Source organism: Cupressus sempervirens, chromosome 2 (assembly GCF_028749045.1).
Source record: "Cupressus sempervirens isolate cs-2001-9-10 chromosome 2, ASM2874904v1, whole genome shotgun sequence".
Lineage (NCBI taxonomy): Eukaryota > Viridiplantae > Streptophyta > Pinopsida > Cupressales > Cupressaceae > Cupressus > Cupressus sempervirens.
The window spans coordinates 664,076,067-664,148,155 of record NC_143119.1 but is presented as its reverse complement, the minus strand read 5'-3'; the positions used below and the strand labels follow the sequence as shown (position 1 = coordinate 664,148,155).

Here is a 72,089-nt window from a genome sequence, read left to right as displayed (position 1 = left end):
ATTTCTATTTTGATCTTGGTCTCTACTATGTTCTTCCTATTCAGGTCCTTGGTCAACCATTCTAGTAATTTGAATGGTTTCAGTATGTTTTGGTTGGTAAGGTCCTATGAATAAGAACTCCATTGTGTTGTTTGGAGGTGTATGAACTTTGCTATTTTTTGGATCCTCTTGATTCAAGGGGTTCTTGGTTTGTTGTAAGTTGATAGAGAACATTCTCTAGACATGAGGTGATCTAATAGGTGAAGGAGATTGTGAAGACCCATCGCTAGATGAACTAGACATAGACTGTGTATCAACTAGGAAGTGACCTCTGCCATGATTATGACCCCTAGCTCTACCTCGTCTAAGTCTAAGGGGATAAAACACATTTTTCCTTCTTGTTGCCACAGTCATAGACAAGGACAAGAAGCAAAAATCTAGACAAGGACCACACTAGAACATAGTCTCAAAGAAACAAGATAATAGTGTTGTATACTAAGGTACGAGTCATCTCAGTAATGGCTAGAACAAACAAAAATTATGACTATCATGACATTGAGTATGGAAAGCACTAAAGGAAAAGAACAAGATAACTAGGAACTGAGACTAGGTTGAGTGTAGGTCACAAGTTGTTAGCTAAGAAAGATGTCATTGTTTGAAACTATTTGTATACAAAAAAGAGGTAAACTATTGTAGGTAACATACTAGACTTAGAGTGAAGATAGCTTTGACAGAACAATTTGACAATTTAAAGGCAAGATCCCACATGAAGATTCTCAGGGAATCACACAAGAAAATAAAAAGAACCAAGTGAAGACTTAGAACAACAATTTTGGACTAGGTTTCTTGCATGAAGACTTATACAAGGTCATGTGAGGATGCGCTAGACTAACAAAAAATAGGATTCTAACAAAAGGAAAAAGTTTGCAAGATCTTTAATTAATATTTGCATAGGACTACATAAAAATTTGGATAGGGCTATACGAAGAAATGCTGGCCAAAAAGGTATTCATGCAGAATTTTTCCAAATTGGGTGTGAAAATAGAGACCAAACTTACATTCTAGATGTAATTTTGGTTGTTTTGATAGATTTTAGACAGATAGAAATATGGTTTTCAAGTTGTTGAACAAGAGAATTATTTTCAAAATGACATGGGAAGCAAGTAGTAGTGACAAACAAACCAACCGAGGACAAAGCAACTCAAAGAGACGGGGGAGTCTTAAATTTCAATTTTTTTTGATAGGTTTGGACAAGTTTAAGAATCAATAACAAAATTTTATCCCTAAAACCAAAAATGGTAGAGGAATTAAAACCTTTGTCCCACAACTTAATGTGCACACGTTCACTTCACACAGCCATATCACCCTACTAGAGGGCACCCATGCTTTTGGTATATTCCAAGGGCTCAATAACATATACACTAAATGAACATCCTTATGGTAGGGGTCAAGCATGTATACCACCTTCCAATGCCTAGGTGCATGCCTATGGTGAGTTCTACAAGAGAGATTCCTCACCCTCCTTGCACAAAGATTATGCCCCCTTTCAGAGGTGAACTGGGTAGCAACTAACTAAGAAGTTTTTACTTGGCTTCCATTCATATTAATCTCTACTGGCTTTGCAAGAAAAGTTAAGACCAATAGTGCACACTAGCATCTAAAAGTGCACACACTTGACTAGCAAGATTGGGGCCAGCTCTGACTAGTGCAATAGAGAGAGCCTCTTCTTAATATGCGATATCAGGAATCAAGAAGAAGAAATTAACATGGTTTTGGAGTCTTTCACTCTACAAAGCTTCTTTATTATACTGATTTGGAATCTTTGATGAAAGGAGTGTGCTCACTTGGGTCATTCCTAGAGGTTGAATCACTCTAGAGGCCCTCTAAGGGTTGACTCAAAATGGTGGTTTGGATCTAAGGGTTTGAGTTTTTGATTTCTCTCAAGGAGAAAGAGCATACTCCTCTACCTCATCACCTCACCTAAACACACAAGACATGTTAATCACTAAATTAGCTTAATCAATCTAGACTTATCCTTTATCAAGATTTTGATTCCCTAAAAGGAAATCATCATCCCTTCATAGAATAGGACTCGTACTAGAGAACCATTAACTTGCTTGCCTCCCTAGGATGTCATCTTTTAGAGGCTTCTAGGTTTTTCATTTACCCTTGGTCATGACTTCCAAGTGGTAAAGAGCATACTCCCCTATTCCCCTGTCTTCCACCCTATGAAGTTCACAAGCCCTAATTATACTATTTGTGAAAAGAAAAAAGAAGACATGGCATTTAAAGTGGGTTTGAAATTGGTCTTTGACATGTGTTTCTTTTGTAATCATCCTGCAATAACTTAGTCAGTAAGTGTTTCAAGTTGTTTTGATAAAGATCTCTTCATCAAGTGTCTTGCAAACCACTGTTATGCTGTAGAAAACCATAAATCTGAAAGAAAATGCCTCAAAGAAAACTCATTAGTCAAGCATAATAATAAACAAAATTCTAGAAAACTATATTTTTCATGTTGTTGCAAAATTTTACATGAAATCCTGCATAGGTCCACATGAGAAAATGTTGTGCACTATGCGAGAAACTACATAATTATGCACATTTTCACTTTAGGAATTGGAATAAAAGGGGTGGAATCTTCAAATCTTTGTGCAAAAATCTAGAAATCTATATGGATGAATGTGACAAAACCATTAAAAGAACATAAAACAGAGTAGGCGAGGATAAAAAAATTGATTTCTTAGCCCCACTGTGGGCACCAAAAATGTATATGTGAATTGTGGGCCTTGGATTCTCACACACACTTCAACATGGTATTTACCTGAGAGATCATCCTAGAATGAACATTGAATTGATCATCTAAGTAATCTAATTAGTGTGACCTATTACCTTCTAACTAGAAGGATTTTACCTTTGTTCTCAGACCAAGAAGCAAACAAATAGACCTTTTAGTATAAAGGATTTATGAAGCTATATGATAGTGTAATTAATCTAAATGAGAATGCAATTTAATCTAATAATAGATAAAACAAAATAAATCTATATGAGTGCATTTTAATCTATATGATATTAATGCAAAGAAAAGAGAACTATGAAAATATTAAGCAAGTGAGTAAGTATTTTGATAGTAATTCAATGCAATTCAGTTCCAACCTAAATAATGAGGAATTATAAACATTTTAAATAGAATTCTCAAAATCAATCAATGGTTGAGATCAACTTGAATGAATAGTCAGGATTGAATCTAAGATTCAATCAAGATGGAAGATTCTCAGTGTAGGTGAGGTTAACTAACTCAAATCTTGAGTATAATGAAGAGTTAACTGAAATTCACCTAAGTGTGAGAATAAGTTGATTAAGCCAATTCTAATTCGAGAGATAGATCACAAAGAATTCCCATTCTTGAACTAAAGAGAAGGATTTGTAAGGTTATTTAATTTAATAAAATGAGATATGACCTCATAAATGCATATTTCTAATAAATTGAGTAATTAAACCCAATAATTAAAATAAAGATATTATCTCATTAAATTAAATATGTTTAATTTCCTTGCACATTAGCTTTAAGAGATAATTTAATTTAACCAAAGTATGAACACTTTAAATTAAATTAAATCTAATCAATAGGTTTAATTGAACTAATCTCAATCAATACTTAGGAATTAAATAGAGAATGTGATTAATGCATATTAGGGATTTCTACATCTAACAATTAGGTCCAGTAGCAAAAATTAGAATAAGAATTGCCAAGTAAAATAGGACTTAGGGTTGATCAAGATAGACTAGAATTGATTTACATGACAATGTACCAACTTTAAGGTATTACACATGTTGGCTCCTGATTTAACAGTGTTTAAAAAACCAATTATGCAAGGAAAGAATGCATCTATGGGTAGCTATCTCCAATAATGGACACACTTCACCAAGAACCTGAGCCAACTATAAGGCTATACTCCTACTGCACTTCAGGCTTTGTAAAACCTAGGCGGGTGGACCTATAGATTCTTTATATGGTACCAGTTATCAAAGCATACATTGAATCTAATATGAAGCAGATAAAAACCCCTAAATCTTCTATACTTAACCAGGAATCACAAGCATGAAATAGCTAAGAACATAACTCATGAAAATGGCAAGCTAAGTGCAGGTTAACATTGAATAGCTTTCAACATAAAAGGGAAAATTGATTTAATTATGTTGATAATAGCAAGACCCAGGTATGAGCAACAAAACCTAATGATCCTATCTCTGATTAGTGCCTTATCTATTGGGAAATTAAATGAATTATAACCATACATCCTTTGGAAATCTGTGACATAATTCCTACATCAAGATTCTTGATCTATCCTTCACTTTGTGAATAGACATCTACTACAAAATGAATCTCATACTCAGAACATCCTATCATGAAATATGAAAACCCTGTGACAAACACCAAGCAATTACATGGCTCTTTGTTCCATAAGCAAGACATTTTAACCACATACATTCCAAAATGAAATGCAACCTAATTCATGCTCTTAGATAGCAAATTAGAAGAAATAACAGATCCATAATCAGAAGACAAGATTCAAACTGGACTTAAAACCTTTGTTGCTCTTTATTTGCTTTCCTTGAAATCAAATACATGAAATGTACAGAAGATAACTCACTAATCACCTAACAGAATAGAACTATCTGCATAAAACATAAATATTGTTCAATACAATAGAGAAATGTTGGGTGTGTGGCTTTCACAGCCTGAGCAGAGCTCCAAGAACTAGAAATAGAAAACCAACCAACAACCTTTTTTCAGAGAAGAAGAAAGAATAAATATGAAGAGGGCAATTCTCAGATTGAATTTATGACTGACATCTGTCCCTTTGGAAATCCTTCCCTAGAAGAACAAAAGCTTCTTTCTAACTTCTCTCTATAACTACATATCAGATCCTCTTCATTCTACCTCTCAAAGGAATCAAAATATCTCAAAATCTGATGATGAGAAAAGTAACAAATTAGTTAAAATGGTCTTGAGAAGACAAGAAAAAAACCTCAAGTTGATTTTCTTCACTTTCAGATTGCAACAGACCTTTAAAACCATCAGCTTGTTCTGTCGCCAATGCCTCTAATTTCACAAATTGTCCTATAACTTGAACTAGGAGGCACCTATGCAAAAACAAACTCTATATTTGGAAAAATTAGGTTGTCTTGGTTCCAATGGTATATTGGAGTGCCCAATTCGGTTAAAAATTGCCCCAGATATGGCTGTTTGAAAATCAGGCCTCTGTTCATGGCTTCCATATGATTTTGCAAAAAAATTAACTTTTATATAGTTTAAACTATATAAGGTTTCAAACTTTATTAAAATGAATCTAACATGAGTTTGAAGGAAAAAATAATAAAACATTAAAAATTGAAAATTCTTAATTTTCCTTTCATTTTTTCTACCTGGGTCAAACCAGGTTTGACCGAGCTCGACACATGTCACATTCTAACTAGTCCTCTGTTCTACCACCTCATTGTGCCAAGTCACCCACACCACATCAGCATCACTATCTTGCTATGCCTAACTAGTGGGCATTTTCTCTTGGTGAGATAGCGACAATCACACGATCTGCCACGTGGCACCATCTCGTACCTCAGACTCCACATCACCATCTCAATTACTGCACATTGTTTGGTTGCCACTTGTCATTCAACAGTTTGCTGACTGCAACTACATGTGGGACCCATAGGCTTATTCGACTTTCACCATATTTTGGAGAATTTTTGACAACTCGCTAGCCAAATTTTTTGAAATTTTTTGGCAAGCGAAGTAGTGAGGTGCTGGATTTTTGAATTTTTTGGCTGCTTCAACTTGCTGACGTCATCATTTGTGCATGCGTTTCCATTCAAAATTTATATTCTAACTGCCTCCCTTTTGCCAAAGGTCAAACCCACCATGAAGCATTGGCTTTCACAAAAGAAATTTTTCTTATGACACTTATCATGTTGTGTGGCATTGTATTTAAACTTTTAAAATTTCTTTCCCACGACCCATGTGGGATATATTGTTTAGACTGCATACAGCTTCCTTTTAATAGCACAGGGTCTCTTTGGATGTGTTGTGGCTCTATTTTTTTTAGCCATGCTATGTATGGATGGAGAGGGTTCCTTTAAGCCAATGGCTTCTCTCATGTGCCTGTGTTGGTTCTTTTCAAACACTTCTACCCTTCCCTGCTACTGCGTGAGTTGCTTCATATACATGCCACTGACTTTAACTGCTGCATTCACTTCTTTTAAATAGCGAGTTGATCCTCACATTTTGCTTGCCCATTTAAATTTGATGTGTCTTCCTTATCATTTTATTGACTGGAGATGACTTTTTTTTAGTGCCATTTTTCCTCTCTAATGTGTGAGGCTTCTTTATGAGTTGTTGTGTTCTTTGTAGCCATGGATTTATTGTTCTTTGAAGGCATGACTCCTCTTTTTGTCTTTTTCTAGCTCCTCTTTTCTAGAGCCTGGGAAGATGGAGTGATCAAAGCCACACAATAACTGTGGAATGGATCAACATGAACCATGATATTGTCCATATAATTACTTGTGGACAGAATTGCCTCCACTTTGCCCAAGGATACATATTCTCACATGCTGTAGTTTAACTATGTCCCATTTCTAGTCAATAATCTCAAGGCAGCCATCAAGATGAAATTTGCCAATGTCTCCAGTTTTAGAAGTTGCACTTTGAATCAACTCAACGTATATTCAGCTTTCTCTATTGGTGAATGCTTCAATGCCATTCAATTGAAGACCAATATGAGGGGAGTCTGGCATGAAAAGTTCCTCACAGGTTTCAGCAGCAATTTACACATCAAAAATAATAATTAGAAGTATTTTTATTTATTTTTTTGACTTAGGAAAAAGACCCGACAATTATACCAAACATTATTCCTAATATATCTTTTAATATAGATATAATGTCACTTGAAAAGGTTTTATTATATTGTCATGTGACCATTATATATATATATATATATATATATATATATATATATATATATATATATATATATATATATATATATATATATATATATATATATATATATATATATATCTTATTTTATCACGTATGGGTATTATGCATAATGTATCTTCATTGATAAAACTAATCTTGAGGTTTAAAACTCAATAAGTTTACTATTTGGTATATTAGAAATCTTGGATCCATTGATAAAACTCGGCCCCAATTTGGAAACTCTCCTGTGGATTGTCAACCTTCAATGCATTTTATGAACATGGTCATCCGTTTTCAGCATAAGCTCTCTTGTACTCAATATCACTACCAATCCTCGCCTTTTTAATCAATTCTAAAAATTGTGAATTTGTGCTTGGAGGCTTGCTAGTTGGGCTTAAAAACAGACTCAATCAAGTAACCAGACCATGAAAATTGGCATGAGTGTTCAATCCTACACACTCTATCATACTGCAAATTCTTATCCCATGACGATTTTCCAATAAAAAGATTGTAATTGCCGAACATCCATACTTCAATTACCCTGCAGGCAAACAATGGTAAAAAACATAAACTGGGCTCGGGTTCGGCATTATAAACTGAGTTATTGATCACTTGGGGTTCTAAAAAGTAGGGTATAAGTTCTTTGCTATGAAGAGATTATAATTCCATGTTTTTTTGCTCATGATGAATCACAGGGCACATTTGGTGAATTTTCGAAAATAGGCACTTGGAAATTTTAACTGAAAAATCTTTCAAAAAGTAATTTTTGGCTAATGTACGAACGTATGAAAATATGTAAATGGATTCATCATGACTTAAGAACTGGCATACTTCAAGGATTTCTAGGAAACAACACAATTGTACAATCCATTTAGGCTAGCCAATCATAGGATCAAAGTTATAACGTGCCAAACAAGGGTGCGGATCAATCTGGATACCTTAGTCATAATAAAACAATGTAAACTAGGTTTTTAATCATGTTAGCAAATTGACCAAATGGATTCGTCATGATCTCAAAATTGGAACATATGAAGTATCCAACCCCTAGAACATAGTGCAAAAAGAATTCTTTCATTTGGGTCAACTGGGTCAAAGATATCATTGGTTGAAATGGGCTTCCTAGAATTGTGAATAACTACACAAATGCACAAAACAGTAAATGACCAACTTTGAGGGGTTCGAAACCTAGTCAAAAAGATTCAAAATGGCTTGAAACTTAGAAAATAGGTTCTCTAATATGCATACTAAACATCCCCAAAGTGGAAGGTCATGACACATTCCTGGGTAAAAGATATTCAAATGCAAACTAGGCCTCTGATTGCTATTTGACACTTCGGCAGAATTGCAAGTTTTGACACTAGCTCAAAATGGGACTTCACCGAGTGATTCGGGATGGAAAAATAACATTTTGGATCACATGCATATGTCAAATGAAAGGTGTTAAGACACTCAAAAACCATCTAGGCCTCAAACTGACAACTAGCTACAGTCTCATTTAAAAGCATTTAAGGGCTTGAATTTTTCAATGGTTCTCAAAATTTGGGCTACAATTTTGAGCGCCAACAACACACACTATTTATATATCTTATAATTTGGTTACATGGGTAAGTACAAATTTTCAACAATACTTTATCCTTTGCTCTGTTCTAGGTTATACAAGATTTTTAAAAACCCTTAATTTAATTTTCACTTTCACTGCTTATGATTTCTTTCTATTGTCACAGAATCCCTGTTTAGTCTTTAGACCTATTTTTCTTGGTTCATGTTGCATTGGATCTCTATTGGGTAAGTAAAATTTTTTGATAATCCTTTATCCTTTACTCTATTTTATTATATAGGTTATGCAAGATAATAGAATTTATATTCAATTTATGCATGAAGTTTGCGAGTTGGCACTTGTCATCATCCTTTGACTTTAGTTACATCATGGTGATTAATTTTGGATTTTGAAGCCTTGATGATGCTTTTTGCAACTCAAATTGAGTATTTAAATTATGCTTAAATTTTCATCTAAGTTTCCAATTTGGGTTCCAGTTTTGTACATGGGTTCAATAATTTTTTCCCCTTTGGTATAGGTTACTATAAATGATATACCTATTCAAATCTTGAGGAATAAATTTGAGTACCTATAGATTTTTCTTGTATTATCTCCTATGAGAAATTCCACAACTTCCATTCTTATCAAACTATGAATCATCTCTCAACAATAGTGTGCCCTTTGTAATTGATTAAAGTTCTAATGCTTTTTAATACATCAACTTTATAAGTAACTTCACACCAATGTTTTTATCCTTATGCACAATAAAAATTCAATTTAAAATAAACAAAGAATAATAAATAACCCATGGCTATCAACAATTCATGAAATAAAATTAGTTTAAACTGAGATCAGGTTTACCTCAAAAAATTTTGTTTCTGGTTTAAACTGACATATTTCTTCCCAAACCAATAGTTTTCCACAACAAAATTTGAATTCCCTTTCTAGACCATGTTCTTGCTAAGCACCCTTGTAGTAAAGCTAGTGATATGTTTCTTTGCACCAAGTTTCATCAACTGGAACTTTCTCCACATATTATATTACTTTTTGATATATTCTCATTCTTTGTAATATCTTTTCTAACATTATGCCATCTTTCAATAAGGATTTATAACATTAGATCTAGAAACAAATCATCAAAAAGGATCCAATAATGAGGTCACAAAAGTGCAAATCCTTCATGAGGAACCTCTACTTGGGATTGCCATACTAATTTTGTATCTAACCAAGAATTTTCAAGGTTCCATTACTTGTAGTGCCTTGAATCAAATCTTCTTCTCAATCTTCTCTTCAATCAAATCCTTAATATTTTTTAAATCAAGAAAAATGGTGAAGGGGGTGCCGAACAACTATCAGAATGAATTAATCATACCAAGCTACTAAAATAAATAGTCACATCTCTGATATGTGCATACTCTACACTAAATACAAACTTTCCCTATTAAACAACCCCAACTTGTGACAAACAAGGAGTAATAGAATGTCTCAATGAAAGTTGTTGAATTTATGTCAACAAAAGTTGTTGATATTATAATATAGGTGAATTTGAGTGAGGTGACCAAAATTTTCTTTTAAAACAACTCTTTTCTCTGGTATAGTGTTGTTGGTGAACTTGAATGTTATGAATGGTTTATCCAGTGTAGCAATGTCACATATGCTAAGGTATGCCATTTTTGTCATCTTCAATATTTGCATACCATTACTATTCATTATATTAACAATGCACATTTGTTGTTGTAAGTTGATAGGTGAGTTTTTGTTACCACCATCAAATATTCTACCTCATTCATACCAAAAATTATGTACCATTACGAATCAAATTGGAATTGTTGGTGTTTGAAAATGTTACCCATTTCCAATTACCCTAATGAGAACAAGATGCATCTAGGGGCAGCTAACTCCCATTATCAACACATCAATTCAGACACCAGGCCAACTATAAGGCTATACTCCTTCTGCACTTCAGGCTCTGCAAAACCTAAGCGGGTGAACCTCTAGATTCCTTATATGGTACCAGTTGTCAAAGCATACACTGAATCTAATGCAAAGCAGATAGAAACCCTTATTTCTCCTAATAACTTATGAAATAACGTATATCTGCAGTAGCTAGATGCAAAACAATGAAATTCATAAGCTGAGTGAGGGAATTCTGTTTAGAGCTCTTCAACATGAAAGGGAAATTCATTTGATTAAAGATGTTGATTCAACAAAACCTCAAAAATGCAACAATATAACCAGTGATCCTATAACTGATCAGTGCCTACTCCATTGGGCAATTCCATGAATTCAAAACATACATCTGTGACATCAGGGCGTATCTCATATACCCAGACATCAGATCTATCCAACCACCTTGTGATTCAGACATCAGTGTTCATTTAGGTCTCATTCTCACAAAATATCCTTCTCAAACAACCAGTAACCTTGTTTAAACATATTGAGCATTTACTTGGCCCTTTGGTCCAACAGCAAAATACATCAAACATACAACCTGAAAGGGATGCAAATGGGTCTCAAATCTTTGTTCCAAAACCACATAAGACTTACAGATTGCTGAGACAGGAGACAAGAACCAAAACAAAACTAGTGAAATTGTTGCTCATATGTATTCCTTTCCTTGAAACTATACATTCAGATGCATAAAATTAAAACATGAAACAACCTAATATCTCAGAACTATTTATATTATCTCTACAATGCTGTTCACATGAGAGTTCTGCTGAAGAAAATGGTGTCACAGTCATGGAAACATGTCAAAATACTGGAACCAATGGTCTCATAGTGCAAAAACTGGAATCCCCCATGGTATCACAGCAATGAACTTTTTCTTCCCAAAAACTAGAACCCCTAAAACAATGAAAGATAAAAAGATATAGCAAGAAATGAATTCCCGGATCTGATATGCAATTGCCAGGTGTCCACTTGAAATCCAATCCTCTGTAACTGAAAAACCTCTTTCTTCTTTCATCCCACCTGATCTGATTTTGTTTCATCATTAATCTATAACAAACTTGCAAAATATCCTTGCCTAACGATGAAAACCCTTTACTTGCCAAAATATCTGATTGCCCCATGAAAAAGCCAGTGAAAATGAGTTTTTACTGAGTAAATCAGAACAAATTTGACCCTAACTGCATTTCCATTGCCTTCTACTAATATCCAGGTCATTATCTTGACAAAAAACAAATCTGAACTTCCTGGTATGAATATGGTTGCACTTTAGATACCTGATAGAAAATCTTGTGTAGCTCAAACTAACTGATACCTGTGCAAAAGCCGACTCCAGAATCGGAAAGTTCGTCTTCTCCAGATTTCGACGATATATAACATCGCCTATTTTTCCTCCAGGAAACCCCGAAAAAATCATTTTGAAAATGACTCCTCTGACTGAAAGTTATGTCTGCCATTTGATTTTTTATAAAATTTGAAAAATTCTGAAGTACATACTTTAGAAAATGTCCCATTTGATTTTAAAACTTGACGTGGGCATTTTTAACAAAAAATAATAATAAAATATTATTATTTTTAACTCTACAAATTTTCTTGACCCTTTGAATCCATGGTCAACCTTGGTTTGACCGGTGCCACGTGTCACTTGCTGATTGGTCTACCTGATTTGCACCATCTGCCACATGTCATCTTCTCGCTAACTCGCTATGTTAATTCTCACGCATCTTTTTCTTGGCGAGTTAGCGATGACCCTCCGATTTGGACACGTGTCGTCATCTCCTTGCATCCAAGTTTTGGGTGCCAACTCATCATTATTGCATGCTCGTTCAAAATATTTCCATTTGCGCACCAACTGGCAGTCCACGGCGGGCCCCTCCCCTCGAGCTCATGCCTTCAAAAGGCTCCTACCTCAATTCACATCTTATTAAGTGTGTTTGGGTATTTAAATACATAAAACATACCCACGTTTTATCAATGTGGGATAATTGTTTTTTACTGCTCATCGCCTTGTGTTTGACTGTGGTTGGAACCGGCTCCTTGTTCTTTTAAAATTTATTGGAACCTACAGCTCCTTTGTCAAGTTTTCCTCTATATTATATGTCATTAATAATAAGAGTGGGTAATATTGTGACATCACCACAAGATCCATGTCCAACCTGTTTATCTTGCTCAGCTTTCAAAATAGAGTTTTCAGTATCGGCATTGGGATCCCCCATGCACTTTTCTACCTTCTTCCTGTCCAGACCTAGAGATTTGATGACACTGTCTGCACATTCTTTGTTATATTTTTTGTCCTTCATTGGACACCTGATGTGGAAATCAGTAACGTAGTCCCACCAAACCCATGGCCTGCTATCCTCTTTAGCAACAGTAAAAACACACAGTTGTCTCAGATTTTTAGTCACCACATCTTTCCCATCATACCCCCGATTGAAGTCTTGTTCTGGATCAGGTGCACAGTATCTTGCGTTATTAATGCATTGAGCTTTGCATTGCTTGCTCACTACAAAGCCTTGAGGGCAGTACCAAGTGATATAGTGAGGAGTAAATTGTGTGTACCCATTTTTCTCAAGAATTTGAGCAGCTCCTTTGAAATTCTTTAAAAACTCCATCCGCATATCACACTTCAATCCACATTCATCATTTCTATTTTTCCACAACTCATACTCCACACGTTCATCTGTGGGTGGAACAGACTCTCTCCAGTCCAAATTAATATTGACCATATTCCTCTTACTAATAGCATCTTTCAGTTTGTCACCTAAATTCTTCTCAATGAGTGCAGAGGGAATAGTGATATTCTGTTCATAAGCTGAACCACCTTCACCAGGCAAATCCATAGTTATGAAAGATTCATCCTTGTCATCAGCCATAAGGACAGCCGCTGCCCCAGCATTCTGAGCATTCCAGACTTTCAAAGCAAAATAGCAATTTTACCATGCTGCAAATTTTTAGCCCATGACGAATCTCCAGTCAAAAGATTTTAATTGCCGAACATCCATACTTCAATTATTCTGCAAGAAAACAATGTTAAAAAACATAAACTGGGCTCGGGTTCGGAATTATAAACTGGGTTATTGATCACTTGGGGTTTTGAAAACTAGGATATAAGTTCTTTGCCATGAAGAGGATATGATTCCATGTTTTGGGCTCATGAAGAATCACAAGGCACATTTGGCGAATTTTCGAAAACAGGCACTTGGAAATTTTAACTGGTAAATGTGTCAAAAAGTGATTTTTGACAAATGTACGGACATAAGAAAGTATGCAAATGGATTCATCATGACTTAAGAACTGGCATGCTTCAAGAATTTTTAGGACACAAAACAATGGTACAATCCATTTAGGCTAGCCAATCACAAGATCAAATTTATAACATGCCGAACAGGGGTACGGATCAATCTGGATACCTTAGCCGTAACAAAACAATGCAAACTGGGTTTTTGATCATGTTAGCAAACTGATCAAATGGATTCGACATGATCTCAAAATTGGAACATATGAAGTGTCTTACCCCTAGAACACAATGCAAAAATAATTTTTTCATTTGGGTCAACTGGGTCAAAGATATGATTGGTCGAACAAGGCTTTCCAGAATTGTGAACAACTACACAAATGTACAAAATAGTAAGTGACCAACTTTGAAGGGTTTGAAACCTAGTCAAACGGATTTGAAAAGACTTGAAAATTGAAACATAGATTCTCTAATATGCATACTAATCATCCCCAAAGTGACTAGCCATGACACAGTCTTGGGTAAGAGATATTTAGATGTAAATTGGGCCTCTGATCGCTATTTGACACTTGGGCAGAATTGCAAATTTTGACACTAGCTCAAAATGGGACTTCGCAAAATGGTTCGAAATGTCAGTTTAACTTCATAGAACACATAGATGCACTAAATTAAAGGTGTTAGAAACATTAAACATCTCTTAGGCCTCAGACTAACAACCGGGTACAATCTCACTTAAAAGCATTTAAGGGCTTGATTTTTTCAATGGTTATCAAAATTGACCATGCAATTTTTAGTCCCAACAGTGGCTCTGTCTGGGGATGCATGTCCCTTGCGGGCATGGCAAGATTTCAAATCTTTGGGAGAAGTAGACCACACACTTGAACAGAAAAACTCTCTTGAACAACTTTATTAAAAACAGGAAAACTACTCTTAACTATGTACAAGAGATGGCCCCAAGCCACCGAAAAGTTTCAGAACTCTTTACCTCTGTCATACACCTTATTTTCATTGACATTCTCCTGAGGAAAATTGAAACTCTCATTCTTCCTTGTCTTACCCAACACATCATTATTCACAATCAGCTCAATAGGCAAAACAAAACTATCATCATCTTCATAGTGCGAATAAAAATCAGATATACTTTCTTCATCTTGCCCACTATGAAAATATGAATCAGTGTGATCATAATAACTTACATCATACTGAAAATGAAACTGATCACTACTGATTGAGTCATGGATTCTTTCAACTGGAAACACAAAAGCTTGGTACTCTATTTCATTCAACGAGTTACATGGAGCAGATTGTAACTCACCTTGTGCTTCCATAAATGAAGAGTATGTGAAATCTAATCGTTGCCTACTTGCAACCATGTTACACTTTGAATCAGATTTATCCTTTGCTGAAACCTCTTCACACTCAAAACATTGATTAGTCACCATATATAAAAATTCATTCTGAAAGTGTTGATCTAGACTATGCTGATCACTATCATTTTCTTCATCAAACTGAATGTCGGAATACACCTTGATCTCATCTTTACAAGACTTATTAGCACATGAAGAAAATCTATAATCTGATTGACAACCTTCACTATTTTCCTCCTCATCATATGAAAACTCAAAACTTATTGTAGCATAACCAGCATGGAAAGAATCTGAAACAGCATTAAACTTCCCTTCATTAACATAATCAACATTCAACAAATCGTCATGTGCAAAGACATTTGAGGTACTGTCATCTACACCTCCAAAGTCTAACAAAGATTGTTCGGATTCTAACTCTTTTTCCACATCAAACTTTGGGGAATTGATTTGACTGAATGAAAAAGTATTATGAGAGAAAATATGAAGATCCTTAGAGATACTTACGTGCTTTTCAAACTCACAAGCCAACAAAATAGAGATTTCATCAGAAATCAAGAAGATTGCCTCACAAATCTTCTCCTGGCTGTGATTGTCATCTGGGTAACATGAAGAACTTGCAACAAGAAGATCATTAGTGTAACAATCTGGAAAATCAGAATTATTACAACATTCTTTCTTATCATGGCAATCACTAGATCTACTATTGTTACAACTTTCTTCAACTTCATATGTACTGTAAAAAAATTTATCTTCTCTTTTATATCCATCTTTTTCATGCTGATTGCTATTACCTGATTCATTAACATTTGAATCTGCCTCTTCACAATCAGAAGATAGATTATCTTACTCTACGGACTCATTGTATTCATTACTACCTTGGCCTTCAGCACACTCATTATCATCAAGAGACATAATATGAAATCTGTAATCATCATCTTCCATCTCCTGAATGAATCTTTCAATTTGTAAAAACTTTTGTAATCTTATAGGTGCTGGCCAATTGACTGAATCGGGTACTAGAACATCAAGGAAAATATTAGGTAGTGAAGATTCCTCAGGTCTACAATGAAAAGGCATCTTACTGATTACTGACTTAAGCCTTAAATAACATTGTTCGACACTTAGACCTTGAGTAATGCCTACCTCATTTCTTATAAGATTTACAATCCTTTTGTAAACCATTCTATTCAACATAGTAATGTTATTATTCACGATTTTCAAACTCTCAGAATTTGGGGAACTAATCTCAGATCTAAGATCTAACTCCATCATAAAAAAAACTTTCTACCTCTTCTTTCTAGTGCTGAAAATCACTAAATAGAGGCAACTTCTTTAAACACTTGACTTCCATGAAAAGAAAACATGAAAACCAAAATACCTCCAGTGCTGATACTGAACTTGGATATGCTGATTTGGCACAGGTGCAAGACTAAAAATCTTTTACACCACTGATTATCCTCCATTAAGCACATGAGTAGGTGCGATGATGAGAGGATAAGCTTATAAAGGTGTAGCATGTAAAATTATGTTGTAGACACCATGTGCTTAATTAAGAGTGAAAATAAATATGTTTTCTACATGAAAACTTAGTTAATTATGCAAACTCTAGTGTTGTAGACACCATGTCCTAAATTAGAGTTTCTTACTTCAGTTTTGTCAACATGAAAACTCATAAAACTATGCAAAGTCCTAAGTGTCTCACTTAAGAAATAGTAAAATAATGCATTGACCTAAGTAAACTTAAGTAAGTATAATAAGTAAATACTTATTTACACCAACACCCCCCCTTAAGTGCAACTTAGGGGGATGTACTTAATCTTATGAAAGCTAGGATGAAAATGCATGATGAGTCCCAGCTACTAGGCCATGTTAGGTACCCATGAACAAAATGCAATGCAATCTCTCATAAAGTAGAGAAAGAGGAAAAGCCTCATGGGAAAAACCATCCCCCAAAAAGAGAGATAAAAAGATAAGATGCAGGAATGGATGAAGCAATCAAGACACCCCCATTATGACATACATCAAGTATATGCAAAAGAGAAGCATGAGAAGAAAAAATCCCACTAGAGGAAAAGGTCCCCCGCAAAAGAGAGAAGAAGAAGAGAGACAAGGTAGTCCCCTCCAATATAGAATGCTAATAAGTGATAGATGGGCCAAGGTAGAAGCTGATCCATGACTACTAAATAAAGTTCATCCCCTTTGGAAGAAACAATATCATAGGTACATATGAGATGCTTCCCCAATGTGTGGAAATAATCCCAATGATCAATGATGCCTCTAAAACCTACTCAATGGCCTTGTGTCGATACTGACTTGCAACTTTTCCAATACTACTAAAAAGAATAATGTTAGATCTAGCAAGGATGGATGTAGAACCTATCCCAAAGAACTAACTATCTCCTTGAATCATAAAGAGTCATCCTACAACTATTGTACATAAGGATTGACAATCATATCAACCTGTAAAGACTGATCATGTAGAGAATGGACAGGAGGGTTAGAGTGAGCCCTTGCAACAACTAAAGAAGGATCTTCTTCATCAAAGAGAAAATGTATATCATCAATGATGTCTCCCAAATCTATGATGTGTGACTCCACAAACAAACTTAAAATATCTATCAAGAAGACATCCCTGATGTTGGAGCTCGAAGACTAGGTGTACCCTATTGTGTTGGATCTATCACTGTAGTAATGTATGCATGTGGAATATGCTGATGTTGTGACCTCTAACTACAACTGTCAATAGGACCCCACACATCTAAATCTATTGAATCACTATCACTGTTGTCACTACCAATTTCCACTATGTATGAAGTGTGGAGAGGATTAGAGGATAAGTTGGGTCAACTTTCCTCAAAGTGAACATTCCTCTCTATAAAAATCTCATGAGTCTTTGGATCCATAAGTTTGTGTGCCTTAACATTATCTTCATATCCTATGAAAGTACAAGGCCTTGGTGGTGGTGCCTTTCATTCCTCTAAAGTGTTTCACAATTGGTTTTGTGCTCCACCATGCCTCAAAACGAGTCTTTCCATCTAAGGCATTATGAGGAGACCCATTGAGTATGTGATTGGCATTGCTAATAGCTTTGACTTCAAGTGATGGATCAAGAGTCTTAGCTTGAATCATGCAATTTGACATTGACTTAAGATTTCTAATCCTTAGTGCTACAACATCTGTCTTGTGTGGATAGAATGCGGGTGGATTTTGAAGATCAATACCCTCAAGTTTGTAAAAGTCTTTAAGTCTTTTGTTCATATATCTACTTTCATTGTCCATGTGAAGAACCTTGATGGCTTTCCTTGATTACTTTTCAACATGACTCTTGAAGGCTAGAAACTTGTCAAACACATCATTCTTGTGATCAAGAAAGTGGACCAATGTATAGCATGAAGTCATCAATGAAAGTGAGTATTTAGTGACCCTTGCTGATTGATGTCACTCTAAAAGGACCTACTAGAACCATGTGAACTAACTGAGGAACAACTGGTGCTCTTGAAGACTTCCTTTAATCAAACTTCTCCTCTAGATGCATATCCACTGAACATGTTGAACATTCACCCTTAGAAAAGTTGATTTTAGGGACCTTTTACCATGGTTTTTGAGAAAAGTTGCTAAAGATAGTAGAAGGCAAGATGACCATACGGCTTATGCCATAATGTGCTTTGTGAATGAGATTGAGTAAACAAGGCATGTGAAGGAGACTTAGGAAAAAAGTGGGAGAAATAATAAAGCCTTTTTTGATTATTGACTTTACCCACTGCAACCAATGAATCATCTTTAATATTTCACACCATTACTAAATCAAGAAGGAACTCAACTTTGTTTCCATCTCCATAGTGAGTGATTTGGTAGATTGAGAGGAGATTCAAGCTAAGGTTGGAAACATAGAGAACTTCCTTGAACTCCCCATTTTTCATCTCAACTTGTCCTTTCCCTTCAACTTCCATTTTTGTATCATCTCCTACAATGATGTGCAATACCTTAGACTACTTCAATGAAGAAAAGTCTCCTTTTGAGGAACCCATATGATATGAGGCACTTGAGTCAAGAATCCATTCTACTAAAGAACTTGAACCTACCATAAGTGCTTGCTCATTTCCCTTTGAAGTGGGTGGAGTTGAATCCTTGGAAGTATTTGGCACATTGATTTTTTTCTTCTTGAGTAGGCTTTCCAACTCATTGATTTTTTCAGTCTTGTAATGATGCTCATCATGATTCAGTTTCTTACAATATGCGCAAAATAATTTTTCCTTCTTGTTGGAAGAATAATTTCCTTGCTATGAGAAGGAAGATTGTTGTGTCTCTTATTATGATTTTTACTTTCACTGCTTCTTCTTGCTATTGGTAGAACTCTTTCTACTTTGACATGATTGGTTCTCATTGCTAGCCACCAATGCCTTGGTCTTTGATGACTTGAAAATTTCCATATCTATCAACTTGGATTATTCCAACATCAACATTTCTGCAAATGCATCAAATGTAGGCTTAGTGAAGACACTTTCCATGGTCAACCTATGAGTGTTGTAACTTGACACAAAAGATGCATACTCTGAAGGTAGCCTCTTCAAAATGTGATGAATCAATCAATCATCCTTCGTGGGATTACCACAATCTTTAAGTAGTGCTCTTAATTCATTGGCTTTGTTAATGTTATCTTGAATTGTGTAAAAATTGTTAGGATCCAAGAGAAGTAGGTCATCCTTAATTTGGTATCCCTTTTCCTCATACATCTTACCATACAACCCTTCAAGTTTGTCCCGAGCAAGCTTGGCTTCCTTAAAGCTAGAAATGTAGAAGAAGAGATCTCTATGAACATAAATCCTAATAATTCCTAAAGCATGATTGTCTTTGCTTTTCCAATAAACTAGTATTGTAGCATCAGTTGGTTTTGTGATTATACCATCAACATATAGATTTAAACCTTTTTCCATTAATCTACTCCATATAATATCTTTCCATGTGTAATTGTGTGAAGTAAGAAGTGGAGTTTTAGGTGAATCCATGATGTAAAAAATGAAAAAGAGCACAAAAGAGAGACACAAGAACACAAGAGACACCCCCCTATTCACTCAATCAAAAGACCCCCCAAAAAATGATGCTTTTGACACTTTATATGTAGTGCATGTATAATAGGCCACTTGTCAAAATGTACAAAGTGCACTTCTAATTTTTCTATTTACAACTACCTTTTGAGGCTCAAATCTGTCATTAAGTACTATACTCAGATTTATAACAATTTTCAAAAGTAATCAAAGAAACACAGTGCAGAAAAAGCCCTAATTCTGAAAGTGATATTTTTGTCCAAACAAACCCTATAATTTGATTGTAGATATAGAAAGTAGATGAAAAATTAAGCAATTTAAAAATAAATAGAACCTAAAAATGTGTCCAAATGAACCTGTATGGAGCGTTTCAAGTTGCAAAATGCAGGATTGGATAGGTTCAGTCACTAAAAGACACAATATCTGACAAATTCATGCACCAAAACTAGAAAAGAATAGCACCACTAAAAAGTTTAGGAAATTCTACCCAAAATCAAAAGAAACCATGCCTAATTTGAGGTCTAGATGACTAAGTTATGGTCTCCCAAAATTAGACTATCAAATCAAAACTAGATCTAGAGAGGGGTCTAGGCAAAAAATTGTGAGGTTAAGTTTGATGGTCAAATGGCCATCACAACAGTTCAAATTTTCCTAGGAATGATGATCAGATGACCATCAAATTTAGCATAGGAAAATTCTTACATTAGCGAAAAAAGACCACCTAGGTGACATGCAAGATAACATTGATGTACAACTTGCTGACATGGTAGTACAGTCGTATAGACTTGTATAGAAAAATTGATGTGGCCGGCCACATCACTTTGCTAAGTGGGACTTTGTATGATGAATGCATGGCAGTCCTAGATGGTGACACTGTTAGACTTGTTGACTAGACTTGGGTCCACGTGTCCTAGTTTGGCACAATTGTGGCACCATGTGGCATTTTGGTGTCGCTACAGAGATTTTGTGCTAGCACTGCAGATGTGGCAATTGATTGTATTGTGTGGCTTGGTGACTTGAACAGTCTAGAGTATACTTGGGGGGCAGTGGGTTGCCGTATAGTTTTGCTTATCGGTGATCAAGAAGGAAGATGTACACGTTCTAGGATTTCAAATGATGCCTGTGTCAGAGATTGTAGAAGTGATGGTCAAGCTAGGAAATAAATTTTATGTTGGAAAATTGCATTGTTGCAAATTAACAATGTCAGTTCTACAATGGTTGGTATGCTTTGCTAGAGAAATGCCAGTGGGGGCCATTTTTTATGTTGCCACTACCAGAGTGTTAATAGATTAGTCCCACATGGACAAGAAAATGGACTACAAAAATATTGAAAAGAAAATTCCCATGGAGGTGAACTTAAATAAGCCACCTACTATGGCATGTGTGCCAGGAAAGAGTGCTCACTGGTTAATGTGATGTCGGGAGAACTTGGTTGCTGGCTTAAGGAATATATGGATCATACCAAAAATATACCACCCACTAAAGAGAATATTCCATCTACCAAATATCCTATAGGGGTTAGGATTTCACCACTAAGTTCCTGCAAAAAAAAATTCTCTGTAGGCCCAACAGCCTAAAAAAATTCAAAAATTTGCAGACAAAAATTGCAGAGAGAAAAAAAGTAGATCTGAAATAAAATAAATTGTAGATCTAATAGATGATCATACCAAACTTGCAAATCAGGCCTTTGGGTGCCAATTTGAAAAAAAAACAAATTCCTCAAATTTGACTATGGCCTAGAGTAGGCAAATTTATAGTCAGATTTCACCAAATTGATGTTTCATATGCAATGATGAGGTCCACTTTGCCTATAGATGCTCCCAATGACTATGATACTTCGGATCTAGGTCAAAGTGCTGAAGCAAGAATGGTCTTGAACGACTATGTGAAGAGAAATTATCTAAGCTCTAATACCATGTAAGAATTTGGTATAGCTTTGATATCATGTAAGAATTTTCCTTAGGGAAAAACAATCCAAGATCAAGGAACTCAATCACAAGCACATACTAGACCAAAAGAGTATAATCAGAATAACAATATGATATTAAATTGATGTACAAGTACACTAGGAGTGCCTATATATAAGGGCCTCTAGAATGCTTTTAGAATGCCTAGGAATCAACATATTGATAAGTCTTACAACCAAGCATATGTCCACCAGGAGTGGATTATCCTCCATTAGGCATAGGAGTAAGTGCAATGATGATAGGATAAGCCTACAAAGGTGTAGCATGTAAAATTATGTTGTAGAAACCGCATGCTTAATTAAGACTACAAATAACTATGTTGTCTACATGAAAACTCAGTTAATTATGCAAACTCCGGTATTGTAGACACCATGTGCTGAATTAGAGTTGCTTACTCCAGTATTCTCAACATGACAACTCATAAAAGTACACAAACTCTTAAGTGTCTCACCTAAGAAATAATAAAATAATGCATTGAGCTAAGTAAACTTAAGTAAGTGTAATAAGTAAATACTTATTTACACCAATAGGAAAGAATGTAACAAAGACACTATGGAAAATATTGGATGGAAGGCAAGATAGAGAAAAAATTGCCAAAACTTGCATTGACATTCATGAATCCAATCATGCACTAAAAGATTTCATTGAATCAAATAGCAATGGAGATTGCATAAATACAAGTGCCCTTCCTTGGTTATTAATGGAGCAACAAAGTAATGCATTAAAAGAAGTCATAAAAAAAAAATTTCCCACAGGATTTGTTGCAAATATAAGCACTCTTGTATCAAAGAAAGGTGATTTTGGGCCAGGGTTGAAAACACATAATTCACATACCTTCGTCAAGGTAAGTCATGTTGTCTATTTATAATATATTTGTAAAATTGAATCTACTACCTATTGCATTATTTAATAATATATTGAAATGATTATTTTTTAATGATTGTAGTATGTCCTATCTCTATACCTCCCACACTAGTTTGACAATAGTATTAAACAAGTTATATATGATCTTGGAAAATACATGAGGTTAGAAGTATTTTTTCTTAGATTTTTTGCACATATATTATATTTATGACTTGCTTTACTTTTATGTAATCTATTGTATAATTTTATCTAAAATCTCATTTATATATTCTTGTGTGTTGAATTTTTTTTTAGGTGGTTATCATCTAAAGAAATTGATAAAAAAAGATATAAATATTGGAAGAGAAAAATTCAATAACTTATGCATGAAATGCTAAAGTTTCTACCTTCAATCATTTTCAATGCTCAAGAACACTACCTCATACATGAAGTTGAGGAGATTGAAATATGTGGACTTGTACAAACTAGGTCAATGTGGATGGTTGAGAGGCACTTGAAATTTATGAAAGGCTTGGTTCAACAAAGAGCACATCCTAAGGGTTCTATGGTAGAGGGATATATGGTTTAAAAAAAAAAGGCTTGAAATAGAGGTTTCTGTTACAAGATCTCACGCAAAATCTCTATCAAAGCCATGCAAAATCTTTTTACAGCCCGCGTGAAGAAACAAGGTGCCACATGAAAGTTCATGCTCTTGGACAATTTCTCGCTAGAACTGAAAAAAATCTTCACGTGAAGATTCTTCAACCTACATGAAACTATACAAAACTGTATGGATAGAGAGCTTGAAAATTGATTTAAAAAGTGGAGAAAAGTCATGAAAATTTGATTTTCTTGGCCCCACGGTGGGTGCTAGAAATGTATGCATGAATTGTGGCCTATACTAACACACACACTTCAACACGGTCATTATATGTGGATTCATCCTGGAATGAACATGAGATTGTTCACCCAAAAATAGTCCGACAAGGTGACTTGTTGCTTTCTATCTAAAGGAATTTTTCTCATTAATATCCTTAGAATCGAGGTGCAGGAAACCAGATCCTCTAAGAACTAAGGATTTGAGAATGCAATTAGTCTATATGAGTATGCAGATTACTCTAGAATGAAATATGCATTTTTAATCTAAAAACATGTAAAAGAAATTATACTAAATGTATGCATATTAAATCTAGATGACATTAAGCTAAGAATGAAAATATATGAGAATATCTTAAAGCTAGATGAGTGTAAAATGCAGTAGCAATTTGATACTTATTCAATTCAACCTTTGTAATAAAGAATTAAGAGTCTCTTAAATAGAATTCCTAGAATCCATCAACAACTAAGATCAACTTGGATCAACAATTAGGATTGAAGCAAAGATTCAGTTAAAATGGAAACTTCCTCAAGAAAGGAGAGTTAACTGAGCTTTTCATGAGTGAGAGAACAAGTTAACTAGATTAATTCCAATTCAAGAGGTAGTTCACTCAGAGTTTCCATTTTGGAACTAAAGAGAAGATTTTGAAGATATTATTTAATTTAGTAAAGTGAGATACGAGCTCATAAATGCCTTTTTTCATTTAATTGAATAATCACATTCAATTAATTATAGTGAGCATAATTATTAAATTAAATATTTTTAATTCCTTAGTACATTAGCCTTAGGTGATGATTTAATTTAATTAAAGTATAAATACTTAATAATTAAATTAAATCTTAATCAATAGGTTTAATGTGACTAATATGAGTCAATACTGTAGGAATTAAATAAAGAGTCTAATTAATGCAAATTAGGGTTTTAAGCATTTGACAATTAAGTCAAGTAGCAAGTAGCAGAATAAGAATTGCCTATTAGAATAGGTCTTAGGATTGATCAAAATAGACCAGAATTGGTTTAATGGCAATGAGCCAATTTTGGGGTATTGCATTTTTCCCCTCTTTGAATGAATATGTGAGCAGCACATTCAATTCAAAGAAAAATTAGAAAGCATGATGCGATGATGAAATTGGTTTTGAAGTTGATGATACGAAGACCAATTGATAAGCTTTTAAGAACCATCTCTTGAATGGAGCTTGATCCTAAGGAATCCAAGTAGAACACCTATATACCTAAATTGATAAGCATTTTAAAGGTTTCCTTTAGAACAAAGTTTAACCTTTAAGTATGTAGATAGAAAACCTAGATACCTGAGATTGATAAGCATTTAAAAGACTGTCTCCAGAATGGAGCTTAATCTTTAAGGAACCAGATAGAACACCTAGATACCTGAGATTGGTAAGCATTTAAAAGATCATCTCCATAATAGAGCTTAACCTTTAAGGATCTAGATAGAACATCTAGATACCTAAGATTGATAGCATTTAAAAGACTATCTCCAGAATGGAGCTTAATCTTTAAGGATCCAAATAGAACACCTAGATACCTGAGAGTGATAAGCATTTAAAAGATTATCTCCAGAGCAGAGCTTAACCTTTAAGGACCTAGATAGAACACCTAGATACCTGAGAGTGATAAGCATTTAAAAGATTATCTCCTAAATGGAGCCTAGCCTTTAAGGATCCAAATAGAACATCTAGATATCGGAGATCAATAGCATTTAAAAGATTGTCTCCAGAATGGAGCTTAAACTTTAAGGATCCAAATAGAATGTCTAGATACCTAAGAGCAATAACATTTAAAAGATTGTCTCCAGAATGAAGCTTAATCTTTAAGGATCCAGATAGAACACCTAGATACCTGAGATTGAAAGCATTTAAAAGATTGTCTCCAGAATGGAGCTTAATCTTTAAGGATCCAAACAGAACATCTAGATACCTGAGATTGAAAGCATTTAAAAGATTGTCTCCAGAATGGAGTTTAATCTTGAAGGATCCAGATAGAACACTTAGATACCTAAAATTGATAAAAGATAGCAAGATCGAACTATAAGTCATAGAATCATCCCCAGAACAAGGCTTGATCCTCAGGAGTCAGGGTTTAGACTGTCCCAATACTTGTCCATCAAATGATGACAAGATGAAAAAGATGACAAAGATGCTAGAAAGGAGGAAACAAGATGCCCCTAGTGGTGAGATACCCTAAATGATGAGGACATAAGATGGGAATGAGATGCCTCGAGCAATAAGTATTCAATGATGTAATCATCCTGCCCCCTCGGTAGTGAAATCAAAAGATGACACACCAAAAATGTGACATAAAGTAGTAGAAGAAATCTGAGATTCAACAGAATGTAGAAGAAATCAGAAGAAGATTCAGAGTTAATCCAGCATGGTTTTGAGGTCTAGAAGACCAAGTTTGACCAAAACCAAAAGTGGCCATGATTGACCTGAGTTATATATTTCAAAAATGGATTTTGAAAATATGATGAAGTTTGAGTTGAAAGAATTCTAGGAATCTCAAAATATCTAAAAAATTTGAACTGCACAAGCATTCAATCATGTCGGGCCCAAAAATTTTTTAAAATATTTTTGAGGAACTTAGGTATGTCAGATTTTGAATTCAATCTTGAAAATGGATTCAAAGTAGCCAAAATAACCAAGAGGATGATTGATCGATTATTTGTGAGGTCATTAAGAAACATGATACTTTAAAGAGATCAACAATCCCTAATCACAGAAGGTGAAAGTAGATTTGCAATTTTGCAATGCAAGACTATGTTAAATGCAACCCTAGGTCTGGTTACTGAGCCTCAACAATTTATCATCACTAGACTTAAAGAAAGCTTATATGTCCCACAATTACCACTGACTTTGCAATCATGGAAATATTAATAGGACATATGTCATAGGTTTGTCAGAGTTAAATGTAAGCATTCAAGGCACAAGCAACCAGAATGACCAGAACATTTGTCCCTTTTAATATAGCAAGTTAACATAAGCATCATAGCATAAACATTAAGATGACCAAAATGTTGCTTGCATGCAGACATGCCAAACACACAAAAGATTCTTCTTATGCTAAGAAATTAATAAATAGTATGTCTGCATGGCCTTCACATCCATATCCTAGGACAATATTCATAATTTGTACTCCCAGTGACCCGTACATTCACTTAGCTTGACAAGTATTAGATATTACTAAAGCACAAAAAATTCACTTCAACAAACAAGGAAAAGTACCAATCTTACTGATTATCCAATTAAGAGGAGTTGAGGTACACATGGCCATCCAACACGAGATGGACGCTCTTATATTGGACACCCCTTTTATAGGAATATATCAACTTATTGGAACTAAACCATAAATAGAAAGAAAAGAAAAGATCATGCCTCCAGTCATTACTTCTCTAGTTGAAGATGACATCATTGAGTTTCTTGAGGAGATATGATAAAGCAAAATAAAGCAAACAAAGAAAATGCTCAGCATATCCAAACAAGTATGTCATTTTGAGTTCAATGTTTTTGGGATTGATGTCAAGTGTCAATGTCTAGAACATAGTTGAAAGAAATCTCTTTAGTGGGGTGACAACAGTAGGCAAACACAGTGAAAATGACTGGTGACTAAGGTCAAAGAGGAATCTTCAAGATGAAGAACCTAAAGAGGATTGAGTGTGATGCAGGAGCATCTTGCATGGGAAAAAAAAAAATTGAAAAAAAAATTGGAAAAAAAAAAAAAATTTGTGGAGGAGAGAGAAAGTGACAAAAATTAGAGGAAAAATAAAAATAAAAATAAAAAGGGGAAAAAAGGAGAAAAGAAAGGAAAAGGGGATTTCTATTTTCGAGGTGCATAGGTGGCATAATAGAAAAAATAAAAAATAAAAATGGTTGTCATTCCATTTATCGAGGTGTGTGGGTAGAATTCTAGAAAGTTATGAATATTGTAGAAAGTTGTGGATATTTTAGAAGGTTATGAAAGTTGTAGAAGGTTGTGGAGGAATTCTAGAAGGTTGTAGATAAGTCATGTATTGGGTGGTAAGTGCCTATTTAAGCAAAGCATATGAGCATTTCTAATCAAGTTCAAGGAGTAGAAGCTCAAGGAGAAGCTTGAGAAGTAGAAGTTGTGGAAGGTAAAGATTTGGAAGGAAAAGCTTCAAGGTGTGAAAGAGAAGAGGAAGTGAAGAGTGAGTTTTTCTAAGTCTGTGGACAAAGTGCCAAATGTGAGGCAGTTTATAGTAGGATTGTGATGTAGTTGTGAGTGTGTAGACAGAGCATTGAATGTGAGGCAGTTTACGCTTGGATCTTGGATAAGGTTGGAGAAGAGCTAGTGGCTGCGATTTTAGAAACAAGGAAGTTGCTTGGTGGCTTGCGAGCACAAGTTGAGATCTTGGAGGTTTCTACCAGTGTGTGGATCTGGACTAGCTTGAGTCTTGAGAGATCTTGCAGAAATGTTAATGTAATTGGTATTGGATTTTCAAGTATAATAAAATTGTCTTCATATTGTTGCATTCTTGGTTGTGAGTTGGTAAGGGTGGCGTGGCCCTTTGTTAGTGGTATCAAAGCTTACCTTCATTAGTGGTATCAAAGTAGAAGTTCCTCAGTGTACAAGTAGATCACCGAAGTGTGAGGCAACTTGTACCAAGACCTTGGTTGGGTGAAGTTTATCAGAGCAGGAGTTCTTGAGTGTACAATCATATCACCAAAGTGTGAGGTAGTTTGTACCAAGATCTTGGTTGGGTAAAGTTTATTAGAGTGAGAACTCCTGAGCGTGTAGACCGATCGTCAAAGCTGAGGCAGTTTGCACTAGGACCTTGGGAGGAAATGCAAATTGATTGATGGATGCAAAGATGGAAGATTGAACTTGTTGAGGCATGATTGTGGAGAGCTGGTGGATTGCAAATCCATTGTCATAGACTTGTTATGTTGTTTCTAATTGTTCGTGCGAGGTGGCAGGTTGCGATTTGACTTGCAAACAATTCGAGGTTGTCACAAGGAGCGTGGGAAGGATTTGTTGTAGAGGGTTTACGAAGATCTTGGAAGATGGCTCCAAGAGGATTGGATCCTAAGATGATTGCGAAAATCCATGATATAGTGGAGAGGAATTTTTCTAAGATGATTTCTCGGTTGGATGCTAGATTGGCTAATCAAGCTAAGAAGGTCAAGGTGGAAGAGGTTGGTTTTGTTGACCAGTTTGTGGAGCCTGCTGCAGAACCTATAGAGAAACTAGAGGTTTTTGTTGAGGATATTCCTAACCTTGTTTATTTTGGGATGGAGATTGGTTCTCATGATCAATTGGTTGAGTCTGACATGGAGATTGTGGAGCACTTGGTTGTGGATGATCCAGTTGTTGTTGGTGGTGACTTGTATGTTGTAGAGCATCTTGTTGTGAGCAATGAGGTTGTTGATGTTGTAAGTGTGGAGTGTGTAGATGGAGATCTAAATGTTGATGCAGATGCAGAGCTTTTTATTGCTGGTATGGATTCACTAGTTGTTGATGTGAATGGGAGTTTGGTAATGAAGCATTATGTTCAATTTGTTTCTGAGGGTGAGCATGCTGATTGGATGGTTGAGATTCGGGTGTTTGATAGAGTAATGCAGATGTGAAAGATTTGCATGGTGGTTTTGTTGTCCCTGTTGAGGTGGAAACCTTTGGTGAAGATGAAGATGGTTGTAGATCTTTCTTTTCAGTGTCAAAGTGTGGGACACACTTTTCTATCTACCGGCGGAGTCTGATGTAGGAGCATCTTGTATAGGAAAAAAAAATTAAAAAAGAAATTGGAAAAAAAAAAAATTTGTGGAGGAGAGAGAAAGTGACAAAAATTAGAGGAAAAATAATTTAAAAAATAAAAAGGGGAAAAAAGGAGAAAAGAAAGTAAAAGGGGATTTCTATTTTCGAGGTGCATAGGTGGCATAATAGAAAAAATAAAAAATAAAAATGGTTGTCATTCCATTTATCGAGGTGTGTGGGTAGAATTCTAGAAAGTTATGAATATTGTAGAAAGTTGTGGATATTGTAGAAGGTTATGAAAGTTGTAGAAGGTTGTGGAGGAATTCTAGAAGGTTGTGGATAAGTCATGTATTGGGTGGTAAGTGCCTATTTAAGCAAAGCATATGAGCATTTCTAATCAAGTTCAAGGAGTAGAAGCTAAAGGAGAAGCTTGAGAAGTAGAAGTTGTGGAAGGTAAAGATTTGGAAGGAAAAGATTCAAGGTGTGAAAGAGAAGAGGAAGTGAAGAGTGAGTTTTCCTAAGTCTGTGGACAAAGTGCCAAATGTGAGGCAGTTTATAGCAGGATTGTGATGGAGTTGTGAGTGTGTAGATAGAGCATTGAATGTGAGGCAGTTTACACTTGGATCTTGGATAAGGTTGGAGAAGAGCTAGTGGATGAGGTTTTAGAAACAAGGAGGTTGCTTGGTGGCTTGCAAGCACAAGTTGAGATCTTGGAGGTTTCTACCAGAGTGTGGATCTGGACTAGCTTGAGTCTTGAGAGATCTTGCAAAAATGTTAATGTAATTGGTATTGGATTTTCAAGTATAATAAAATTGTCTTCATATTGTTGCATTCTTGGTTGTGAGTTGGTAAGGGTGGTGTGGCCCTTTGTCAGTGGTATCAGAGCTTACCTTCATCAAAGTGATAGTAGACAGACATAGCCAAGATGACTGATGACTATCATAGAATAGATTCTATGAGGAGAATCTCGAAAGAAGTGACACTAGCGATAGTAGGTAGACATAACCAGAATGACTGGTGACTGTCGTGGAATAGATTCTATGAGGAGAATCTTGAAAAGAGTGGCACTAGTGACAGTAGGCACACACAGCTAGAATGATCAGTAACTATTGTGAAAGAGATTCTATGAGGAGAATCTCAAAAGAAGTGAAACTAAAGGGGAATGCCCCTAAGCTATGACAAGACTCAATCCATGGATACATGAGTAGAAAGTAGGAAACCAAACCAAGAAAGCAAAAGCATGAAAGTGAGTGTACAGAATAGCCAGAAGATGCACTGCAAGATGGAGCATTGGGAACAAGAGGTGCCTGTTACTAGGTTTTCACCTTCTTGGAAAAGCTTCACTTTTTTTTTTTTGCTACCATGATGACTATTTCTAGGTTTTCACCAATGGAACTTTTCTTTTCTTTTCAATTTTTTTGTATTTGTCTCTTTTTTAGTTTTTTGTAATTTTGAGATTTTTCACTTTTTTTGGTGTTACCAAGCCGCCTATTACTAGGTTTTCACTAGGGTAACAATATTTTTCAAGACTTTTTCAATTTTTAGATATTTTCAAAATTTTAGAACTTTGTCAGAGATTACTAGTTCTCAAGAAGGATTACCTTGATTTTGTTCCAGTGTCTAGCGAGGTGTAGGACAATATGTAGTAGCAAGCTAGTGGATAAGTGGAGATGGATAGGCAAGGAGTATGAAGCGATGAATGTTACCCTCAAGGAAAGCCTTCACAAGATTACCCAAGCTAGGGAAAAGGATATAACAATATAAGCTCATGGTGTAATGAAGGGTATCGTGTAAGTAATCCAAGAAAATGACCATGTCAAGAGATTGCTAAGAACTAAGTTTTCTTCTTTCTTTCATTGATCAAGACCAAAGGGTTAACTAAATAGGATAGAAAAGTTTGTTATGGAGGTTATGAGTGAATGACTTTAAGAATGAGGACATCTAAAGGATAAACAAGATCATGATAGGATGTCTGGATGGAAGAATTATGCATGACACCTATTTACCAGGTTTTCATAATGGTACTTATCCAAGGTGCCACAAGAATTGGTTTTCACCATAGGACGGATTTATTTTTCTTTACTTTTGCTTCCAAGGTGCCTGTTTCCAAGTTTTAACCAAGGCACTTTTTTCTTTTTTTCTTTTTTTATTCTTTTTTTGGATTTTTTTGATTTTTAGAGTTTTTGGAAAGAATTCAAGCCTTCTTCAATTTGAATAGTGCTCCTATTGGAAGGATAAATTATGATAAGCCAAGACGATAGAAAGTTACACTTAAAGATGTTGATAAGGTAATGGAAGGGAAATAGTAGAAAAGATATATGAAGGATAAGGTTTTAGGCTATGGATGAGATAAATGGGATGGAAGGATAAAAGGTGGAGAATAGAAGGTGGAGTGGATAAGGTATCGAAAGGGATGTACAAGGGTAGAAGAAAAAGTTGGCAAGATCAACATTGACACACACCTTGAAGGGTAGTGGAATGATTGAGGAAATATGGATTAAATAGATTGAGGCTTAGATATATGAAGTAGCAAAGTCATTTTGGAGAGGGGTGGAGTAGAAGGTTTTGAAACCTTTTTAGGAAGATTTTTGGAAGGAGATGGAGTGGAAACCTTTGGAAGCTTGAATGTCAACTTTGATTTGTTTTCAATATTTAAGTCCTTCAAAAGAGACTTGGGAATCCATATAGCTTTTGATTTTTCATTGGATGCTTTGGAACACATTTCTTCAATAATAGATTTAAGAACCCACACTTTCCTTGGTTGAGCTCTTTGCATAGTGGACCTTTGCGGTCTCTTTTGTGCATTTTCCTTCTTGACATTCACATGTCGATTAGAAGAGACATAGTGAACTTTTGAGGATGGATTCATGCATTTATGTTTGAGTTGATCATCCAAATTGCTTCCAAAGGACTTGGGATTTATGGAAGAATGAGGCCAATATGAGTGGTTTAGATGGAAAGGTGGATGTGAAGAGTTAAAGTATGTGTATCTTTGTTGCTCTTGGGGTAGGGTAGGAGGACCGTGTAATGGGCTAAGAGTGGAAGTAGGAGATAGAGGAACATAAGGTCCCAATATGGATGGAAGACTTGAAGGTTTTAGCTTAGATGGGTAGGGACCAATGATATATTTATAAGATGTGAATAGACCATGAGTATGGATATCAACATCTTTAGAGTGAGCAATATGACCAAAGCCATCAATAGATTTATGAGTAACTATTATAGGAGCAATACCTTTGACAGGAGTATTTAAAGCTTGAGAATAGTTTTGTAGTGAATGTAGTCAGGTAGAACAAGAGAGTGAGGGAACACTTTATTCAAAAGGAATCTTAGGTAGTAGAGGAAAAGTATCCTTCTCTTGGTCTTTAATAGTCTCCTTAGGGATGGTGGAAGGAATATCATGATCTTTCCTAGTAGAGGGGTATGATATGGGAGATGGAGGACTACATGGTTCTTGAGATGGAGGGATGACATCTTGAGGGATATGTGAGGGTTCTTGATCTTGATATTTAGATTTTTTAAAATCCTCTTGACATGGATCCACTTCTAAGGACAAGGTAGGATGCAGAGTTTGCATGATAGGCTCTTGAAGAGATAGTGAAGTGCTAGTTGGAGTGGGAATAATGGGAGTAGCAATGAATGAAGGTTTTGGATCTTTAGTTTGAGTCGTATGGGAGAGTTTTGCAGCTAAGTCAAGATTAGCTTGAGTTTCCTTTAGAGGAAGCCTTTGAGGGTACACATAGTCAACTAGGAGAGTAGCGAGTTCTTTGTTTGGTGAATATGTGTTGGAAATATTGGACAATTTAGAAGGTATATGTATGTTGGAAGAAGTAGAAGTTTCATTTGAACCATTACTAGACATGGTTTCATGAGGTTGATCCTTCTTGAGAGTAGAATCTTTAGTAGTTGAGAGCTTAGATTTTTGAATTATGCCATTGTCAAAGAGATCTTGGATCTTGTTTTTCAGCTCCCTACAATGTGAAGTTTTATGTTAATTATGTTTGTGATAGGCACAATAGTTACTCATAAAGGAAAATCTTGCCAAAGTGACCTTAGGTAAAATAATGAGTTTTTCTTCAAGAAGTTCTTCCAAGGTTAATTTGTATGATTTTCCCAAAAGGGTGAAATCATGCTTTGGTTTAAGTTCCCAAGGTTTTTCTTCAAAAATATTTCTAGATTTCTTGGGTGTTTATGAATTTTTTTAAGATGGCTTGGACTCAACATTATAGGAAGGTAAATAATCTCGTAAGGAGAATTTGTTCGATGATGTGTCATCTTCCTGCTTCAGTCTTTGAATTTGAGTGCTCATTGATTGGATTTCTTGCTTCATGTTTACAATAAGTATCTTTTCTTCCTCACTAGGAATATTGGATTTAGCACATTGGTTGTTAGCCATTTTGATTTACTATGTTTCAAGTAGTGATAGCCAAGTTTTAGAACATAAGTCAAGTTTCCAAAATCATAAAAAATGATGAAAAGCAAAAGCTTAGACAAGGACCACACTTGAACGTAGTCTCAATAGGACAAGATAAGAGTGTTATATGCTAAGGCAAGAATAGTTTGATTTGAAGGCTAGAATAGCCAAAGATTATGACTATCATGATGCAAAGTATGAAAAGCACTAAAGAACAAGAATCAAGACAACTAAAAGATGAGACTAGTCAAAGTATAGGTCACAAATCTGTAGCTAAGAAAAATGACATTGTTTGGGACTATTTTTAGATAGAGAAGTAGTAAAATGATGTAAGAAATAGACTTGGTACAGAGCATAGATAGCTCTAACAAACTAACTTGATGGTTCAGACTCAAGATCTCATGTGAAGATCCTCTGAGAGATGCATGAGAAGGTACATAGGGTCATGTAAAGACTTGGGACAACATAAAAATTTTGCACAATGATGTGCTCCAAGCTGTTCAAAGAAGTGCAAGGTTTGACAACAAAATAAGGACACTAAGACTAGATCTCATGCAGAGATGTGCAACTGTTCACGTGAGAACCTTCATAGGACAACAAGTATTCATGTAAAAGTTTGCAAACTACACCCAAAAATGGAAGTTAGACTGACAATTAAACTGGATTTTGAAAAGACTTTGAAGATTTTAGATAGTTTTGGATAGATTGTTGATTCATTTGGTAGATTTCAGACAGATAGCAAGGTTGATTTTCAAGTGTTTAAACAACATTTGGTTTTGATCAAGGCAAGTGTTTTCAACAAGACACGAGAAGCAAGTAGTAGTCGAATACAATCCAACTAAAGGCAAAGCAACTCAGAGAGATAGGGGAGTCTTGACTTTTAGTTTGTTTGAGCAAGTTTGGACATGTTTAGGACTTGATAACAAACAAATTTATCCCTAGAAACAAAAAATGGTAGAGAAGGAAAAACCTTTGTCCCACATCTTATGCGCATGCGTGTACCTCACACAGCTATGTCACCCCCTAGAGGGTGCCCGTGTTTTTGGTATATTCAAAGGACTCAATAGTATATGCTGAATGAACACCTTTGTGGTAGGGGACAAGCATGTATACCACCTTCAAAATTCTAGTAGCATGCCTATGGTGAGTTCTACAGGAGATATTCTTACCCCTCCTTGCACAAAGATTATGCCTCCTTTCAAAGGTGAACTGGGTAGCTTCTAACTAAAAGGTTTTTACTTGGCTTCCATTCGTATTAATTTTTGATGCCTTTGCAAGCAGAGTTGAGGCCAGTAGCCCACACCAGCATCTAAAAGTGCACAGTAATTGCTTAGCAAGCCAGGGGTCGGTGCTAACCAGTGCACAAACACAGCTTCCCCTTGATATTTGATATCAAGAATTAAGGGAAAGAAATTAATCTGGCTTTGGAGTCTTTCACTCTACAAAGCATCTTGATTATAGTGAGTTGGAATCTCCAGCGAAAGGAGTGTGCTCACTTGGGTCATTCCTGAAGGTTGGATCACTCTAGCAGGCCCTCTAAAGGATTGACTCAGACTAGTGGTTTGATCGCAAGGGTCAAAGTTTCTGATTTCCCCCAAGGGGAAAGAGCATACTCCTCTACCTTACTTTCTTGCCCAAACATGCAAAATAAGTTAATCACTGACTTAACTAAATAAATCCCACCTTGGCCTATTCCAAGACTTTGATTCCTTAAAAGGAAATCATCATCCCTTTATTAAAGGCTTCATTTGGGAGAACCACTAAGTTGCTTGCCTCCCTCAGAATGCCATCTTTCAGAAGCATCTAGGTTTCTAATTCACCCTTGATCATGACCTTGAAGTGGTGAAGAGCATAATCCCCTATTCTTCTATCTTGCACCCTAAGAAGTTCACAAGCCCCTAATTAATCTAGTTTGAAAAGAAAGAAAACAAGACATGCTATTTTGTGGGTTTGAAAATTGGTCTTTGACAAACATATCTTTGATAGTGTCCTACAAGAAAACTGTTATTCCATGTTTGAGTGGGTTGTATGAGGAATCTTTGACAAATTTTCTTGCAGACAATAGCTAAGCTGTAAAAAATTAGAGAAATAGAGCAACACAAATTCCAAGAAAAGTACGTTAAGAAGATTGAATAAATTGTGAAAAAAAAGGCTTGAAACAAAGGTTTTTGTTACAAGATCTCATGCAAAATCTCTATCAGAGCCATTCAAAATCTTTTTATGGCCTGCACAAAGAAACAAGGTGCCACATGAAAGTTCTCGCACTTGGGCAATTTCTCACACGAACTGAAAAGAATCTTCGCATGAAGATTTAGAATCTTCACGTGAAAATGTATTATCTTGCGTGAAGATTCCTAAACCTACACAGAATTGTACGGACATAGAGCTTGAAGATTGATTTTAAAAGTGCAGAAAAGGCCTACGAAATTGATTTTCTTGGCCCCATGGTGGGTGCCATAAATGTATGCGTGAATTGTGGCCTATAATAACACACACTTCAACATGGTCATTGTATGCAGATTCATCCTAGAATGAACATGAGATTTTTCACCCAAGAATAGTCTGATAAGGTGACCTGTTGCCTTCTATCTAAAGGGATTTTTCCTATTAATATCCTCAGAATCGAGGTGCAGGCAACCAGACCCTTTGAGAACAAAGGATTTGAGAATGCAATTAGTCTATATGAGTATGCAGATTACTCTAGAATGAAATATGCATTTTTAATCTAAAAACATGTAAAATAAATTATACTAAATGTATGCATATTAAATCTAGATGACATTAAGGTAAGAATGAAAATATATGAGAATATCTTAAAGCTAGATGAGTGTAAAATGCAGCAGTAATTTGATACTTCTTCAATTCAATCTCTGTAATGAGGAATTAGGAGTCTCTTAAATAGAATTCCTAGAATCCATCAATGGCTGAGATCAACTCAGATCAACGATCAGGATTGAAGCCAAGATTCAGTTAGAATGGAAACTTCCTCAAGAAAGGAGAGTTAACTAAGCTTTTCATGAGTGTGAGAACAAGTTAACTAGATTAATTCCAATTCAAGAGATAGTTCACTCAGAGTTTCCATTTTGGAACAGAAGAAAATATTTTGAAGCTATTATTTAATTTAATAAAGTGAGATATGACCTCATAAATGCCTTTTTCATTTAATTGAATAATCACATTCAATTAATTAAAGTGAGCATAATTATTAAATTAAATATTTTTAATTCCTTAGTATATTAGCCTTAGGTGACGATTTAATTTAATTAAAGTATAAATACTTAATATTTAAATTAAATCTTAATCAATAGGTTTAATGTGACTAATATGACTCAATACTATAGGAATTAAACAAAGAGTCTAATTAATGCAGATTAGGGTTTTAAGCATTTGACAATTAAGTCAAGTAGTGAGTAGCAGAATAAGAATTGCCTATTAGAATAGGTCTTAGGATCGATCAAAATAGACCAGAATTGGTTTAATGGTAATGAGCCAATTTTGGGGTATTACAATACAAACTAGGTCAATGTGGATGGTTGAGAGGCACTTGAAATTTATAAAAGGCTTTTTTAAACAAAGAGCACATCCTGAGGATTCTATGGTAGAGGGATATATGGTATACCATACCATGGTGTAAATTAGTGAATATCTTCTAAATTTTGGAGCAAATATCCATGTAGATCACATTTGGGATCCCAACTCCATTAACAAATTTGAAGGGGAGTACTTGATAGGGAAAGGAAGATAGAGGAGAGTGAGAGGTAATTATAAGTTTTTTTTTTTGTAGTTAATTAATTCTTATCTATCATCAATATAAGTTGTTTCTAATTGGTCTAATTATTTTCTTTATAGTTGGTTGTGAGTGGGATGCACTACATTTGTATATTGCAAGCAATCTTGATTGGATGACGGTATGGATTGAATAGTCTCAAGAAAATGGTTGCTCATTAACATGGGATGGTGTTACATCATTGGTTAAAGAATGTCATCATAATGAACATCCCAATGTTACACCAATGGTACTTGATCCAACATATGGCTTAGCAGATACAAAGGTATGTAGTAGATTACTAATCATGAGCCATAAATTTAATATCAACTCACGAATTGATGCAAATAATCTTGACATGTTTGAGTAATTGCAGATCAAACACCACAAAGCTATGTGCTACCATGGCCATAAATTTTTCATAAAAAAGTCAGACAAAATAAATAAAACTTGTAATTCTAAGATAAGTACAGTCTTTGTGGTCACCAATATTTCATCTAGAACTAACATACATCCTCAACAATATAAAAATTGATATTGTGGCATTTTGGATGATATACTTGAGTGAGACTTTAATTCATTCAAACTAATTCACTTTTTCATCAAATGGTACAAGCTATGGCTAAATCGAAATGATCTTGTTAGGACTATTATTGAACATGATAGTAGATTTACAATGATTAATACAAGGTTGTTTGAGTCAGTTGGAGATGAGCCCTATGTTCTTCCAAGCCAATGTGAGCAAGTGTTTAACTTTGGCATTCCACACAAACCAAGTTGGTCATTTGTTGTTAGACATAATCCAAGAGGAAGGGTGGTAAAGTATAATATGATGGAAGAAGAAGATAGTGAATAATCATAAGACAAAGTAAATGATGATCACAACCAACTATTACCCAATGATGAAGAAGAAGAAGAAGAAGATGATTCTGGTCATGCTAAGGATAATGGTGATGATGATGATGATGGAAATCATGATCATGTTGATGAAGATGGTGATGATCATGGCGATGATGGTCATGATGATGATGGCAATGAAGATGGTGCTAGTGATCATGATGATCAAAGTGACAAGTTTGATAATGGTGATGATGATGACATCGATGAAGATGATGATCAATGACATGATCAATGAAATTTCTGTCGAGATACGATCAATGTCAACTGTGATGGGGTCTGTTAGTCTTAGAATGGTTTTGACATTTGAGTGTCAACACACTTAACCAATTCTGAAGATGATGCTAAGTATAATATAGATGCTGAGCCATAATGAATGCTAAGCCAAAGAATACTTCAGGTGCTGAGTGAACTTTAGGTTCTAAGTAATCTTTAGGTGTTGAGTGAAGTTTAGGTGCCAAGAAAAGTATAGGTGTTGAGTCACTATAGATGTCGAGTGAAATAGAATTGCTATAGGAGTTGTGTAAGCTAGTTTTTCTATATGTGTCAAGCATCAACAAATAACATGAGCCAAGTAACATAGAATCAGCATATGAGATTGTGCCTTCACAAAATCAGATGTAAACTAATTTTGGAACCAACATAGGATGAATCTCGAAGGATCTTGAAGATAATATCAAATCTTTTACATTACCTATGCAATCAACATGTAGCTAATAAGAAAAATGGAGAAGGCATGCAAAAAATAAGAAAAGTGCAAGGAATAAGTGGGAAATGAAGATTTAATATTGATCATAGATTCATACCTAATCCTAAATCTTTGAAATATTTAAAGGGAGGATGAAACCCCATTGTATGTGTGGAAGAGAGAAGTGTATGGGTGAACTATAGAAAAATTCAGAAGGGTTAGAGACTTAGTGAAGAATAGAGTAGCATTATAGAATCTAGTTGTTGAAAGAATAGAGTATTAGAAAATCATAGAGTGACAAATCAGATCAAGCAAGGATCAGAGTGATAGAGTAAAACAAGGATCTAGAAATAGCAATTGAAGATTGCAAAGCTATTAGGTCAAAGATTTTCTAATACTCTCTAGTAATTGTATTAGATATAGAAATCCTATGGACTTAGGTTGGCCTAGTGGCCATCTATAAATCCTTTAATAGGGTGGCATTTCAAGTGAACGTACAAATGTCCTTTAACTAGGCCTACTTTTAGTAGGGTAGTGAAATCCTTTAACAAGGTCACTTTTGACAGAGTGTAGTCTTTAACAAGATAGGCCTTTCATAGGGTAGACCATTGGAAGTGGTCAAACATTGTAACCTTGAATAGTTACACATTGTTGCAATGATATTTTGTGGGTGTCATCTTCACCCTAGTTTTACCTTCTCATTTTGGAGGGTTTCTAGTTTACCAAATTTGTGTGTTATCTATTTTCATGCATGTCTTTACTTTCATGTTTATTAGATGGATTGGATGCATGTGAATATTTTTATTTAAAAGGTTTTAGAGGTTAAATTTAGATACTTTTGATTCACCTCCCCTCTCAAAAGTGTATCTTCCCACTTGCAAATTCCAACAATTGGTATCAAAGCATAGTTATCACAAGAAGGAGCCTTACGACTTGGACAAAGGATCTAGAAATGGAATTCTAGAGAATTAGGAAATTGACATACAACTTTCTTTACATGCTTTTGAAGAAGCTAGAGGAGAACTAAGGAAATCCTTAAAAAAAAAAAGAGAGATTGCCATAGTTAAGAATCACGCATAGTACAAGGAGATTGACACCTCAAATCTATTTTCAAATGGAGATTCCAAAGAGTTTGATGTAGCAATAGTAGGCCTGATGGAGAAGAATAGAGCTCAAGTAGAAGAAATTAGGATACTCAAGCTTGAACAAGAATCATAGGCCATAATGCTTTGTGAAGTGACTAAACAAAAGAAAAGTACCATTGAAGAAAAAGCCATGATAGAAGATGAAAAGAGAAACCTTACCAATAGACTAGAAGAAAAGATAATTGAGTTTGAAACAATTTCTAACATGTAGCTAGACACCCTAAACCAGATGATGAATGTACATCATGAACTAAATGTCAAGGACATTGAGATCTCTAAATTAAAAATGCAAAATGAACAACTCCAAAATGATCTGAAAAGAGAGAAGGAGATTGTAGAAAGCTTCAACAAACTTAATGAAGCAATTAAGTACTTTGAGTAGATACTAAAATCACCAATGTCAAGCAATGACATTTCAGGACTTGGTTATACTAGCACTGAACAAGGAGAATTATCCAAGACTACAAAAGAAAGGAGTACCAAAGGTAAGAACACTAAACCTACTTGTCATTTTTGTGGTAAAAAGGGACATACCTCTAATTTATGTAGGAGTAAGAGTGTCCATCAACATGACAAGCCTAAGAATGCAAGTTATTGTCATAAGTGAAAAAAGAAAAGACATCAAGCACATGACTATAGGACTAGGACTGTCAGAACACCAAAATTTGAAGGACACTACTACAATTTCAAGAAGTATGGACATAGAGCATTTGAGTACAAATCAAAGCCTATGTGGACATTAAGTTAGGAAAAAAGGGAAGGTAACCATGGTCATCACTACAATTGGGACTACAACACCAAGTATAGCTATCATTACTGTCAAGAATATGGACACATTCCTAAAAATTGCATAAGGACACATTTCAAAGGGAATTACAGCAGATGGTTGATCCAAACCACATATTTTAGTTGCTTGAAGAATTTTCATATCAGCAAGAATTTCTCAACAAGGTCAAAGGCACCCAACTCAAAGAATGACAAAGGAAAAGAGAAGGTAGATGTCGAACACATCAAAGGAGAAATGAACAAGACATGGAAGAAGAAAGATGGGAGTAGCACATCAAATGAAGGGATCACTTCACCTAATAGCTCAAGTGATCACACTTAATCAAACTAAGCAAGAAAATGCACAAGGGACTGATTTACAAAGCTTTTTCATACATGAGTTCCTAGACAAGAAAGTACTAAAAAGAACAGATCAACATGAACAAAGATGCAAAGTCAAAAGTTCAAGATTACATAAGTATTGCTAAGTTTCCCTCAAAAGCTGAGTGAAGAAGAAAATTTAGTTGAAGTGGAGCAAATAATATTCCTATGGAAGTTGAGTGGTGGAAAGGCAATGGAAGCCGAGTAACGTAGAATTCTTTAGAAGTTGAGTGGACAATTGTAAATGTATTGAGAAAAGATGAGAAAGAGTGTAGAGAAAATCACAAGTAGTGAATCTAGTGTATAAAAAGATTCCAACAACATTTCATCGATTTCAAGGTATTTATGACTGTGTCAAGCTACACAGTTTCATGTTTTCATTGTGTTGAAACCCTAGTTTGTGAAAAATGGCATCTAGCCCAAGAAAAGCTTAGGAGAAGGAACAATTTGAAGTTCAATTAGTATCCAAGGAGGTTAGACAACTAAATTTTCATCCAATCCCAGAGGTTGCATATAAGAATGACCCAACTGGTGCCCTCTCCATCATACCCCCAAAGGTTGTGATGGTTCAAGATGTAAGGAAATGGTATAACTGTAAGATAGGAGCCATAGGTGACATGGAGGTGAGGGAGGCATATGAAAAATTGTGTGAAAATGGAGTGTTGAAAGATTAATATAAAATTGTTCAAAACAAGGGTCTAATGCAAGCCCTAGATTTCCCTACAGTGTTTAAGATAGAATAGATTAAACTAGTGTTGAGCCAAGTGCATGATGGTAGTTTGTGGTTGGAAGACAACCCCATAAAAATCACAAATAGGATTTTTCATAGAGTGACAAGGTACCCAACCCTAGACCGGCTGAAGACTCTTAGGAGTGATGCTAAGGAGGAAATTGAGAAGAACACAGGTGCAAAATGGAATAAGAGAGGGATGACAATTGACACCATCCAAGACCCTCTAGTTGACTTTGTTGTTAGGGTCATTGCACACAAATTCTATCAATCTAGTAGACTCAATAGTGTGTGTTGTATTGTAGTAGATGTTGGATACAAATTGGTGAAGAAGGATCATACATATGATCTTGTAGAACTGCAACTACAACAAAACAATGAAAATCTAGCAGCCATCAGAAGAAAAAAGGGAGCCCAATGCAAATTTGGTATAATTTTGATATGCAGTTTCTTTTATGTACAAAATGAATTCCCTTCTTTTTGTAAAGTAGCATGTAATAATGATAGGTTTATCATAGCTCAAGTAAATGAATACATAGAGCCGATGGGAGCTAATTTTGAGACCTTGATGACTAGTTATTTTGAAAGTTTTAAGAAATCAATGAAGAAGAAGCTCATAATTCCAATTTCTTTGGTAGAAAAACATGTAAATGAAGTATGTTTCCTTGTAGATATTGATTACACATACATACAAGTGGCCATACCAAGAGTGAGATGGTTGAGACCTCTTGGGCATGAGATTAACACAGATGAAGCATCAGTTGTAATAACTACTTTATTAGTAGAAGAAATTGATAAGGATGAACCACATTTTGGAACCTATGACATGGTGAGATCCAAAGTGGATATGGAGATGAAGACTGCCTCCACCTTCAAGAAGAAAGAGAAGCTTGTAAAGAAGCTCAAAGCCAAATTTGGAGAAGGCACTATAGAGGAAGCAAAAGAAGAAGGAGAAGATGTTGAGGGAGATGAAGAGGAGCAAGATCAAGGGCCACTTGCCCTAACCCAAGGCATGGGATAAGATGAAAATGAAGAGGAAGCTGTAGAGAAAGAAGCACCAAAGGCTAAGCCAAAGAAAAAGAAAGCACAAAAGCAGCCAATTGCCCAACCCAAAGGAAAGAAGAAACTTGCAAAGCCAAGTCCAGCCAAACAACCTACAAGAGCTGACACTAGGGCCACAACACAAGGGGCAAAGGAGTAGGTAAAACAAAAGGCAATAGAACAAGTAGGACCTACTGAGCATAAAAATAGGAGGAAGTATGTTGCACCTCCAAAATCAAACAAGGAGAGAACATAGTCTGATGAAGAACAATTTAGATTGGTAAGCCACTCCATCACATCTAAATTAGAAAATATTTGCAATAATATAAGATATAATGCAGATTTGTCTGGTCTAAAGAACATAGAATTCAATAAGTTGTCAAAAGAACAATAGGACATAGTGGAAGAGGCTATCTACACTATGATGGCTAAGTTTAAGACTTTCCCACTTGAACTAGACACTTCAATGGCTAAGGAGCAAAGTTCATTGGTTGAAAATAAGTGGCATTACTATCTTAAAATAGAGAAAGAAATAAGAGAGTCTACATTGGCTCATGTAATATCAAAACTCACCAAGAGTCAAATAAAAAAGGCTAATAAGAAGCATGGGAGAAAATTTGCACCCAAATATAGAGCATTTAAAATTTTGCAAAACCAAATTGAAGATGTTGTCCAGAAGTCCACACAAATGTGGAAATTGATATATGGATTGAAAACTATAAAAGAAGCATAAGAAGACCCATTTGAGGGTAGGAATGATGAATAAGAAGAAGAGAATGAGAAAGAGGAAGAAATAGAGAAAGATAAAGATGAAGGAGAAAAAGAGCCAGCAAAAGAGACAGTGGAGAAGACACATGATGAAGAGGCAACAACTAAAGAGAAACAAATAGAACAGAGTGTCCAAGACACCCAACTACCACCACCAAGCCCTCTACATACAACACATGAAGATATAATAATTGTATAGGATGTTCTTGACACTTCAGCTTAGAACATCAATCCTTTAACTATAGAGGATCTCAAGAAGATCCTTCACCAATCAACTTTATAGGCACAACTTTATATAAATCTAGTATTGGTGAGTGTTGATGAGTTATAGAAAGCTATAGCATAAATAACAAGGGAGAAAAAAACCACACAAGAAAAATCTACACAACCTCCCACATCTACAATAGAGAAATCTAAAGAGCAAGAAGAACAAGACAAAACTGCTAAGGTTGATTCTACAATTAGAATGATAACAACTGTCGAGGAGCAAACAAAGGAAAAAATAGGACAAGATGTTCCTATTGCACAAACCCAAGGTGCACCTCCACAAATTGTTATCATTGATCAAGGAAATAGAGGAGAGGAGAAAGACATGGAGAAAACCCATAAGGAGTAGGAGGCAATACAAATGTTGATAAACTTGCCTACCTCAGGGACTCCTCAGAAGAAGCTAAGAATTTATGTAGTACCATTGCAAATTTTATCACCAAGCTCATGCACTACAAATTTTGCAAGGCTACTTCACTATGGAGACCCTACACTTGATGAAGAAATAGTCATACCAAGCTATGACTCAAGAACCATGAATTTGTAGTAGATAAATGAAGTGCAAGAGGCACTAGAAAGGAGGAAGAGGCAAGAGATACTTAGAAATGAGTATAGGTAGAGGCAAGAATTGGTGGAGATCAAGGAGATATTTCTTGATGCATTTAGCTTGCAAGTACTTGATGAAACTCAGTCCATAATGGAGTAACTATCCAATATTATGGACTAGGTATAGAATGAGAACATAGAAACAAATGTTAAATTATTGGAATGTTTAGAAAAGAAATTTCAAATGAAATTAAATGAGAAGATATCAAGTGAAGTAGCACTTTCATAGGTTGAATTGGCAAATAATATTGAAAAGGTGAAAAAGGTACTTGAGAACATATTCTCATTGTACATAAAGTTGTGTGATTCATCATATTTCACACAAGAAACAAGCCAAAGGATACTAAGCTTGGAGAAAAATTTAAAAATTTCCAACACTCAATTTCCAAAAGACCTAGCTCAGAGTGAGAAGCATTTTGCAGCAACACTTTACACAAAAAAAGAATTAGTTGTGTTGACAGTAGAGGAAGCCAATATTAAGGCCAAATTGATGCAAATTCAATCCTCCATAACTCCACATTTGGAAGTACTTCATAAGGAGTAGGCCTATGTAGAAAGTGTACTAAAGAAAGACCCAAATCTTTCTGCTTTAGAAGGCCTTGTTCATCTTGCAACAAAGATAGCCATCTAGCACAAGTCATTTGAGATAGCTTTAGACAATTGGGATTCTTCTCTCAAGATGATTATGGAGGTAAATAAAACATTTTTGGCAAATTATTCTATTAATCCTTAGGACCCTTTGACATAAGTGTCAAAAGTGGGGAGATATACTTAAGGGGGAGAATAAGAATATTCGTTCATTATTTATTGCATCTAATAAAAGAGGGAGTATAATTCATTGTTCTTTGATGGAAGCAATAAAGAATATTGAAAGGGGAAATTATTCATGTTCACATGTTTGATGAAGTAATAAAGCCAAAAGAATGCAAAACTACAAGGAGATATGAAAAGGGAACAAATACAGAGAACATGATTTATAAAAAAGGTAAAAAGATATAGAAACAAAGGTAGATAAGACAAAGAATTATCAAATATATCAGCATGAGACATATTTAGCATAAGAATTTTTGTTACGGGAATGGAAATGGAACATCATCTCAGGGGGAGTTACAATTTTTTGAGGTATACAAATTTTTTTACAAATTTTGAAGTTTTGAATAGAACATGTAGTATACTCATAGAGATCAGATTTATAATGTCTAGTTAAGTGTTTTTTCTACTCATGTCAAAGGGGGAGAGTGTTATTCTCTGAATGGTTTTGATATTTGAGTTTCAACACACTTAACCAATTCTCAAGATGATGCCAAGTATAATACAAATGCCGAGCCACAATGAATGCCAAGCTAGAGAATACTTTAGGTGCCAAGTAATCTTCAAGTGCCGAGCAATCTTTAGGTGCTAAGTGAAGTTCAAGTGCTAAGAAAAATATAGGTGTTGAGTCACTATAGATGCTAAGTGAAACAAAATTTCTATAGGATCTAGGTGAGCCAATTTTTCTATATGTGTCAAGCATCAACAAATAGTATGAGCTAAGTAACACAGAATCAACATATGAGTTTGCGCCTTCACAAACTTAGATGTAAACCATTTTTGGAGACAACATAGGATGAATCTTGAAGGATCTTGAAGATAAGATAAAATCTTTTACATTACCTATGCAATCAGCATGGAGCCAATAAGAAAAATGGAGAAAGCATGCAACCAATAAGAGAAGTGCAAGGAATAAGCAAGAAATGAAGATTTAATATTGATTATAGATTCATACCTAATCCTAAGTCTTTAAAATCTTTAAAAGGAGGATGAAACCCCATTGTATGCATGGAAGAGAGAAATGTATAGGTGAACTATAGAAAAATTCAAAAGGGTTAGTGAAGAATAGAGAAACATTGCAAAATCTAGTTATTGAAACAATAGAGTATCAGAACATCATAGAGTGACATATCAGATTTGTTGGTGTTTGAAAATGCTAGAGGGTTTTCAATTATCCCCATGAGAATATGACATATCTAGGGGCAGCTAACTCCCATTCTCAACATATCATTTCAAACACAAGGCCAACTATAAGGTTTGACCCTTCTTCTACTTGAGGCTCTACTAAACCTAGGTGGGTAGACCTCAGATTCAAATGATACCATACCAGTGCAAAAACATATCCCTGAATCTATTAAGCATATTTTACCCTTATTTCTCCTAATACCTATGCAATAAAATAGATCTATAGTAGCAAATTAAAACTCTATGGTATTCACAAGTTGAGTGAGGGTATCACATTTAGGTTCTTCAACATGAGAGTGAAATACAATTGATTATTGATGTTGATTTTCAACAAATCCTTAAACATGCAGCAATAAGAACGAATTGATCCTACAAATGATCAGTGCCTAATCCATTGGGAAATTCCATGAATTGAATACATACATCTATGATATCTAGGATATATTTCATACACCAAGATATTAGATCCATCCTATCACTTTGTGATTCAGACAATGGTGTTCATTAAGACCTCATTCTTATGAAATTTCCTTCTCAAAATAACCAACAACCCTGTCAAACACATCAAGCATTTACTTGGTCCTTTGTTCCAAAAACAAAACATTTGTGAAATACAACTTTAAAGGGATGCAAATGGGTCTCAGCAATTTGTTCCTAAACCACATAAGACTGCAAATTACTGAGATAAGAGACAAGAATAAGAATGAAACTAAAGAAATTCTAGCTCACTTGTATTCATTTCCCCTTAATTATACATTCAAATGCATGAAATTCAAAAACACAAACACCTAACAGATATGAAACTAGCTAAATTAACTTCACTATTGTTGTTCACATAAAAGAAAAACTGATGAATGAATGGTGTCTCAATATTGGGAATACATCAAAACTAGAACCAGAATACAGTCTCACAGTAATGTGCAAATTTTCTCCAAAGAACTGGAACCTGTACAATGAGAAAGAAAGGGAATGATATAGAGGAAGGAATTCTCGGATTGAATTTGCAATTGAAATTTGTCCACTCAGAATTCCTTCCCAAGAAGATCAAAAGCCTCTCTCTACCTTCTCTTTGTAACTAAAAATAAAATCCCCATGATTTTGGCTCTTAGAAGCATAAAGAATATCAAATATTTGGTAGAAAACATAACTGATTTCTGATGTCGCATTTGAACTCAAAATAAAAAGTGAAAAATCAGTTATATGACCTTTAGAAGCCAAGAAAACATCACAGAATTGATTTTCTTCACTTTCACATCTCACCAAGTCTTAATATCTATCCTTTAAAAGATTCTGCTAATCAAAGATGACTTTTCCCTATTCTGCTGAGAATGCCCTGGATTTGGCAATTTGGCTTATAGCTCAAACCAGTGAGCACCTGTGCACAAACTGACTTCAGAAATGGAAAATTTGGATTTGGTTCTGGTGGTAAATTGGAGCATCTATTTTTGATAAAAATCACCCAAGTTATGGCCTTCTAAAGTTCAAGCCTTCATTCATGGCTTCCATGGCACTTGAAAATTTGAAAAATTTACCCTCCTATAAAGTTTCAAACTATAGAATAAAATTCAATCTTTATTTAAAATGATCTATATGTACTTCTAAGAAGGAAGTAAAAAAAAAATTTAAATTTGAAACCTTAGAAATTTTTTTGCCTTTTCAATTCGGGTCAAACCTAGTTTGACCAACTTTTTGCCCCGTGGTGGCCTCTGATTGGTCGACCTACCACGTCATTGCCACGTGATGCTCACTCGCTTGCCCACATTTCTTAACAACCTTGCAACTCCATTTTGCAAGCAAGCACCAGCCGTCGGATCTTGCCACATGGCAAAATTTGACAGCTCCATCTCAAGCTCCTGCAGATCTCCATGCTACCACTTGTCACTTTACAACTTGCGCGATGGATGCCATGTTTCTCCTCATAATTAGCTGCTGGGTCCACCTCATCTCCCTATCACAAGTATGCCATGTCACTTAGGAGCGGGGCCTACTAACACATGTGAGTGAGGCGCATTCTCACATTATTTATCCTGTGTGCATCTTGGTATTGCGGGCGTGCCCCTGTCGTCCAATGCGGCCATGTGTCATAGTCTTGTTCATTATCGCCACATTAGCTCGTGCGTTGGCTCATTCAAAAGTTTTCTTAATGTCACGCTAACATCGCCAGGTCAGCTGGGATGGGCCCCACATGTGCTCCAAAAGACTTTTCTTGTTGACACAATGCATAGTGTTTGGGATTGTATTTAAACTTTTAAAATCTCTCTCCCACAACCCGTGTGGGATATATTGTTTTTACTATATTTTTCCCCTTTCACCATGGATTTTCTTTGCATTTAGTGAGATGCTATTGCAGATCTATTAAAATTAAAACCTCTCATTTCAAACCTCTCTAGTCTTGAGCATCCATGTGAAAGTTGAAGGATGCCCTGGTTGCTTTGTCCAAAAAATCCCAGTAGCATCCACCTTATATTTGTGCCATACTTCCCAATATAATCAAGATCTATATTTGTCAATCCTCCAAGCCTCACGTAAAATGAAAATCTATTCAACTCGTGACATCCACATAGAAAAGCCATGACTCCATTATCAAGTGGAAGATCTATGGCTTGCTCTCTTCCACCGCTTTGGCCCAAAAATGTGGGCTTCACTTTCTAAATCCTAGAGACCCCTATTCAATGCATGTGATGCTCCTACAGATGTGTGAACCTTCATTATGCTGCAACCTCTATGTGAAAATGTGGATCATTTCCCTACAAATGTCGTGGGTTCCTTTCTTGTTGGTTAATGCTGACACATGGGCGGCTTCACTTTTACTTACGCTTGCAGCTTTGTTCACTACCAATGTGCATGGTCTTCTCTATCTTTGGCTATGGGCTTTCCTTGATGTAGGATACCCCCTTCTTGCATGGGCTATGTGCTTAGATGATGTGGGCTGCCCCATGGCATGAAACTGAAAGCAAAGACCCCATCTTTTCTCCCTGTGGATTCTTCTTATAGGTGCCTTCCCTAGCAAACAATTTACTCTCCCCTCCAATCATGCAAAACCCCCACTTTGTATGCAATGGCCTATTCTTACTGTGGCATTAATGTGGAGCTGCCTTCAATGATGGATGTGGAATGTAGGAGAAAAACATAAGAAAGAAATAAAATCTCATTTTGTGATCACTGTTGAACAACCCTTCCAATAAATGAAAAATTCAATTAGATTTTCTTTATAACAATATCACAATGGCAGATCTGAAGCTCCTAAAATCTATATAGATACTAGGTTGCTTGACATGGTAACATCTTAAAATAATCATAACATTATCAAACTCCCAGAAACTGCCAATTAACAAAAGAATGTGATATAATATCATTGAAAAGTGGATGCTTGGGTGGCTTTGAAAGGCATGGTACATCTTGCTAGAACCACTCCCCCTACCACTACAACTTTGCCAAAGCTTCCCTATAACATCGAGAAACTACATGTTCAATCAAAAGGTTTGAGATACATCTAGGTATAGTACACTAATTATATTCTCTGCTCCATTCAAGCTCCCAATTAGAGTATTTTATAACTTTCATAAGTATTTGCTCATCTGATGAAATCAATCAGGCCCCTAAATTGGGTCTAGCTAAAAAAAAGTTCATTTTCAAACAACTGATTCCTGGAATTGATCCACTGAGATCTTCAAACATGTCATGAATTAATTTCGATCACATGTTGATCATTAAAATTCATTTTAAATCATTTGCACATCACGATGAATTTTGTGTCAAGAGGCCTGTTGCCTGGCTTTAAAAACTGCCATAAACATCTGGTTGGGCTCTAGGATCTGACATAATGATTCTCTATTCCATACTTCTACCATGTCAAATATCCTCTCATGATGAATTTGAGGTCAAAAGATATTCACTGTCAAAGTTGACCTCTCAAAACTGCCTGCAAGAAAACATGTTAGAAAACACTAAATTGGGTTCGGATTTGGCATTGAAAACTGGGCAAACTAACTCTTGGGAAGATGAAAACTGAGATGTTTGTTCACTGTCATGAGGATAATATGAATCTAGTATTTGGGCTGATGAAAAATCATGGGGCACAAATGGCAAGTGGTCAAAGTGGGCTACTCAAATTTTGCAAACTGGAAATATAGATAGAAAAGCATTTTTTGCAAATGGAAATGACCTGGAAAAGTGTGCAAATGGATTTTTCAAGACATAAAAATTGGCACACTTGAAGTATTTTTAGTGGACAACATGATGGTACAATCCATTCAATCTAGGAAATCATGGATTTCAAGATATGACATCACGAACAGGGGTTCCAACAAATCTGCAACTGCTGACACCAATAAAAATATAGAAATTGTGTCTGGAATGAAGTTTGAGAACTGATCAAATGGATTTATCATGAGTTGAAACTTGAAAAATAACAAGTCTCTGATGTCTAAAATGCAATGCAAAAGGAAATTTAGCATTTTGGTCAACTAGGTCAAAGTTATAACTCATCAAACAAGGCCTTCTAGAATTATGTACAAAGTGCAAAAGCATGAAAACAATATTTGACCAACTTTGAGGGATTCAAAACCTAGTCAAACGGACTTCGAATGATTCAAAATCTAAAACATAGGTTCTCAAGTATGGATATTAAATACTCTCAAAGTGGAAAATCACAAAACATTTCCCAGTGGAAGATATTCAGATGCAAACAAGGCCTCCTGTCACTGTTTGACACAGGAGAAAAATGCAAATTTGACATTGGCTCAAAACAGGACTTCGCCAACTGACTCAGAATGACAATTTATCATCATGGAACACTTAAATGCACTAAATGGAGGGTGTTATAAACATAAAACACATTATGGGCCTCAAAATAATAGCTAGGTACATATGCATTTATGGGCATTCATAGGGCTCAATTTTCTCAATGTGATCTTGCACAATCACATGGATCGACAGGTATATGTCAATAGACCCTATAGATATAATTTTTTATTTTCATATCATCTCTTTACCATCAACATCAACTTTTTTCTAGTGTGTCTCTCATTTTATAGATTGCAAGTATCACCAAATAGGTATTTATCTGATTTTTCTTCCTCAAGTGAGCAAAAATGTGATAATAGAAGACAAAAGTGAGATATCTAGTAGGTCCAAAATAGGGAGATCAACTAGAGGTCAAAAGACTAGAATAAAATTCAACAAACAAATAGATTTTTTTCTTGTTGATGGTGGGTCATGTTCTTCTGGTAATGAGAGAAAAAGTGATAGGGATGTTCCATTAAGGTACACACATCTTCAAAAAGAATGGGCACCCAAGGAACTACCTCTAGTTAACTCTAATTTTTCTATTAGTGAAAGGATATATTGCATAGTTTCATTTCATTACATGATTTGAGCCTATTTTCCATGGATGACATAAAGGTTTGTTACAATAAAGTTGTTGAATTGATGGAGTATGTAGGACCTTGTTACAATTACAACAATTGGATGTTGATTACGCAATATAAAAAAAGTATGCATAGGTATGCATTGCCACGAAATTGTATACAATGAAAAGAAAATGATCAAAGTAAAATATTTTGCTAGTATATTGATGGAAGGCCAAAAGCAATAGGGAATATTATAGAATTTATAAATAGTTCTCAACCTATTTCAACTAATAAGTTGGCAAATTGTATATTCAAGGCATGTGAGGGAAATCACATTTTTGTAAGTGCAATGAAATCAATAAGTGCACAGGAAGAGCTTCTAATAGAATACATTTTGAATCGTGTAGATACAAAAAGTTTCCCTATCAAGTATAACATTTAAACCAATTGCCGCCAATTAATATTGACTCCAATATACAGTCTACTTTATTATTAAATTTTTTTTTGGAAGTCTATTACTTTCATTTTACTATTGATTGCTAAGAATTACTAATCTTTTTCATAGGGCAACATAGATAGACCACCACCCATAGGCAAGAATGCACCATCTCACACACCTTCAATGAAGGTAAACCTTGATTATTGTAATTAATTAAAATTATGTAGAAACAAATGTTGAATTATTATGTTCTTTTCTTTATGGATTTGGAGTTATTTTGATAGAATTTTACTAATATTGATTTTTTTAGATATAGACATTAGTTACACCAAATTTTTTTTTGAAAACCATATGTGCAAATATAAACATTAAGTAAAACAAGTCAAATACTTTCATTTCACTATTTATTACTAAGAATTACTAATCTTTATCACAAGGTGACATGGATAGACCACTAGGCATAGGCGGGGATGCACCATCTCACACACCTTCTTCAATGGAGGTAAACCTTAATTATTGTAATTGCTCAAATTATATAGAAAAAAATGACATATTATTATGTTTTTTTCTTTATGGATTTGTAGTTATTTTGATGGAATTTTACTTATATTGATGTCACAAATGATATGGAAAAGATAAAATGATAGTAGATCAAAAGTTATCTGAAATACAAGCATCATTTCTACATGATATCACCCTTTGTGCTGACCATGTGTTCATGGCCCAACAACTCAAAAAAAGATACAATGATGAAATTGTTAACATTATCATCAAGGGTGACACGAGTGAGGAGAAAGAGGTACTAAAAAAATAATTGGGTCATAGGATCGATTCTTTGAACGTAAGCAGTAATTAATCTCAAGAAATAATAGAATTTCAATAGATGTTTATATTTTTTAGTATATTATGGATCATGATCTAAAATATTATTTGTTCTTCTACAGAAATATGTGATAGCTATGACACTGCATGGTGAACATGGTGAGGGTTGTAGCACACAACCTTCATGTAAGTAACACTTTCTTTTTACAACATTACTTATAATTAAAAGGGTTCTAAATTAAAAATTCAGCTGATTACATCTTCTTAGGACTTATTTGGAAAATGAAACATTTTTGACACTGCCCTACTTCTAAAAAGAGCATCAAGACATATAAAGACTGTGAGGATCAATATAGAAGGGGTCTAAAGGAGAACCCAAAGTATGATCATCCTCCTATGATTCCACCAATGGAGTGGAATGAAATAATAGAAGATGCAAAGGAGAAAATACTACATGATAATAAAGGAAATGAACCAGAAGAAGGAAAAAGAAGGTATGTCATGATAGTATTAAGTAGAATGTAATCATGCACTCATTAGTGATCCTTGTAAATATATAATCTAACATGTTTCAAATTGTTCATAGATTTCAAGACACATTAGTGGCTACAAAAGTGAGATTAGAAAAGGTTGGCCAACATAAACTTGGCTCTGGTGGCTATATGAATATCCAATCTTGACTTGTAAGTAGCAGCAATGGAATTTCATATTAAAAAATGTATATAATGTTGCAAACAATTTTTATAAACCAAACCATACATGCAAAATTGACAATATTGAGCAAAAAATACAGGGCACAGAATTCATTGTGGAGCTCATAGATGAAGATAAAAAAATATCCTTGAAGGAAGGCTATAAATTCATGGTTCCACACCTACACCAAGAATCTAATAGCCATACCCAAGAATCTAGTGCACTAAATGAGACACGAGTCAATTGGTTAGATGAAAAGTAAATCAAATTGAATAGTTGAGAAATTTCTTTTTTGGTGTTAGTTTTGAACATAAATTGACTACATAACAATGTGCATAACATTTCACTATAGCCTTCATATCCTATCACAAAACCTGCACATTATGAAGGCCATGATGTGCATTATAGTGGTGGAGGTATTAATTTTCTATTGGAAATTAATTACACAATTATGAATACAGTTTAACATCTTCAATTGTAATTTGATGTGTAACCTTTTTTTGAATATTTTAGAGCATGTTGAACATAATGGTGAAGGAGTGGAGCATGTTCCAAGTGCTCAACATATTGACATGCTGAAGGATCAAAATGTTAATGTACATGATGTGGCATTGTTATGTAAGAAAAATGCATGTTATGTTGTGCTACTTAATTAAATACTTGTAATAGTTAAAAAAAGTAAAAGAGTATGCCAATTTAACCTATTTACTTATTCTTTCAACAAAGCCTCCTTTAGTGTAGCAGCCTCCTACTCCTCCAAACATGAGGCATCATAATTTGATATTACAATTTCCACAAGAGGAGAAGAATGAGGAAGATATCAATTCTTCTATTAGCCTTTTTCTTAACAGAGCTAAGAAAAACAAAAATATGAAATAATTTTTCAAAAATTCTCTTTACTAAACATTGTTGGATAGTGAAAGACCTTTTTTAAAGTAATTATCCATGAATTTTGCCTATTAATATTGATTTTTATTTCATGTTGATGAATATTGTTATGTGTTAATGAAGTCTTGATTAGTATTGTGTATTAATGAAGTTTATATCATATTAGTGAAAGTTATGTGATTGTATTGATTGAATGTTATAGTTCATAAATGGATGAATGAATGAATGAAGCATGTAACTAGATGATATTGGGTAATTTAGATTGATGTTAAGGGAAGGGGGTTGAGGCCAAATGAGCTTCCATCTTCATGTGGTTTGCCTTGTTAAGTAGTAAATATTAAAGTATTCTTGAAACCAAGTGAATCTCAAACTAACATAGCAAGGAATCTTAAACCCAATCCATCTACTTCTCATCTTCTCATCCTAGTAAGTCATCTTTTCTCCCACTTTTTGCATATTCACTATTCTATTATTCATAATCTTGATAATGGAAACCTCCATCTTGTCAATAAGTTGTTCCTATCCTATCCTTTTATTTTTTTAAATATGTCTATTTCTCTCCTACCATGACTTCCATATGGAAATAGATGGTGTTGCAGTCCACAAGCCACCATACAAACAATCCTTATTTTGAATAGCCCAATCTTGAAACATGCTTTGACATTCATATTACTAAGTTCCATCCAAGTTTTTTATGTAACTAGCTCCAACATTGGTGAGAGTATTTGCAGGTTAATAATAAGGACCTTCTTGGACTTGCATATAAATTTTCTCTGAATGTATTAGCTATAAGGATTTTATTTTGTAGTGCTAGCCATGAGAACAATCCTACCATAGGTAAGAAATTTTTATCCCAACAAAGTCACAATTAGATGTTTTTCTTTAGTCTTATCTATTTTCTAGTTACATAATTATAGCCCTCCTTAGTGTTCTAGTTACCAATCTTTGAGCCATCGAAAACTAGTTTATCCTACCTTGGATGAAATGTGAGATATTTTAGATCTTAAGATTCTGATCAAATCCTCTTTTTATTTGTCTATGATATTGATTTTGTCTAGAGACTTCCATCTCCATACTTTCAAATTCCCCCATCTAATACCTCACTAGTCTAAACAAAAACAACTCATATTCTCCATTATCAAAATTTTGCATTATTGATGTAACAACAAGGCTTGCTTCCTTACTTCCTAGTTCTTTCTAGGTGCTTACTATATCACTTCTATGACCTTGATGGTGATTCTTGGCTCACCAACTTAGGATCAATCTAAGATCCTTTTCTTTCACCTTTCTACCATCACATGCATACAAAGATTCTGAAGCATCTTTACTATAATTATGAAATACAAATATTCATGGAACATCCCATAATTATGAACTTTATTATGTTTGTCTCAAGTTCTACACCAGAGCTGAATTGGTAACCTTGCTCCATTTCCCTCTAACATGGTTAATCTCATTGAGTGATGGAAGATGAAACTATATTGAAATAATAATAATTGACATAACAAAGTGTAATTCTTCAAACTTCTATTTTTCTTCCAATGCATCATCCTCTTATACAAAATCGATTCAATTTTAGCAACAATGTCAAACTCAAAACACAAGTTAGGTTATTGGGTCCTCAATGAAAAGTATATTAAGTTGAGCATCATATTTTCTCTATAATATTATCTACATACATGACTGATAAATAATTCATATCTATTCTTCTCATAATCATTGTTTCAAATTTGTAATTACTAGGTATAGATTAAATAGTATTTACATCAATAAACACATTAGAAATAATGATCTTTCCTTGGGCTAGATCTCCAAGGGTTTGACTTAGGATCCCTTTTTAACCTATTTTCATAAAAGATCCTTATTAACTTGGATAGGCTATAACCTCATCCAACACCATGAGGCTTGTCCAACCTTTTATTTCATCTCACTAGGTTAATGAATGTATAGGTAAGTGCTCTAAATACTTGTTGATATTGCAATTAGCTACTCTGAGTACTTGCTAATATTGTAGTTAGCTCCATTCGTGGGAGCAGTAAATTTAGTTCCTTAACTGCTTTCTTGTTCTTAGAATATTTTACATGTCAAAATCAAAGTTTAATCATTTTGATGAAATAAAGTTAACTAATAGATTGCTTTAGTAGGTACATATTGAGTTGATTATTGTTGATGTGGTAATAGCGAAAATGATCTAGTAGCACAACATGTTTCAATGGTTGTGACAGTTCAATATAGTACTAATGGTTGTGACTCTAAAGTAGTAGGTGTTGATCATGTCATGAGTATGTTACTACTTGTAAATTGGTTTTATAAAGTAGAGGTATGGAAAGAGAAAAAGCTATTGGCATTGATCTGGGAACCACCTACAGTTGTGTAGGTGTTTGGCATATTTATAGAATTGAAATCATAAAAAATGGCCAAGGAAATAGAACTACTCCTTCCATTTTTGCCTTCACTAAAACTGAGAGACTCTTTGGGAAGGGTATTGGATAAGGTTGGACAAGCTTCATGGTGTTGGATGAGGTTGATCCTTATTGTCTTTTTTCCTCAAGAATGACTTAGGATCCCTTTTTAACCTATTCTAATGGTGTTTGCATGTGATAAGGTAAAATTGACATCAAGCATTAGTAGGAAGCTTAACTTAAGCTAGTGCCACAATTTTTCTTAAGCCTAACAAAAGTGAACAACTTCTATAACCTATTGTTATAACATAAGAACTTGTTAAAATATAAAGATGTTTATGCACCTTTTAATTGAAATCTATATTATAAAATGATGTAGTCATTTGATAGTTGCTCTAAACACCTCATGTTCTCCATTATTGCCATTTACCTTGACCCCAATCAGAAATCAGCAAACCATAAGATCAATGAAGACTGCTAGAGCAACCTTCATTACTACATCAAACCAAGGTAACCCATTTAATTTGTATTTGTATACCATGGAAAGACTTGTAAACTTATATCCATATTACAACTTTATTAAACTAATTTCTCTTCTTTATCTTTTGGTGCTCAAAATTGGTATTGCTATTCAAAGATGGTAACAGAGAAAGAAGCATGTGAGCATGCGATGTTTAAAGGTAGCCTTCATTTGATAACATAATAAAAAAAAATTAATATGAACAATGAGCATATTAACCCATAATTGGGTGAAAAAATGTTTACTAATGTTGTTCTTAAAACTAGGTTTAAATTAAACATTTTAGATTTTGATTTGTCTATATGATTATGTAAAATTATACTAATAAATAGGTTTTATTAGAGAAACTATTATGATTTCATATGAATTGGTTAAACAAATCAGCTTAAATTTGTATAGTTCTAATAGGAACTATTGTTGTCAATCTCACCATTAGAAAATAATGAATATTTGCTAGAATTTAGTTAAGTGTAGGGATTAGTCACTTGCATAAAGAGTACAAGCCTAGCATTATACATAGAGACATTAAGCTTAGCAATATCTTGGTGGGGAATGAAATGGAAGCAAAAATATGTAATTTTGGGCTTGTGAGGGTAGGTCCATTAGGCAGTGAGTCAAATGTGAGTAGCCTTGTTAAAGGGACACTTGGTTACATGGATCCTAACTACTATTCAAGTTACCATCTTACACCATTCAATGATGTCTATAGTTTTGGTGTCAATCTCTTGTAGTTGGTTGCTACAAGACCAGCCATTGATCTTACGAAAAGGAAACCTCACTATAACATCATTAACTGGGTGAGTTATATGTTCATGCCATACACATCATTCTCTTCTCATGGAGTAACACTCACTTTTTTTTCTACTAGCATTGAAATTCAATTATATTTTTCTTTCTTTCTTATGTTGTTAGGCTAGGCCAAACCTTGTACAAGGTGATTTAGAGAGAATTTTGGACCCTTTTGTTATGATACATAGATATGATGTTGTTTATGGGTCAACTTGGGTTGAGGTGTGTTGAAAGAACTCCTAAAGATAGACCCACTGTGAGGCAAATATGTGAGAGTTAGAGTTCCATCTATACTCTCAAATACTGCAACCTAGTAGATCCTTAGTTCATAGTGTTGGTCTGATTTTTCACATGATGAAATTTCCCTAGCCTAGGTACAAAAAATTATATTGAATCCATCATTGGTGAATAGGGTTTTCTTGTTTAGTCTTCCAAATTTTGTTTGCCTTTGAAAAATCCTGTTAAACCTTATGTCTTGTTCTTTTTAAAAGTCTTGGGCACGAAATCTTTTTGAACTTTTGAAAATATTCTATTTTCATTTTAAATTTTCTATACCCTCAATTGGACTTGTTCCCTTATGTCTCTCACCATCTAATTCTGGTGAGATCTACAGAAATCACTACTTCGTTATGGTGAGTTGTGCACTTCTTATGTATAGTAAGGTAGCGAATGTCATGAAACTAAAGAACAGTACCATAAAATGGAGATGCAGTAGTCAAAAAATATGTTGCGGCCAAAGTTTCAATCATGTGCATTTTATCAGAGTTTTCAAAGAAAGAAAAGGAACCTAGTAAAAGGCAGGTAGAAGAGATCACCAGAATATTGATTTCTCCAATGATTCGCTACTTTTCTATCAGAAAAACTAAGCATCTCACCATTAGTGACATAGCAAGTAATCGGGAAATATATGACACGATGGCTTCCAAACTTCTCGGTAACCATAAAGATTTCCAAGCTACAATGGTGAGTAATGACTATTATGTCAAAAGCATTTAATGATGGTGATTGTGACTCGACATTCCTTTATTCTTCTAGTGTCAAGTTTACGTTAAGATACCAAAGCTTGCTACTTCACTATCAAAAAATTTAGGCATCTTGCTATTAGCAACATAGTGAGTCACCATGAAATGAACATATGGTGGGACCTCAAGCAACATGGAAAGGTGACTAGGATTAAAAGTATGGTTTTGTTATTCCAGTTGTGCATGATTTCTCATGTCATTAGTATCCTAGACCCACACCCCATTCATAAAAAAAATGAGGTATTATGATCGTCAGATTAAGATGGGATCAATGATTCTCACTATCTCACTATGGAATGATGTGTGTTGTTCACTCTATGTGACATAGCAAATATTGGACCCACCACATCTTAAGAAGTTCATGCAGTTTCCATGCCATCAGATCAAGTTCAAATCTACGACCATTGCTATCTCATTATAAGGAGTTGCATGAAGTTTATGTATAATGAGGTAGCAAGTTAGGGACACACCACATTTCTCTTACAAGTTGTATCAAATGTCTTCCAATAGGATCAATGGTTGCCGCTACTTCACTATAGCAAGATGCTCAAAATTTATGTATAGCGAGGTAGTGACTTGATGACACATTTCCCCAGTCATTAGTGGGCCTAGAATGGAATGCCAATAGCAAAGGAAAGGTATAGATGGAAGTGATTCATTGGTTTGACTACCAATGTGTTAAGAGGAAAGATGAGTCAAATCCATTTTCATCCCTGGATCGTAGGATTTTCTAAAGATTGATAGCACAAATTTAAAAGGAAAGATGATGCCACACTGATTTTTCCACTTTGTGCATTTGTGAAGCTTGAAAGCTTCATGTGCGAAAGAAAATAGAGTATAATATAGAATATTTTCTTAGTCTCATCCCACACGAACAAAGATTTCAAGCTTTTCCTTGAGTAGAAGCCATTACTGAGAAGCTTGTGAGATCAACAAAAACATGAAGCAAATTTCTTGTGTTCGTGAAGACATTGTAGAGTTATAGAGAGAAATAAGCAAAGCATCAAGCAAGTATTTACACTATAACCTCTATAGTGTCTTAATTATGCATACTAAAATTCAAAATGCCTCCAAAGAAAGGATTTCTAGGTCAAGAGAACTAATTGGATAGGAATGTCCATGATGACTTACTTGAGCTGCTTCCCAATTCCACTATTGAAACTGTGCAAGTAAAAAAGCTTACTACATTAAACCCTAGGTTGAAAATAGAAGATAAATTATATGACAAGGGTAATTGGGTCCATGATGCTAGTACCTCTCAAACTAGTTTAGAATTGTTTTCAAAATGGTTTTCAGAGAGGAACCTCTTTGCCCCACATGCCAATATCTGGAATTTTGAGCTTGAGAAATTGGTGGTTCCAAGTGTTTTCATGGATTATAATCTTCTTGAAGCTATGGCCAAAAATTATGACCAAACCATTAGGGTTGTGAGAAGAACTAATGGCCAGGTCCTAATTACAGTCAACCCAGATGAGATTAGGGAAGTTTATGGTTTAGGGCCTATCACTAATTACCAAGTGCCCATTGATTTAGAAGGATTAGAAAAGGAATACAAAATTAAGAAAGACACCACCAGGCAAGGTGCATTGAAGGCACATATAGGTAAAATTGGAACCCTGCTAGCAGTAATAATAGCCTCCAAGAAACCTTTCAAAAGGGCATACTTCAATTCTAGGGCTATAGAGATATGTAGGACCCTGTGCAAATTTTTTGGGAGAGACGAAGAATAATTTATGCCTTTAGATTTTATGTATATGGTTGTGTAGATCTCATCTTTTGGTGTGGACATCATATTTTAATTTTGCTTCTTTTTTGGCTAAGGAAAATCACAATGGATTAATTGGGATTGCCAAGAGCAAGGTAGAAAAAACCTTTGGTCATTATTCATTCTTGATGAATATGTTTTTGTTTAACGGAGCTTCATATTTTGGTAAAGAAATGAAGTTAAATAGAGAAGAGAATGGGGAAGTACTACCATTCCAATTATGGAGTGCATATATGACTTGGGATGTAGAGAATGCTAGGTTTGTCAGATTTGATAGGTATTTCACTTCCAAACTAAGATGCCTTTTATTGAGTGACAATCCCAAAATCCCCAAGGCATTAATGCGTCTCATTAGGCCTATGGATAAACCCCATAAATTGAAAGTTTCACATAATTGGGGGGATATTATTCCTTACTCTATTTCTACTATTTTCAAAATTTATGGTTTTAGGGGGAGCCCTCATGTATTTCCCTACTAGGTGCCCTTGAAGGTAGGAGTAGTTGAGTTTCTATGGAAGTTGGGAGGAGTAGAGGAAACATTTTTTTTGAAAAGATCCATAGGGTCAATTTTCCCCACTTGCACAGTAGCCCATCATTTTGTAATCACAAAAGGGGGTTTACTCTCTTTGCACAAAATTTTGGATCCCTACAAGATGGCTATTTCTCACCCTAGTTTTTGTGATTTTGAGGGATTTTTCAATTTGGCCTTGAGGCGTAGAATAAAGCTTGGACAAATTGAGAATGAATTTTATTTCCTAGAAGATATAATAAGGAATGAATACTCCTTGTAGGAATAGGGCACTAGGAAAGAAAAGTGGAGAGTCTTCTCTAAAATTTTGGATTTCATTCATTGTTTTGATCCAGATTACAGTCCTTTAGACGATGTAGTCACAAATTTAGATAAGATAGGAAACTTATGAATACTTTTCCTAAAATAATAGAGACAATGAATGAAAATAAAAAATTCTTTATTAGATTTTACCCTGATAAGGCTAGGGAAGTAATGAGAAGATTGGGTTTTACTCCCAATATAGGGCCAATTTAGTCAACTATTTAGAAAAGGCCAAGATACACCCTTATTCAAAATAAAGGGGCCACTGTAGACAAAGGAAAACAAATAACGGCATCCACTAGTGATGTTGTGGAAGAAAGGCCTTCTGAACCCTCTCTAAAGAGAAGAAAGATAATAAGGGAAGAGGATCCTCATGTTGAGGAATACTCATCCTCCCAGACCCCTTTGAGATTTGAAGAAGAAAAACTCACTAAAGAGCAAATTGAGCAGTTGGGGTCACAAGGGGAAGTTTTGGTCACACAATTAGAAATAAATGAAGGAGAACCCTAGAAGCCTCCTATGCCAAGTTTTGAGTTGACTATAGTAAATTAAAAGGGAAGGGAATTGGATCCTATTTTGGAACAAGCTAGTCAAAAATTTTTGTTTGATGATAGTTTTGTAAAGTCTAGGGCTTTCCACCAGTTTTCTTAGAGGGTAAACATGAACAATTTTGAGGAAAGATGTAAGAATTTGAGAATAGAGCATCTAGAAATGGATGAACCCTCCATTCAAAATCAAATAAAGGAACAGATGATTCAAGAGTTCCAAAGTATAACCCTTGAAGAGGGGAGACAGATGGTAAAAGTTGCAAATATTTTATTATTACCCAATTGGGAAATTGCAAATGCACTAATTTTTAATTCAGTGTCAAATAAATTGGAATTACAAGACCCCAATAAAAAGGATTTTGCAAGGACTTCATTTAGTGAAGATCAAGCTACTTTGGTCATGTGGTCACTAAGAAGAGGATCTAGGGTTGTTTCATCATAGCCAGATGAGTCGGGGCTAATAGGAAATATAATTGTGAGGAGGGTTGCTGATACCTCTCATGTATAGGTAGCACATTGGGATGTGGACTCATCCCAATTTCTTTTGGCCACTACTAAGAAGGAAGAATAGGCCATGTTCGAATTATAGAGAAAATATGAAACAATTCTAGAGGCATACAATAAAGAGGTCAAGAAGAGAATTGAGCTTGAAAACAAGCTAATGGGGAGGTCTACAGCACCAAGAATAACATACCCTCACCCCCCAATTAAACCTTTCAAATCCACTCCCCTCATAGAAATACTAGATACACCCCAAAGGCCATAGTATTACACTGCTAAAGATTTTGAAGAAGAAAAGAATAAACTTTGGGCCTTACATGTAGAGCTAAATACACAATATGAGGATAAATTGAGAAAATATCTTACATACTTGGCTAATAAAATTGAATGGTCATTAGTTTATGACCAATTGGCTAGGGTGGTAAGTATTTGGAATGAATTGAAAGAAAATGATGAGGCTTTAAAGCCTATTGTAAAAAAATGGAGAAAGAAATAGAGGAGGAGAGAGGTGACCTTTTTATGTTACTATGTTATATGGGACTCACATGATCAAATTGAGAGAACCTATGACATTGTTGTTGATCTGCCAGAGTTTGATGAAAATGGGATTCACTTACAGAGAATAATTGTTGGCTACATAGAAAGATATAAGAGCCAAAGGTTTAACTTATTCCCTCATGCCCTAGATAGAAGAAATAAATTGAAAAGTAAAGATGAATGGACCAAGCAGTTAGATGATTTATTTTGTCTAAGAATGAATAAAGTTATCAATGAAAAGGGGCATGCATGGTGGGCTACAAGCTATAGAAGAAATGGTGAAAGTTCTATTATTCCTTGATTCTTTGAAATAAGAATTCATTGATATTGACAATAAAGAAGAGTTTGTTATCAAGAAGCAATAGGATATTCTACAATTTGATTGGCCAGATGACACATTGTTTGACAAGTGGATAGTAGAAATTGCCCCTAGTGAAAAATTTGAGGAAGTTGAGATTGATGGTGATGAGATACATGAAGATGAATTACAAGTCATTAATCCACCTCTATCAGTACCTGTAAAAGAAGAAGGGTAGTCATCTCATGCAAAGGAAGTAGTGGATTAGTTAGAAGACTCAACAAATACAAAATCAAAAGTAACCATCCATGTGGTCCCACATGATGATATGAGTGAAACTTCCAGAGTAGAAGTGAAGCTGCATGAATCAGAGCCTAACACATCATTGGCAAGTCTGGCAGCCATTTATGCTGAAGATTCAGAATAGTAACAAATCAACAATCAGCATAAGAGGATGTAATAGAAAGGGACCCACCAAAGAAATGTTTGATCCAAAAATACTTCTGTTACTCACAATTTTGTATTTTTGTGATAGGTGTATGTAAATATCTCTTGTAAAGGACACCTATCAATTCTCTATGCCTAAATCTTATATAAGTGAGATTCTAGGGCTAGAGAATGGTCTGATTTCTAATACTTTTAGTCATATACTTAGTTTATTTTCAGTCTAGTAATTTGAGCAAGTTTTATGATGTATCTTCTCTACAATTTTTTTGAGAATACATTAATATAGAATGATCTCTGTGTTTCTTTCTAAGGTCATTCTGATTTTACTACAAGTGTATACAATTTTCAAAGAAAATGAATACAAATTATGAGCTATCCCCATATCAGTTCTTTCTAAATTTTGTCTCCTTTTGATTACTTAGTTATCTTGATGTTGTGTGAGTAAAAGATTGTGCAATTGAATGCAATCCATTTAGGTTGTATATCTTTTCACCATTGCTATTAGTTCAATGAATTAAGTAAAAGCTTTGATGAATTTGATAAGATTGCTATAGTAATGGGGAGGATGTTTTGAATGATAAAATCTAGTAAGAATTTCTGATGATATTTTTTTTAAGGCAACAAATCAAATCTATGGAATTGTAGTAGACTCTAAACCCTAATGGATTAGGCACTAGTCAAATTGATTTAGTTGAAAGAGAAATAGATCATAGATGGATATCAAATGCAAAATTATAATCAATTTTACTTTTATCTCCTAAAGATCTTCAATGTTGGTCAATAATTATTTGCATGAAATATTTTAGCCTTAGTTAGCCAGTATTGCTGAGATCACTTGCAAATTTACAGAAGAATTTATGACCAAATCTACTACATAGGATGTATTCTATTCAAAGTGTCACAACTAGTTATGTTTTTGAGAATTTAAGATGAGAATCAGAATGAAACTAATGTAGTTCTTGCACAACAATAATCAAATTGAGTGATCCCTTAGGTATACCCACCTTGGCTTTGCATAGCCTAAAGTGAAGGAAACCATTCTTAGTTTTGTTGATGTTGGGTCCAAATGGTTTGCATATGTAATTGAAAATAGGAAGTGGCTAATCCTTAGGTTGCATAAGTGTTATCATTTTGGTATTGAAGCACTCTTTTTCTCAGTAGTTTTAAAACTCCAACACATAGACAAGGAGAAAATGTTAGTGGTGAGGAGGATGAGAATGAGAGTTCTATACATAAGCTAAACTAATATTAGTTTTTTTTCTCTAATATATCCTTACTTCAAAGAAAACCATGTTATTTATCTTTCTTTAAGATAAAGACAACTATCTTTAGTGATTTAGATATATTTTATATATTTTATAAAATTGTGTAGAGAGAAAATTGTTTGTACATAAAATCAGTGAGAATGGATATACAAATTATAGATAGATATAAATTTCTCTACCTTAGAAGGTTGAGTAAAAACTTTGCTAAGATGAACATTATTATGTTTGATGTGGTTCGTTTTCAATGCATGTTCAGGTAAAGAGAGATAGTAAGCAACTATATTGGTAGAATATTGGTAAAGAATTAAGCTATTGGAGTGGGATGAATCCAAAAAAATTGATGAAAATAGTAAATATATTTGTCAAGCCATAATAGTTCATCAGATCTTCAACATCATCTCTTAAATAGAGGCCATAATTTTTTGCAAAAAAATAGGGCTCCATCACTACTAACTCTTCAATATCCTTCTAGGAGAGGTGACATTATATTATTAGTCAACTAAAATTCTAGCCCAAAACACCATTTTTTACTGCATTTTCTATTCAATGTGTTCATAAAATGAATAAAAATGAAGATCACTTTGCATTTTAGGGGTTTATTCACCTTTTACATGTTTGAAAGAGTAGAGAAAAGGTTGTAATATGTGTGGATGGTCTAAATTCAGATCCAATTTGGAACATTTCATACTTGGGTTCAGTAGGTAAAACATCTAATTTGACAACATAGGATACTTGTAGTCATTTACAAATATTTAGAAATTGCTTGAACTTGGGGCAATATACTTTTCTCCTAAATTGAGCTAAAAGGTGGGAAAAAGGCAAAGAAGGGAAGCTTTATTTGCATCGGAGGGAATAACTATGGAAATCATTTTTTAATATATAGAAATTGGTCAAGTTTTTATCTTTGGCAATATACTAATGAAATTGAAGTTTTAGTCAAAATATTTTTTAGGAGCCGAGTGAAGACCTAATTGGTGGGTGGGAAAAGATTAATAAAAGAGGGAATGAATGTGGACAACAATTTTTTAATATATAGAAATTGGTCAAGTTTTCAGTTGCAATTTTTTTATCTAATATATTTATTCATATGCATCAATAAATTAATTATAAACTATTTAATATTGTCTACTTCTTGCCTCACCTCTTAATTCCATAAAATTTTATTATTTTTTTCAAGCTTGATGTATAAATGATTAGAATTCAGAAGGTTTTCAAGTTTTTGATTACTGTTCACATGAGATCTTATGTTGGTTAAAGTTTATTATACATTAATCCTTGTGTAGCTTTTCTATTATCCTTAGCTTAAGAAGTTTGAAATGACAATTTTTGCTACAGTGTTTTACATGATTGTCGCTTCCTACCTATATAGGTTAGGAAAATACCATACTTGCAATGCATTGTTTCTATACTAACATATTATGAGCCTACAACCAATTATCTAGACTGGGAGGTGCATTTCTTGATACATTACTCTTCATTCATTTGGATAATTTCATTCTCTTCTTGACTTGATCATGTGTGTGGACATTTTTAAGCTCAATTATCCAACTAAGATACTTGGTTTGAGAAACTATAAAACTAATTTTTCGAAGCCTTGTGAATGGATTGACCTTTCTAAGAAAATGGACTGACATTTTGGTCTTCTATTGAGTATTGATGATTATTTTAAAGATAGTTTTATATTTTCTATCTGTAGTAATCATGTTTATGATGCCTATAGGTTGGGAAGCATGCTATGATTCTGGAGTTTACTGATCCAGATAATGCAAGGTGTAGTGCAACATATTTTCCTAAGATGTTTGCACAAGAAGGTGAATGATTATTTATGCTATCATTTATTAATAGTGACTAGAAGTTTACATTTAATTCATAAGACAATATAACATATATTCTAGCTAATTGCACTATGGATCATGAGATCATATTAAAATTACTCATATTAAAAATCAAATCAAGGCAATAGTCAATGTGGAAACTCATAATTATCTCATTAGGAATTCATTAAAACATTTGCAAACTACAGTCTCAAGGATTATCACCCTTGTACTATGAGATCATTAACGATGGGTCTCCTTCCATCCCTTAGATCACCTTGGAGGCTCTCCATCCTTGGTCAAGTTCAAGATTATGGAAGGCCGATCTTCCATTCATCCTCTTGGTCCATGTGCATGGAAGGCTTGTTATCCATTCCAATCCATCTTGGGTTGGTGTCCTCAATAAGAACATGAAGGTCTATCTTCCTTCACCTCTTGTGAAGCCTAGCTATCCTTTCTATTTGCAATCCACTTCCTCTAAATTCAAAATTGATTATCATATGAATATTCCTTTACATGTGTGAAATAAAAATACATTTAGACTAGTCAATAATTTGTGCAAGTATATATGTGGCATAAAAATATAAAAGATGCCTATAATTCTACTATAATCACATATTTATCTTTTGGCCTAGTTGCTGCTATACTATAATAAAAATGCCTTCAATCCAAATGCTATGGACATGTCTTGCCTACCAGTCATGGTTGACAGAAAGAGAGGAAAAGAAATTACAAATGACTTACCTTGATCAATGCTAACACCTGGTAGATAATAAATGAACTACTATTCTCTCCATCCATCAATAAAAATCATGGATTTCTGTAAGCCATTGTGCAAGGTTAATAACCTATACATATTCCATTTTTAGCATCTAAGGATGCATATTTGACGCTATTACCATAATCTATCCTTTCAATTGCTCATCCTATCAAGACTAGATCAGAAACATGAAAATTCCTCTTTTTTAATTTATTTTTAGAAATAATTATCCTATATTATACAAGGCTTGATTGAGTCTTCAAATGATCTCATATGGAAAAATTGTGTGGTATTACTTGATGCAAAACCCTCAAAGCCAGAATTCAAACTTATAATTGTGTGTTGCATGTTAGTGGACTTTACACTAATAGGTGATAGAGGGTTTCTAAAACTTGGGTTATTGCTTGCACCCTACTAATTATTGAGTGTCTTAAAAATGAGGCCAAACCACTTATGTATAGGGAAAGTATCCTCTACTCTTAGGAAATCTTTCATTTAAAGGGACAATTTCATAGAACCATAAAATATAAATGTCCACTGGTGGTGATTTATTCAACCATTCTTCTAAGTTTAAATCACTTAGAGGAGTGCCTTTACCTCAAAAAATCCATGTTGATGTAAAAATACCCTAAAAAATTGGATAAATATTTCTTGGGAAACATTAGTTTCTATTCTTTCATGCTTTATTTTCTCAGAAGTCTTCTTCAACTAGTTTTTTGTCCTATCTTTTTGAAAGGAATATGAGTCCTTATTAGAACAACTCCACCTTTATTAGCAAATGCTTCTTCCCTACCTCTTGTTGTGTATCCTTTTGGAATATCATTTTCATGAAATTAATTACCTTTTCTCTTTATATTTAAATATTTCCCAACTAAAGTCTATGGTAAGGAAAACTTGTTATTCTTCTTGTTAGTAGCTTTCATTGTCAAACTAGTATTTACAAATCCCTTGTTACCATGTAGACTTAAAATTTGAAAACCTTGATGATAATAAATAGAGTATGACCATGCCAAGGAATCTTCTACATTTTTCCATCAGAGAAAAGGGCAGCCAAGCCTACTTTTTCCAGCATGAACAATAGATAAAGAGAAGGAAACATAATAAGGGCAATCTAAATCCCTAATTTTGTATAAAGGAGAGCAAGGTATCTATGTGCTCCCTATCTCTGTGGTTCCCACATGACCCCAATCCTACTACTAGAAGACAATGACTCCTTTGCCTTGTCAATGTTATCTAATGACAATCTAGTAGCTTCAGTCACTATAGCTTCAATCACTAGGTGTTGTAGAATCTTTGGACTCCTTAATGTCTTCAATTGGTGAAGTTCCCTTCAACCCTTCATTGGAATTGACATTGGTGGACTTTATCTTTGGAGGCTTAGAGATAATTTTTACAACTTCTCTCATTGTTGGTCTCTCCACACTGTACTCCTCAACACAAAGAGTTGCCACATAAAACACATGCATCACCTAATGCAATGGAACACTAGAGAGCCTTGCATCTAAGATCTTGGGAACTCCTTCAGTTGTAGATTTTTTCATCTTTCTCACCCATTAAACAATGTCCACTCCATCAAAAAAATTTCCAAAATGCATGGAGATTTGGTCATTAAACCCAACCTTGGAAAGGCTTATCCTTTTCCTAAACTGACTGCTAAGTTTCCCATTATTTTGGGTAGGTGTTCCTTTTCATATTGTCTATATAGAGATCAAAATGTGTACTACCCTGTTGTATTCTCATTTAGATAATGTATTTTCATTTGGTTAATGAATACAAAATAAGAAAATTTCATCTCTACATATGCATTACCCCTTTCTTCAATGTAAACCTCTTTTACATTTTATGTTCTCTATCAAAAAGCTTTACTTTCTCTATCAAAAAGCTTTACTTTGTTAAAAGTCATATATTTTTATTATTCATTTGTTTTTCTAAAATAATAAATGATATAAGAGATCTCATATGATATAACTATCCCAATCATTTTAGACTACAGCCTTCAACAAATTCTTCTGTGAATATTGGCTTATGAAATCAATTTGGTTGATTGTTAAAGTCCTTATCAATGTTGAATTATGAAGTAAAATTGGTTTATTGTCAAAATATCTTATTGAATGTTGAAGTAAGAGATAATTAAAATGGTTTATCTATGGTGTGTATAGGGGAATGGTAGAATTCAAATGTGGAAGATGTGATAGCAGATGTGCTGGCAAGAGGAACTATTCGAAATGACTCTGACACATACACCATCAATAGCCAGCCATGAGATTTCTTCCCTTGCTTTGCCAATGGTTTACAACTAATCAAACCTGCTCTAAACTATCATGACAATCTATATTTAAAAATAATATCTACTAATGAATGAATGAATTCAATGGGTGTAGATACAATCAGTAATATAATTAGTATATTGGTTTATAATAGGGTCTTTTGGTTATTTCTGAACATAGATTAATATGACATAGATAAAATACTCCACTTTTTAAAGTTGGTTATTTAGGTTTATAAAGTAGGTGAGAGATTACTCAGTGAACTTTTTCTCATTGGCTTTACTTTTTAGACTACTATTTGGTAGGCCTTGTTTTCTAAGGCATTATCACCTTGGTCAAACTCGTTATCACAACAATCAAGTAAACACCTATATTCTGCACACATCTTGCAAAAATATCAGTCAAAAAGAGATGTCATAAACTACAAGCTTAATGATCTAATGATGCTTTGAATTTTTTTCATGTGATCAAATTTTAAAGGTAGTTATAGATAGTTTAATCCATAAACAAAATTGATCTATAGTATGAATTCGAGGCCTCATTGCCCATGATATTATTACCTTAGGCCTACAACCTATGAGCATTTTCTCATTGCCCATGATATGTATGTTCTTTTTCTCCTAATTTTTTTAGGTTGGTAAGATTTCTAGAGCATTGGAAGTGAGCAAGGAGATGGAAGCTAATTAATGTTTATGTACAATTAGATTATTGTGAAAATGCATTTGCTATCTTTGAGGATATGCTGAGAGCGAGATTTCAGCTTGATGTTGTGACCTATAATATCATTATCAATGCATTTTGTAAGCTTGGTAATCTTGACTGTGCTATTAGAATTCTTAAACAAATGTGAAATGAAAGGCAAAAGCCATCAATGTGAACCTTTACCACAATAATTTATGGGTATGCAAAGTTCAGAGATATGAAGATGGCTTTAAAAATGTTAAACATATGAGGAGATGTGGCTACATTCCTACTATACAAATGTTCAATTTTCTTCTATATGGTTTAATTCAAAAGAAGCAGGTAAGTTCCCATTCACCTTTGATTATTTGGAACAAATTAGTGTTAGAGTGTAATATAGTTAACCCTCAATTCAACATTATAGCAAACAAGTACTTGATATTTGCATCATTGAGCATTGATATCTTCTCTTGTAATGCAAG

At 34.6% G+C, this 72,089-nt stretch overlaps 1 pseudogene; it reads right to left on the bottom strand.

Annotated features, from left to right (window-relative positions):
• Positions 1-12,522: 12,522 nt before the first annotated feature.
• LOC149575110 (vacuolar-sorting receptor 1 pseudogene) lies at positions 12,523-49,539 on the bottom strand (annotated as a pseudogene).
• Between the last annotated feature and the right edge of the window lie 22,550 nt (positions 49,540-72,089).